General features: G+C 38.1%; 2 protein-coding genes across 2 annotated transcripts; both read left to right on the forward strand.

Moving 5' to 3' along the window:
* The first annotated feature begins 837 nt into the window (after positions 1-837).
* Positions 838-9,060, forward strand: lbr (lamin B receptor). The gene is made up of 14 exons (XM_007245411.4): positions 838-988; positions 3,261-3,432; positions 3,565-3,750; positions 4,056-4,133; positions 4,535-4,709; positions 4,805-5,001; positions 5,454-5,508; positions 5,670-5,864; positions 5,975-6,078; positions 6,293-6,418; positions 6,525-6,693; positions 6,806-6,886; positions 6,983-7,105; positions 7,238-9,060. Exons 2-14 carry the CDS (start codon positions 3,268-3,270, stop codon positions 7,396-7,398), a joined length of 1,815 nt encoding a protein of 604 aa, XP_007245473.3. The 5' UTR covers positions 838-988; positions 3,261-3,267; the 3' UTR covers positions 7,399-9,060.
* A 21,151-nt stretch (positions 9,061-30,211) lies between these two features.
* On the forward strand, positions 30,212-34,684 carry si:dkey-1j5.4 (leucine-rich repeat-containing protein 15). The gene is made up of 4 exons (XM_007245407.4): positions 30,212-30,337; positions 30,543-30,730; positions 32,839-33,537; positions 33,823-34,684. The coding sequence occupies exons 2-4, from the start codon at positions 30,547-30,549 to the stop codon at positions 34,011-34,013; spliced, it is 1,074 nt and encodes a 357-aa protein (XP_007245469.2). The 5' UTR covers positions 30,212-30,337; positions 30,543-30,546; the 3' UTR covers positions 34,014-34,684.
* The last annotated feature ends 37,405 nt before the right edge of the window (positions 34,685-72,089 follow it).

Here is a 72,089-nt window from a genome sequence, read left to right on the forward strand (position 1 = left end):
TAGCCAGACTCTCGCGATTTTATCCCGACTCTGGAAATGTGTCTGCAACTGAGAAATCGCTTGAAAATCGTTAGGTGTCGGCATCAGTCTGTAAAAAGTCTTTTCACAGTCGTGTAGTGTATGGACAGGATTGAAGGGATGCAGTCGGGGGTGGCCCAAGATAAAAAAATAAGATGAGGGTTTCAGAACCTGACAAGCCGCATAAGCAATAAAACAGAGGGTTACGCTATTTGTTTATTGGATATGCCACAAAAACTATGTTGGCTATAAATATAATCATTGCATTTACCTATATAACTTTAACTATTTCTTGCATCACCTTTCTGTGGGTTTTGATATATTTAAGAGCTTTTTAAACGCACATTTACCCCAAAACACGTAGCTTAATCTAACCAGACATATAACGTCCTTAAAGTGAGCCCTTTCTCCTCCGCTAGACCCCACGGTTCTCTCTCCGCTCAGAAACACTTATTCTCACATTAAAATACACACATAAACACTGAGCGCTCTATCCCGCCCACACAGCCAGACCAGGCTGATTCTGAGGTGAATTCGGTGTGTTTTCGCTCTGTTGGCGGGAGGATATGACCGCTACAGGCCCTGTTTCTCTCTATCTTGCCGTCAGTCTCCGCGGGGATCCAGCCCTCGCCCCGGTGGAGCAAGCATGGACTCCATTTTGTAAAGAGTGGACTGACAGAGCTGTAGGTAAAGGCACATTCGCTCTGGCTGCGCTGATTGGCTCCTGCCACTCAGCGACCATTTAAAATCCGCCGTCGTCCAATCACAAAGCGCGTCCGTTCAAAAACAGAAGCTCAGCAGCCAATCGTTGAGCTTCGCGCCATCATAGACTCTGGTAGGTTGCTGAGTGAGAGAGGGAGGAACGGGCGCTGCGCCGGGACGGTATTATTTTTAATATATATATTTTTATAAGTTGTATGAACTGAAGGCGAGGGCGCTGCGTATTAAACAACCGTGTTTCCGCACCCAGGTAAGAAGTTCTGATTGTTTGTAGTGTTTATAGTGTGAGAGTTTAATGTGTTTTGTGTTGAGTTGTCTTTGTTGAGTTAACGGTACTCGGACACAGTCAGGCACCGAGCTGATGTTCCTCTGAGCGCTTCTACAGACGAGCTCTTCTCTAATGTGCTGAATGTGAGAGGCGCAGGTTTTCTGCTGTTTCTGTTCACTTGGTCATATATGTGTGTAATATTCTGTCTGCCTGAGATCCGAAGCACCACTCGTATTTATGGTGAACGCGTCTAAAAGTTCTTCAGTAAAAGTCCCGCTTTATCTGGAGGTGTTTGCTGTTTCGATTAGCTTTAGCTTTGCTAACCGGCTTGTCACTGGAAACTTAGCTTAGCTTAGTTTAGCTTAGCATAGACAGGTTACCTATATTCGTTTGCTTATATTTATATAGCGCTATAGTAAACTAACGTTAGTTTTACTACGGTTGGTGTATGTAGTATGCTAGCTAGTTAGCTATGATATTGTTATGTCTATTGTATTTGGAGTTGTGGCTGTTATTAAATTAATTAGATAAGTAATGCGGATTGTTTTGTAACTAGTTTAGCTTCAGGCTAACCGAAACCGCTTCTCGCGCCTCTTCTCCGCTAACTGCGTTATTAACCTAAATACATACAACTGTCTAGATTATCAGCTTCATGGTTCGCTAGGTTAGATAAACTATGTGACGCCATATCTACATATGGTTCTCATTATGACCTGTAGTTTAATACGTCCAGGCCCTTCATTCATATCTCTTTAAAATGATCTGCTTATCGGGTACTCTAAACTTTCCCTGGCTAACGCAGGCTAGCCAACCTACGGGCGTTATCTATTGTCCCACTGTTTGGCTTGTATTTAGCGCTCCGTGCTCGTCTGTTGTAGGTTTAAAATGTTTAACACGTTGGTGAATTTTGCAGTGTGTTAAACTAGCTAAGCTGTAGCACAGAAGTTGTAAGTGTAGGGTTACTGTAAATGCCATGTGTAGCCTGATACTCGCCGCGTTTGAAAACATGACGTTTTCCCTCCATTCAGTTTGTCACTTGAACCATTTGTTAAAGAAACAGCATCTTTCCCCGGTGCGTTTTTATTCATCACAATGGGCCTATTTTACAAGTCAGATACTTCAGCAGTTGTCATAACATGCTAAATTTATATATAAAAAAATAAAATAAATGTAAATAGCCAAGACTTACGTACAATGTCAGCTGTGGTACTAAGTTAACGCTACTTCAGTTTTTTTGTTTTTAGCTAACTAGGTTATATGTTCGCTTTCATTTCTTTCCTTTCAAACTGGGTCATGTTTCATGTACTGTTTATATCAAAACTTTAGATAATATTTTGGCCTGATTTTCTCTGTTTTTTTGCTTCTACTTCGCTAATCTATAGTGTCTGTAATTAGTGCCCCGCCCCATCTAACTATAGTCACCAACACTAGGTGAAATCTCTGATTTGAATAAGATAAATGTTAGTTTAGCTGGCTAACGTATCTCAGTTCAGTGAAGAATGTAGTGAATATGTTTAAATACGATTAGATTAGTGTTAGCTACCTACAGTAACCTGTCTCCATCGTTTGCTTCTGCGTTAAATTCAAAGGTTTATTAAATGATGTTGAAGGTGGCAGAAACTGTTTTTGTTGTTCTTGAGGTTAGCATGTTCGTGGGTTTTGTTTTTAATGAGTTTTGTGTTCAAACCTTTTTCCGAGTCAGGTAACATTTGTTGTTCTAGTGTTAAAATCTAAAATGTTTGTGGTTATGGGTTTAGGTTGCATTACTAAGTTTAGGATACTCAAAACACAATATCCATGTTGTGTATTAGAAAGCACTGTGTTTAAGGTGGATGCCATATTGTCCAGGAAAAATTTTAAAAATAACACTAGAAGTAGCCACTGTCTAGTCCCAGAATCCCTTTTACAAAAGCTATTGAGTGGTTGACAAAAGAACTCGTGCAGATGCTACAGTTTGAAAGTACTCGCAGTAATTCATTCCAGTGGGGACAGGCATGTCAGCACTTCTGAGACAGCCACTGCTGACATCACAGCTTCATTGTCATCATGCCATGTGCATTCAGTTTGCCATAGTTTTACTTTGTGAGGTCATTTTCAGTGATTGTAGAATGCAAATCAATGTTTGTTTATGCAAATTAAGTTTATTAACCTTTTATATACTTTATAGTTCTTGGTTTGTGTTTAAGGTGCTTAGTTGCCTACAGGAAGAGTGTACTTTTAATCTTTTGTTAATGCATTATCTCTTGAATTGTAGGTAAAAGATGCCGACTGTCAGGTTTCAGGCTGGAGATACTGTGATGGGCCGCTGGCCTGGCAGTAACCTTTATTACGAGGTTAAGGTTCTGAGTTTTGATGCCAAGACTCTTCTTTACACCGTCATCTACAAAGATGGCACAGAGCTGGAGCTGAGGGATGCAGACATTAAGGTATAAAACCTCTAAACTCCCACACTACACACTAAATTATCTGCTCCTCCTGGCTCACATGTGATTTTAGTATAGTGTAAGAACACAACTTTACATTTTTGCTAACCATTGAGCATTGTGTTGTATTTACAGAGTCTAGCTGGATTTAAGCAAGGTCTTGCCCGCTCTCGTTCCCGCTCCCGTTCTCGCTCACCGGCCCGCACTCGCAGAAGTCGCTCTCGTTCACCAGCGAGGACTTCCCGCCGCTCTTCATCCCGCACCACAGAGGTGCGCAAGGAGAAACTTAAAGAGGTGCTAGAAGTTCGCCTTACTCCTGTGGTAAGAACACCCACTCAGTTTGACTACTCTGTACTGCTTTTAGTTTCCTCTATGAAAGTCTGTCAGAGAGAAAAAAATGTATTCATGATGTAGGCTGTTCAACAAATTGCAGACAGGGTTAATGGCACCTAGAATACCTGCAAAGTCTAAAAAAAACCCCCAAAAAAACCAACTTATTTTTGCTCAAGTGTTAAAATAGCAATAAACAATTACTTGTCAAAAATTATAGTTAGTTTACTTACATTTATAAAGTACATAATTTTGTGTCCTTGATTTCTTTTTCTTTACTGTCTCAATTGTTTCAGGCCATACCACTTGAAAACAATAGCAGCAATAAGCATGAAACAAAAGAGGAAAATGATGCAGCTAACAAAGTCAATGAGGTGAATATGCATTATATATCTAAAATGTAATGACTGTGTCACTGAATACTTGATAATTTTCACAGTATGATTTACCTGTGTCTGTGTTGTCGTGTGATGTGCACGTGAGCGTATCTCTGAATGATTAACTTTCATTTAAATTTCTTGCTGTGATTTATTCTTTTTTTTTTATCTACCACAAGGTGTGCACACTTCCTGCTGTTTGATTTCAGATAAAAAAAAGTAGGATTACAAAAGATAACATTTTATTATTTGGTTTAAGATGCCCTGGGTCTCAGAGAATGATTGTAGATGTGATGCTTGTGAAGATGGTGAAAGCTTGAATTGTTTAAATATTTACTGCTGTATAAGATTGTTTTACTGATGTGTGTTGTATATCTTATGCCTCCATTTACTTGTAGAAAACTGAGGAGGAATCAGAGAATCAAGTAGGTGGCCGCTACAACCTTCGCCGCAGGAAGGACCAGAGTGATGGTCGACCTGTAGAGCTGGTAAAGAAGGTGGAGGAAATCTTGCCACATGCCATACCACAGGAAACCCGGAAGACTACAGAACTGGAGTTTGGAGGGAGGATTGGTAAGAGACAATTGTTGTAACATTTTTGATATTAACTGATCTAGTTATTGTGAAGATGCATTAGTCTTGCGTTCACTTGTCTTGTTTCATTCCAGGTGTGGTGTTCTGGCTGCTGTTTCTACCTGTGGTGGTTCTGGCCATGCTTATTCTCTGTGCCCAGACAGATGCTAGTCTCCTTAACTTTTCCCTCTCGCCTCCCCTGCTTGAGCCTCTTTGGGACTGGCAGGTTTTTGGCATTGTGGTCCTCTGGCTGCTCTTCCAGGCTGTTCTTTCTCTGCTACCTATCGGCAAGGTATTTCCAAGTACCACATGACTTTTGTGGCCTGGGGCCCAGGCACATGACCACTCTACCCACTGCCTCTTATTTTGCATTACAGGCTGGCTTCAGCCAGACAGGGTAAATTGGATTACTCATCAGAAATGTAGTGCAAATTGAGAGCAGAGCTGGAAATGTTTTTCTGCAGTCTCTTGTTCTGTTTTTATCTATTATTTGTTTCCTCAATTGGCTGAAGATTATGCTTATATTTGGGAAATACTGACATGAAAAAGCTTTTGATGGGTCCTGTGAAGTTCTGTTTAGAATCATTTAAACCTGCTGGGGAGTTAACAAATACTCAGTTCACTTTTGTTGTACTTCTGAGTTAGCTGCTGAATTAAAGTTTAGAAAACTCTTGCTAAGTTGAGAAATTGTTACTTCATTTCAAATTAAAGGCAACCTTTTTATTCCTTCCCCGCACACTCTAGGTTGTTGAGGGAATGCCTCTGAAGAATGGGAAAACATTAAAATACCGGATTAATGGTGAGTCTCACTTCAACAATCCATTCTTCTGTAGTGATTTATTTTCTATTTGCTTAATTCACAACTTAATTATTTAAGTGGCTGATAGCAGATAAGAGCTTAGCAGTTGCAGTCAGTTGACACTCCTGGGTACTGAGGTCTTTTAATTTTCTATTTGTCAGGCTTCTCTGCACTGATCATCAGTGCATTGGCAGTTGGTGGTGCTGTGTACTACGAGGTGGATCTTAGCTACGTCCATGCTCATTTTCTGCAGTTCTACACCTCAGCTCTACTCGTCTCCATCCTTCTCAGCATCTACCTGTTTATCCGCTCCCGCTGTGCTTCTGAAGATGAACGTGCCCCCGCTGGAAATTCAGGTCTGGGTTTGCGAATTTTAGACCTGCAGTACTGTCAATTGGGTCAGTGGGTGTAATTAGTGTGTGTGGTTTTGTTTGTTTTCATTTATTTATTTATTTATTTAAAACAGGTCATGTGGTCTACGATTTTTTCATGGGACGTGAGCTGAACCCACGAATCAAAAGCTTTGATATCAAATTCTTCTGTGAGATGCGTCCAGGCCTGATTGGTTGGGTAAGCAGAGAACACTTAGTTTAAATCTTTTTTTTTTTTATGCTGCTTAAAACTAAACTGATTGCACCATTGTGTCCTCTGTTGATTTCATGAGCTTTATCTACAAATTGATTCATATCTGCATGTCAAAGTGAAACTCATTTGAAAGCTGCTTGATGATGATGATGATTTTATTATTATGGTGATAATGATTATGGTTATCATTCTTTTGTAGCTTGTGATCAACTTTGCCATGTTACTTGCTGAGATGAAACACAAGAATCTGGATACCCCCTCCCCAGCCATGCTCCTTGTCAATGGCTTCCAGCTGCTTTGGGTTGCAGATGGCCTTTGGCATGAGGTATGATTAATGACTCATGACATGTTGCACGCAATGCAACACTTAAGATTAATACTGAAGAAAAGACTCAGATATTGAATGCTAAATGGATTTATAAAAATTTCAGGAGAAACTTCTAACCATGATGGATATAGTGCATGATGGCTTTGGGTTCATGCTAGCATTCGGAGATCTGGCCTGGGTTCCTTTTACCTTCACTTGTCAGGCCTACTACCTTGTCAGCCACACCAGCGATCTGTCTGTGTTCTGGATTGTTGCCATCATAATAATGAATGGTCAGTAAATTTTCTTTAGTTATACATCAATTTATAAAATGTTGTTGTTGTCATAATTTATATATTTAATTGGATAAATTCTGATCACTTTCTTGATTTATTATTTCCACAGTTGTTGGTTACTACATTTTCCGGCAAGCCAACTCTCAAAAATTTGCCTTCAGAAGAAATCCATCAGATCCTGCCTTGTCTTGTATGTCTTTTTCACACTCTTTCATTGTAACTTCTTTTTTTATTATTATTCTTGATTTGAGTCTATTGACAAACTATTTATTTATTTTTATTTCAGACCTAAAAACGATTCCTACTGCAACTGGAAAGAATCTCATCGTCTCTGGTCTGTGGGGTTTTGTCCGTCATCCGAATTACCTTGGCGACCTCATTATGGCTCTGGCCTGGTCCTTATCATGTGGTAAGTCTTAGGATTTACATGCCTGAAGTAGCTTGTTGTGCCTCTGTACACTAAGAACTGCAGAAGCACTCCTCTTCACATTCATTTTGTGAAGCTTTCTGACTCCTTTTTCTACTTTCTGTGGTCCCACAGGTTTCAGTCATGTGATTCCATATTTTTACCTAATTTACTTGGTTGTTCTCCTTGTCCATCGTGATGCCCGAGATGAACACCAGTGTCGGAAAAAGTACGGCTCAGCGTGGGAGGAATACTGCAAAGTTGTGCGTTACCGTATCTTGCCCGGGATTTACTGAGAGTCGCAGTGGACTTTTGGGGCACACCAAATTTTCTGAAGAGAATATAAGAAAAAAAAATATGGTCAATTCTGTGAATTTCTAAACAAGCCAGCACAGTTAGTTTTCATCTATCAGCTTGGCAGCTATTTTGAGTCCTAGAAATGTACTAAACTTTAAAAAAAAAAAAAAAAGTTAGGTGTTAAATCCCTTCATCATATATTTCTGAAGTTGCCCCAGTTGACGCTCACCTGGATATGTATATTAATGTACATAATATTTCTTTTGTTTTTGGTTTTTTTTTTTCTCGAACAATTGATCATCCGTGTTTGTTTTTTTTCTTCCATATTTGAAGTATTACATTTTGCTTTGCTTCTTAATTTTGAACTATTTTGTAACATTACCGTTTTGGTAAAAAAGCTTTTGTATATTATATATGATGGGATATAAATGCCGTGTATTTGTATAGTAAGATGGCAGTTATGCTCTTTCTCAGGACCAGTGCTTTGTGAGAAGAATTCATTAGAAGATTTGTCTTAAATTTTGTATGTAAATATTTTTTGATTATTTTTGCTTTTGGTTTGGTCTTTTATCCAAAGTTTAAGATTGGGCTTTGCTACCTCAAGTCTGTTGTCAGTTTCTTCTACCCTGAAGAAAAGGTTAGATTGCTGATCATTTTGGTGATCCACAGCCTTTTATGCATTGTGGGAGAATCATTTTGTTAAATATTATTCAAAATTCACATGAAAGATATCTGGTTGTATATTTCTATTTTAGCTACTGGGTCTCTTTTTGGTAGTCTTTATGGAGGCTATATTTTATTAAAGTGCATAATTGATGCATTTCGAATTATTTTGTGTAATTAAATGATTGTTGCAACAGTCTTATGAGGAAGTGTGCATTTTAAAATAGCATTTTTTTAAATGAAGTAAAAAAAAAAGGTATTTTCATCCCTTTAATTTGCCAAGGTGCAAGCTTTGTGTGGGTTGTGCTTGGCAAATTAAACAGCTGAATGACTGACATTAAATGCTAAATGTAAATTGATGATTTTGTTTTTTAATTTCTGTAAACAAACAAAAAATCTCACATATGAGTTTATTTTGCTTTGAATATTTTACTGTTATTTTGTGAAAATGGGGTCATCAATCAGGAACCTGCAACCTTTTCGATTGCTAATCTGTTTCTTTAAGGAATGGGTATTTTTACCCAGTACTTAACGCAAAGCGAATGATTGTCAGCTTAATTCATTTTTAATCATTAATGTTTTTCCCAATAAAAGCCCACTGTAGATCAGAGTCCAGCAGGAAAAATTAAACTAGCAAATACCATGTTATTCCACTGCCGTGTACATATGTTTTGTTCATTTTTTTTCTTTTATGGATTTTAGTAAGTTTAGTTAACATTTTGTTAGATATTTAATGTTGCAAATTATTTAATTTTTTACTCGATGGTTGAGCACGTTTCCATTATCCTTATTTGTTTATTTTGTTCTTGTAATATTGTCTGTTTTCGGTCAGCAATTCAAACAGTCGTTTCTCGTAAAATGGTGCGTCTTCCAGTGTAATGGAGGTATATGAAATTACAAACTGTCACAATAGTTCAGATTTCCTGACCTAAAGGTCAAACCTTATGTTGTACAAAGTGTTTTGCAAAAAAATAAAGGTTTTAAGTATTTTGCAGCCAGCTTGGTTTTTTCAGTTTTGTTTTCCATTAATGTCCTTATAAAAGATTACACTCCCCAACACCCCTCATAAACACAACTACATGAATCATCACAAGATCAGGTGTTACTGAGGTAGTATAATTGCACAACTCAGCAACTTCACTCACAAGATAGCACATGAATACATATACAGCCACCCCTGAGGCAATCAGAGAAACAAGACTTCCAGAAAGTCGAGTGCTAATACAGTGTTATTTAAACAGTTAATGACAATTTAACACCTAAACTTTTTTTAGAAACCTTTTTAAATTGTTTTCTTAAAAAATAGACATTGTTATATATTAATTAAACACATTCATTTATATTTGGCCTTTTAATAATCAGCTTTTATCAGAACTGAGTCACCGCACTTTCCTCCGAGCATGCTGGCTGCTTAGCAGCTGACTAGCAGCTAAATGGATGGGACAATCGATCTAGCTATATTGGGGTGAAAATCTAAAAGAAATCTTTAAAAAATCTGTATTTTTAATTCCAGATACTATTTGTCTAAACAATAAAGGTAATACAATATAAACTAAGTATGCTGATTGCAGCAGTACAGTGGACAGTAATCTAGCCAAAGGTTTTTAAATATTGTTTGCCTTTATCCACATATAAAATACTTAAGAAAACAACACCACATGCATGTGGATGAGGACTGTATGTCTGCTTCAAATAATAATTAAAAAATGTAACATGTTCAATAATATTTCTATGAACGTTTGACTGTATTGTGTTAGAACTTGGTACAATAACTAATTTAGTGTAGTTTTCTCACTACTACACCTCAGTGTAGCAAGTGTAAATCCTCAAGCCTACCGTAACGTCCATGTACAAGACTTCAAAAGGAATCCCTATCTCTCTCCAAGTTCATTTTCTATGTTCTCTCTGGCTTGACTGCAGTGACCCTCAGAACAGCGGGATGGCTACTAACATAGCTTTTGGACTGTAGAGGTTGGTTCACACTTTCTGATCTGATAAAACAAAAACACCAACTCATAACTATCATTAATTCTGCTCTGCTTCTAAACCCCCTGTGTTCTGCTCTGCTCTCATTAAGTCACTGAAATAAAACAGCTGAATGAACTGCTTAGGGCAGGGTTCCCCAAAAGGTTCTTAGCAGTAAGATAATACTTGGATGGTCGAGCACGCTTCACACTGAGCACTGTCTCATGTTGAGATGTTCTTAATGATAAGATGCTTTTGGGAAACTGGACCCAGTCAAGCTTATCATGGCTTGCATTTCTTAAAGCATCTAAACACTGAGATTGATTTTTAAATAGAGTGAGAATCACACTGAACTCTCTTTAGCTTAAACATGGTCCTAACACTGAGGACAGGCTATTGGACAGTCAAAGGTTATATGTGCTGCCTTGTTATTCCAGGAGAAAAAAGAAATGGACACACCTACACTGTCAGAGCTACACACAGCAGATCTCTACAGGTAACTGAAGAGATCAGATTCCTCATCATTAGAGTGGTGTGCAATGCTTTACTTAGAATAATTAATAATAATAATAATAATAATAATAATAATAACAGAACCATGTAAAAAATATATATATTTGGAAACCAAATTGGATAAAAGCTCGTTGTCTGTTTTCATTTTTCAGTTTTGAAAGAAATACTGAACAGCCAACCACAAGCTCACTTCCAGAACCCAAACATTTAACAGGTCATTTCCTCATCGATCCGGACACATCATTCACCACTTAATCCTATTATCTGCTGTCTTTCTTGTTAATAATTGTGTATAGCTTGGCTTCTGAATTTCTCCAGGGAATGAACAGATTATTATGGTATGCTAATACAGCTATAAATAATGCAGGCTGTCTAATGTGAATATTGGATGGCTGAGCAGTTGTGATGAGGCCACTCCAGCAGTGTTTAAAGTCATGTTCTGTAATGAAGAGGTAAAAAAACACTTATCCTATTTCAACTGCCACGTTTAACTGATTTCGCCTATATTTAGAGAATGCCATGGTTTTATAGTGTCCTGATAGAGGACTTGATTGGGTGGCCTTCCTCAGAACATCATATTCAAATCGCTTTGTTACATACTTTTAGGAAAAACGGTTGCATGTTTTATGTTGTTTAATTGATTAATTTGGTTTTGGGTGCAAACTATTCTAATAAATGGCATCAGTGTGCTTCTGCTATCATCCCTGCAACCCTGCAAAGAATGAGAAATCAGAATGGCAAACTTAGCTTTCATCTAATTTGTGCAATGTTCAAACAAAGAAACAGAATTAAAGCTTAAAAGAGCTGGTGAGCAAAAAAAAATCACAACAGAGCCCCTTCTGAAAAGGGTCTGCACCACAATGCACGTCTTGAAAGTACTTTTTAGCATGTTCTATGCTATTACACATTCTTAACCAAAACTTTCAGTAAAGTAAAAAGAAAACATTTTATTCCAGGTAATTTGGGAGCATTTCTATTGGCTTATTTTATTATAAAAAAGTTAAAATGGAGAAATAAGATAATGTTTATTTACTGTAGCTTGCGTCTACACTTGTATAAAATGTATGTGTGTTAACTGTGAGAGCTGATATAAAGGGCAGGGCAGCAGGACTGTGTGTGCAAAAGACTTGCAAACTACTGTAAACTCAGTGTGTCAGATAATCTAATTTTGCTAATATGAAACTGATGAATCAAGACTCATCCTGCCTCCACCCGATGTCTGCTGGGATAGGCTCCAGCTCCCCTGCGACCCTTAACGTAGAAACCGTTTGACGATGAGTGAGTGAGTGTGAGTGAATCAAGACTCTGTGCTGAAGACTACCAGGCTGGAGTTTCATTCAGAAACAGCTCTGAACACTTTATTTAATCTTTAATTTTAATTTTTTTGAGATATTTACATGAAAATCGTGTAAGTGTAAGTTGTAAAGACACAACATGCCAGGGTTACATGATATGTTATGTGATATGATATCTTCCATGTACATATTTAAGAATAAAATATGCATAAACATTTATAAAATTAAATAAATCCACATGGTTTAGCATGTCTGTATTCTATTTCTTTTGGGTTACAAATGCAGTAAAATATGTAAAATAGATGTTTAGTGTAGGCCAGGTCACATTCTGTTCTCCTGAGATACAATATGTACATATTTAAATGTTATGTTAGAAAATGTTTATATTAGAAACATTTAAATCTAATCTATTGTGTCTGATGCTGATCATTTTTGCAGACAGTTGCCTGCAGATACAGATATGATTTTAATGCCACACTGAGTTCCTTTAAGAAATCCAATAATGAACAAAACAGTGAAGTCAGGGTGTAATTAAGGTCTGCTGAGCAGCAGCTCAGGGGCAATGATCTCTTGTGACCAGGGCTAATAAATTCAGCACTGACTCTGAGGTTAAGTCTACACTGTGGCCAAACATCTGCAGGCATGTGTGTATAGCTACCACCCAGCTGAAGCACAGAGCTGATTCTGTGTACAGTCAGATAATCTACAGAGAAGAATATCCACCTAATATTGTGTTCTGAATTTGTTAGACACCAGAGGGCGCTCCCGATTGAGTCCAAAATCAGTTTTAAATGCTTGATAATTTTTATACTCTAAACCTATTTAAAATAAATATAATCAAATGTTTCATCACCACAGGCATACTTTAACAACAAACTTTATTCAACTCTCTAAAGATAGAGGAATATCCCTGACCAATATTTGGTTACTATTTTTAATTTAAATTTTTAGCTACTTATTCCCATTTTCTCCAATTCATTTGGAAAGATTGCACTATCAATTAATATCTATTTTTTGGTTTATTTTTAATAAATCATCATAAAATGCAACAAATTATAAGGCGCATTATGCGACACTAGTAAGAAACAGGGGTGTTGCCATGTTTCCCTTCTAATCCAGCAGGTCTCGCCGCTGGGCGGTGGTGGTGTGGTAACTAAAGTAAAGCTAAGCTAAGTAAACAAAACTGTAATTAAAAAAAAAAAAAAAACATTTTCTTTTAAAGTTAAATGAGCACTGGACAGTAATCCACACAGATGTCTCTCTTGAAAACTGTTTATTTGGGTGAGAAAAGTGCTTCTGTTTATTTACAGTAAGCTTAGATTTCTAAATTTCCACTAAGGCTGGGTGCAGCAGCATTAGCATTAGCAGCTAATAAGAGCTAGCTGTGCTTAGCGCTAATAACAGCGCTACATTGAGAAATCCATCCCTATCTTTACAACTCATCTCAAAAGTTTTCTTTATAGAGACTACAAACATGAGGACATACAGTGTATACTGAATATGATAAGGACGTTCTTCCCTGATAAAACGATCCATTCTCCATGGACTGTAGAATTCCGAATTCAGAGAATGTTTCACAAGTGTAGTTTAATTCTATACATGCTACAGTTGCTTTTGCACAGTATTGCCACGATTACTGTGGAAGGATTTTACAGCTCAGCAATAAAAATGTTTGTATGGTATCATTAGATTTTTTGTGAATTCCTGATAAAATTAGGAGTTTAAATTAGAATTAGAAATAAATTAGAAACTTTATGATTCCTGTAGAGCTTATTGTATTACTTTCCTGTAAACCCTTCACCTCCTCTTACAGAACTTTTCACTGGCAGAGTTATTTCCAATAAGTTGTTTCCAATTTACTTTCATACTATAAACGTTACCGCTTTACAGCCTCCAATGAACATTCATACAGCACAGACGGTCCTACTGATTTAGGAATTTGCTGATTAGTCAGCAAAATGACGGGACATGATCTTTGTCAACTTAAGTCTGTGACTGAATACTGAAGACAGACCATGTCTCCCTCTTTGATTTTCAGCTCTGTCTGTATAGTTTAAGTAACTGACAGTGTACAGCCTGCGAGAGTGGAGAAATAAATGTCCCTAAAAAGGGAAGTATTTCTCTTGCTGTGTAATTGTACATGTTGTTGATGTCACTAAAGAGTAGATTTTATGATATTAGGGAGAAGTTCACGCTGTAAAGTGTGATTTGGGATGAATCTATAAATGCTGATGTATTCAGTGCATTAAATGAGAAGCAGTGCAAAATGAAGTGCATGGTTGCGATATAATAAACTGAGGAACTAAACATTACAAAAGAGGAGCTTTGATACAATCATTAGCTGCTTAAGCACCATAAGCCCACCCACTACTAACACTATAACTTGTGCTCATTTAAAAACCTTGTCACATTAAAAAGGTGTGACTTCTTTCTTTGAGCAGAACTAGGAACATGTCTTCATGACTTCATGATCTCAAGAGTGAGATTATTCACTTTCATGCTTTAAAAGACAGATGAGAACAATTTTATACAAGTAAGCAAGGAATAATTGTTCAATTATGATTGCACTTACTTTGTCTCCCCAACTAATTAATTATACGTCTTTTATTTATTGAACATTAGCTCTAATTCCAGTCTTTATTTTGTATCTGCTGCACCTAAAATAAAATAATGTCTGATGAAGACTGAATTAAATGGTTAGTGTGAAGGCTTTATTTAATTTTATGTTCAGAGATATTTGTAAGTGTAAACTGAGATTCTGTTTTTTTTTTTTTTTTTTTTACCAAAATAATTTTATTTAAGAAGGCATTAACAATGATTTTTTGGATATATCAGTCTGCAAATACTATACAGCATGTAATATTGCATGTGATAAATATATTTTTATACAGTATTTTTTTATGCAGTAATTACTAGAGGTAATGCAACCAGAGGTCACCGGAAATTAACTGTTTAATGGTAGGTGACAATGTTTAGTTAGCCTGTTGATTTGACTATTATCTAGTTAGATAGCTGTTTATTTACCCACTAAACAGGTCACCTTGACCATCGTCACAACATTTGCTCCTCCCCCTTGGAGCATTTTATTTTATTTATTTAATAAAAATGCAGCCAGTGTTGAGTAATGCATGCTGAAACTGGACATAGTTTCATTAATATTATAAAAACTTGCATCACGTGGTTTGTTATACAATATGCAGTTTTATTATCAGTGTTTTTGACCCAGTTTTAGAGTGAAATATTGAGCAGGCAGTGAGAGTGAGTCCTGTATTATCAGCAGTCTGTCACTAGATGTCAGTATTGAGCTGTAACTCACTATAATAATCTGTTTACGGCGATTTCCTCCAGTCTGAAGCCCGAAATCACCGAGCTGAGCAGCAGATTACTGAGGTGTAAACACCCTCTTTTGTCCCTGTACAACACAAATCAATGTAGAAGAGGACTGGCAGGCTGCTCAGCACCTCGTCTGTTCAGCTACTACAGCCTGAGATCACTGTTAATAAAGAAAACACACAGTTAACCCAGGACTTCAGAAACAGACCACAGAGAAAAGAGAGGGGACCCTTCAGAAAACCCACCCGACACGCGCTGAGGCTGGGCATTAACCATTAACCGTGTAAAACTGCATTTCACAAACATGAATCATGGTTTGTCAGGATATCTGTCATGGTGTCAACAGGCATTTAGCGGCGTGTGATGAGAGGCGAGCGGTAAACTGGATGAGAAGTGGAGAAGTGACAGTGATGAAGTGTCTCCAGTCAGAGGGGCCGCTCTGTTTACTGTGGAGAGACCACTGTGACATTTCCCTCAGAGAGCACACACTTACTCTCATCAGCCTTCTGCTGCTCTACTCAACCAGCACTGAGATATATAACTCTATATACCTAGGTAATTCCAGAATTGGGGATAATTTCATCTCAGTGATAAAACTTTCCTTATTTTTTCAGATTCTTCAGATTGAAGAATACTAATAACATTGATCTTTCTCTATTAATAATGCTTGAGGAACAGGTTTAAACACTTTTAAACCTGGAAAACGTACTGGAAAGATGGAAAGATTTGACTTAACAGTCAGCTTTTTTATATGGGGTGGGCGATATGGCCCTAAAATAATATCCTGATATTTTCGTGATAACGATACTCTATGTCATGATAATAATAATGCACTCCAAATATCTCCATATATCCAGGATTAAAGTAAAATAAATGATTGGACAGATATAATCTAGTAGATACAAAATGGCAAATGACAACTGTGTGAATTTTTCTTTTGCTAAAAACAGAAAAAATAGTACCCTGATGTGATAAATAGGGGTGATATGGCAAGATATTTCAGGGTGTAAGATTGTTTACGATGTTCAAAAACATTGACGATATTATTGCATACAGTACGATATGGCACACCCCTTTTATCATATATACAGCGCTCAGCAGGAATAAGTACAGCCCAATACATTTGTCAGAAAACCTTTATTTTCAGAATCAATTTTGTTTTGTTATGAGACTGCACTGCAAAATGATCCAACAAATATGGGCCATTGATTGTTCAACAAGATTTGTTATTTTGCACAAAGAAAAAAGTAGTGGTTTTCAAAATTCATTAAAAACCATATTGAAAGGCGTACGAAAGCTATAGTTTAGACTTCAACATTCTAATTAACAAACATTAAACCCCAGGCCAGTCTAATTATTACACAATCAGGTGTCCAGCAGACTACAAAAGGACATTACTTAACAAAGAAAACTTCTTCCTATTTTATATTTTGTCAGCAATGGCACCACATGGAAAAGAGATGTCACAATAATTTACACTACATCACATTACACTTGGCATTAGCTTTTGTCCAAAGTGACCTACAATAATGATGTACAAAACATTTTTAGGCAGGACCTAAAGTGGCCAGAGAGAAATAGTGGGATAGAGGAGGGGAAGAAGGAAATGAGGTTAGAAGTAGTTAGCTTGTTAGAGGTGTTAAGAGAGTAAGTGCTTTTTAAAGAGCTCAGTCTTTAGGAGTTTCTTAAAGATAGCGAGAGATTCTCCTGATCTGGTAGTGGAAGGTAGTTTGTTAGAGGTGTTAAGAGAGTAAGTGCTCTTTGAAGAGCTCTGTCTTCAGGAGTTTCTTAAATGTAGCCAGGTGGTGAATTGAGAATACACCTTTAAAATGTGTGTCTGTAACTTTAAGAAACACAATCAGAGGTGTTGTCACCCTGAGAGAGGAAAGGGAGGAGCTAAGAGCATGGTAGAGAAGGAGGCTCAAGCTGCAGTGAATGGTGGTGCTCCATTTTAGGATCCATCCAGAGCCATCCTAATGAAATAAGAGGTAAAAATCAGGAAATACTGAACAATATAAGGTTTAGTTGGCCTATAACAGTAGTATATGCCTATATTGCCTTTCTAAACATGTATTTTGGATGAATCACAACCAGATGCGGGCAGATGGCATTGTTTCAGTGGGGTAGTGTGCTCCTCGTGGTCAAGCCTTGTATTTTTCTGGGTTACAGAAGCTGTTTGTCCAAGTTCTCTTGATGAAATGCTCAAGTCTTGTTGAGTAAAGCTGAGTAAACCGAGGTGAGCTTAAAAACAAATATTAAAAGAGCTCTGTTAATGGTATTAAAGTGGTATTAATGTTATTTATCTATTTTCTGTAATTAGTGCCACTACCAAATACTGTGCTGTGTTCTAAGCTAGGGTTTTACAGTGTATTCATTTTATTTTTGTTATTTTGAGTACAATTGAGTACAAGCTCTGATAAAAGTCTATAAATCTGTACACTGCAGTTGCAGTAAGTCAAAGATAGGTGGTGCAGTGTTGTTGTGCATTGAGACTAATATTTCTGCTCAGCAAGTGCTGATTGTCTTTATTTTACTTTTATTTCAGATTTGTTTTATAATTAATATACATTTTTATATTTCATAAAAATCCCTGGGGTGGGATCTATCGGAATAAAATACCCCCAAAAAAAGTATTTTGTCTTTTGGTGTGCGTCCTTTTCCCCGGTGACAAAAATTGGTACCAGGAGTGGGGTTTCTGATAGTTTGGTTAGGTTCTTTGAGTGATACACATTAGAACACAGTACCGTTATTTGGTAGTGGTGAAGTGTCGCAGGTTCGAGAGGGAGAGAGTGGAACCAGGACCTGGTGGTGGTGATAGAGGACCTAGTGACCAGACGTGGGACTGCAGACGGAGGAGACGGTGGAGTGGAGGACTCATCGCTGCTGGCTGCTGCTGTTCATCTTCCTGAACTGATCCAGAAACCTTATCCTTTATCTGGCAAAGACTATTTTTCCTAAAATGTCTGACCATTCAGAGGAGGAGAGGGACTCTGATGATGGGGTTGAGCCAGAAGAATCGGACATTCAGAAACAAATTGGTGAACTGAACAGAAAACATGCTGTAGCAATGGCAACCATTGATTCCTTGAATAGGATGCCTGGTAGAACATATGTCTATGTGCCACGAGAGCGTCACATTGCTCCGTTTACTGGCGATTTTGAAAAAGATGGAAGACTAGTAGATGATTTCATTGAGGAAACTGAACGCGTCTTACGTGCACGCAGTCAGTCTCCTCTTGAGCAGTATGACTTTGTTTTCTCTTTGTTGCGAGGGGCTGCATTAGAAGAGGTATGTTTACGAAGTGATAGTGAAGTAGACCAGGTTAGTGACCTGTTCACCTACCTTCGGGAAGCTTTTAGTGATAGGCGTAGTGGGGCTCAGCTATTGCATGACTTTTACAGCCGCAAACAGAGAGAGAGTGAAGGCTTACTGGAATTTTCACATGCCTTATCACAAACACTTAACAATGTATTGAGACAAACACCTGATGCAGTACCAAATATGAAGGTAGTATTGAGAGATCAGTTTGTCGAGGGAGTTCGGGACCCTGCACTTAAGAGAGAGCTTAGGAGGTGGGTTAGAAACAAACCTGATTCTTCGATGGTAGAAGTACGTGAGGAAGCTTACCTATGGAATATGGAAGAGCCTACTAATTCAAAACCATCTAGAACTAGAAGTAAGGTGTCTGATTCTGAGAGGGGTGCATGCTGTGCTGTAGTAAGTGTTGGTGAACACAAACCATTAACTTTGGATGACGTCATGCAGGTTGTTACTGAGCAGGAAAAGCAGCTTAGTGAGCTAACGCAGGCAGTAATGGAGTTGACCACTCAGAAAACTCACACGTTCAAACCCGTCTCTAAGGCAAGAGCTCCACTCAGATTTACAGATGATGGCAAACCTACCTGTCTGAAGTGTCAGAAGGAGGGACACATTGCCAGAAATTGTCCACAAAAATGGCATACTAAAAATTCAGGGGCAGACCACAGACTCACCTAAAGCCAAGTTTAGCCAAGGTCAGGTGTTGGAGCGTGCGGTAGGAACTTGCCCTACAATAGATGTTAACATTGGGAATGTTCCTGTTTCATGTTTGCTGGATACAGGCAGCCAAGTAAGCACTATTACAGAAGAGTTCTTCCGACAGCAGTTAGGGGGAGAAGAGTGGGATATGCTTTCATCCTCTGGCTGGCTTAAATTAACCGCCGCCAATGGATTAGATATTCCCTACCTGGGCTATTTGGAGTAAGAGATGGATACCATGGGTATTAAAATCCCTGATTGTGGATTTTTTGTCGTGAAAAACCCTGAAAGTTCTCAGTCATCCCTACCTGCTATCATAGGCATGAACATCATCAGTCGTTGTCGTCAGTTAGTTCAGGCTGAATTTGATAGAACTTTGGATGCAAAGCTAGACTCAGATTGGAGGACTGTTTTCCAACAGATGCATAAATGGGATGTTGACAAGACAAAGATGGCTCGAATAGCAGGAAAAGATTTTGTACATGTCCCAGCTGAATCAGTAGTCACTGTCATGGTCAGAGGTTTCTCAGACAAGTCACCAAACCAAGGTTCATGGTTGTTGGAGCCTGGTAAACTACCATTACCAGGAGGTATTGTAGTCATGCCTTCTTTGGTTAAGGAACACCGACATCAGGTTCCAGTGCAAGTAGTTAATCTCTCTAGAGAGGATGTGTGGCTCGATCCAAGAACTCGCATAGGTGTCTTATCACCTGTACAGTGCATTACCAATAATCAGCACTGTGAAGTAACGTTTCAGCGCATTTCAGCCAATACAGAGCAGGTGTCAGTGGATTTAAAAGAGTGTCAAGATCATCAAAAGGTGTCTGATATACTGAGTAAGCTGGATATAGGTGGCACTGAAAAAGAACAAGCAGAGTTAAAGGGCCTTACTTGGTAAATATTCAGATGTGTTCGCTGTTGGAGATGATGGTAGTGATGGTAGTATACGACTCTGCGTCGACTATACGGTGGCCGAGAAAGCCCAGCGCAGTGCAAATTGAAAAGCGCTGCAAAAGCACAAAACACATCCATCAAAATTACAACACAGGCCAGCAAATAGAAAAACGCGCTGCAAATAGAAAAACGCGCTGCAAATAGAACCACAACACAACGGAAGTGAGTCACAACACAACGGAATTTTCCCGGGGGACCTTAAAAGATGCTGTACCAGCTGTATACAAAGGACAATAAGTGGCAAACAAGCTTCTGAAAAGTAAGTTATGTTTATTACCTGTGATTACCACGGTTGTGTGCATATTATTAAAAGTTCTGCTTCACAAAACGCCTTGTTTGCCACTTATTGTCCTTTGTACACATAGTGAAGTCCGAGACGTTACTGAAGACCCCCGGGAAAATTCCGTTGTGTTGTGACTCACTTCCGTTGTGTTGTGGTTCTATTTGCAGCGCGTTTTTCTATTTGCAGCGCGTTTTTCTAGTTGCAGCGCGTTTTTCTAGCTGCTGCGCCTGTGTTGTAATTTTGATGGATGTGTTTTGTGCTTTTGCAGCGCTTTTCAATTTGCACTGCGTTGGGCTTTCTCGTCCACCGTACGACTATCGTAAGCTAAACTTAAAAACTAAGCGAGACGCATTTCCTTTACCTCGTATAGACGAAAGTTTTGATGCTCTGAGAAGTTCTTCTCATCTATAGACCTGGCTAGTGGATACCACCAGGTGGCAGTACATGAACGTGACCGGCACAAGACTGCGTTCACAACCCCATATGGGTTATATGAACACTTACGCATGCCGATGGGGGTTGTAAATGGACCAGCTACATTTCAAAGGTTGATGCAGGCAACTATGACTGACCTAATTTTTCAAATAATTTTAGTATACTTGGATGACATTTTAGTCTTCTCTAGGACATTTTCAGAGCACGTTGAGAGATTAGAGACAGTACTGAGACGACTCCAGGAGTAAAAATTGAGAAATGTCATTTCCTTCAGGAAAAGGTAAAATTCCTAGGACATCAGGTCTCCGCAGAAGGTATAGCGACCGACCCTGATAAGGTAGAAGCTGTGAAGCAGTGGCCAGTACCTACCAGTCTGAAAGCTTTACGCTCATTCTTAGGGTTCTGTAGCTATTACCGAAGATTCGTGCAGGGGTTTTCAAAGATAGCTGGTCCACTGCATGATCTGGTAAGTAACTGTCTAATGGTTGGACCTCCCTCTAGAGTAAATGAGCGGTTGTTGAGCTTATGGAGTACTGAGTGTCAGACCTCTTTTGATGTTTTAAAGGAGAAGCTGGTTAGTGCTCCGGTGCTCGGGTTTACAGACTTCACTTGCCCTTTCACTGTAGAGACAGATGCGAGTAGCCACGGTTTAGGAGCTGTCTTATGTCAGCAACAGGATGGTAAAATGCGGGTGATAGCATACGCAAGCCGTAGGCTTAGAAAGGCTGAACAAAATGACAAGAACTACAGCAGTATGAAGTTTCTCGCCATAAAATGGGCCATAACTGAGAAGTTTAGGGGATATCTGCTGGGTGCAAAATTTACCGTAATCACAGACAACAACCCATTATGCCATCTCAACACAGCCAAGCTAGGAGCTGTTGAGCAGAGATGGGTAGCGCAGTTAGCTGCCTTTGACTTTGACGTTCAGTATCGCCCCGGCCGGAGTAATAAGGCTGCGGATGCCCTCTCTAGGCACCCTTTAGCAGGGGAGCCGAACGTTGCCTCTGAAGATCTGGAGTATGATGGTTGTGTGGCTATTTGTAATTTGGTCAACAAAGGAACCACACTAGGGCAGGAACTAGTAGATGTTTGGCTGGAGAGGTGCGAGGTTCGACAAATTCGAGCAAGTGAGGCAGGTCACCCTTTGGCTGGGTTAGATCAGGAAAATACACCTACTTTACCTGGCTATTCTAAAGATGAGTTGCGTTCTTTTCAGGAGCAAGATCCTGTCCTCAGCATCTTTAGGTCCTTTTGGGTCAGAGGGAAAAAGCCAAACAATAAGGAGAGGAGAGACTTGTCTAAATCTGTACTGTCACTTCTGAAGCACTGGGGTAGAATTAGAGAGCAGGATGGTCTACTGTACCGAGTGGTGGAAGATCTGAGGCAAGGTGAATGCAATCAGTTGCTGTTGCCAGCTTGTTCTTGTTCTTGAGAGTGTACATAACTCTATGGGTCACCAGGGCATAGAGAGGACAATGCAACTGTTAAAGCCAAGATGTTTTTGGGTTGGGATGTATGAGGATGTTGAGCAGTGGGTAAAGAAATGCCAACGTTGTGTACTTACCAAAATGCCTCAGCCAAAGATACGTCCACCTATGCAGTCATTTTTGGCTACCAGACCATTAGAGGTAATTGCTGTAGATTTTACTCTGTTGGAACCAGCTACAGATGGTAGAGAAAATGTTCTGGTTATCACAGATGTGTTCACGAAATTTACACAGGCTTTCGCGACTCGAGACCAAAAAGCAGACACAACAGTCCTTTTAAAGGAATGGTTTATGAAGTACGGTGTGCCCGAGCGTCTGCATTCAGACCAAGGCCGTAATTTTGAAAGTGAATTGATTGCTGAACTTTGTAAACTGTATGGTGTAAAGAAAAGCCGTACCACCCCTCATCACCCTACCGGAAACGCCCAGTGTGAGCGCTTTAATAGGACGCTACACGATCTTTTGCGCAGTCTCCCTCCAGACAAAAAGCGTCGTTGGCCTGAGCATTTATCTGAAGTTGTGTACGCATACAATGTGACCCCTCATGCCACAACGGGGTATTCCCCTTATTTACTGCTTTTTGGAATCTACCCGCATCTGCCAATTGATGCTTTGTTAGGACAGACTGCAGAGGTATCAGCAAAAGCTGACTGGTTAGCTGCTCACCAAAGGCGACTGAAAGAGGCACATGCTCGAGCTAAAGAATATTCTGAACAAAAAGCTGCCGAACGCATAGCTTTCCAGAATGACAAAACCTATTGTCCACCAGTTGGTGTTGGTCAAACTGTGTATCTCAGAAACAGACCGCAGGGACGAAATAAAATACAGGATGCCTGGCAATCTATTCCTTACAGAGTAGTGGATATTCAAAGGACGACTTACTCTGTTGAGCCAGTAGAGGGAGGCCCATTTAAAAGGGTTAATAGGGTTGACATTAGGCCCTTTGTATTTACTCCCATTCCTACTCCTAGAAAGAAAAGCAATCTTCCTAGATCTGAGACGACTGCTGTTAATGACACTGAGTTAGATCCAGAATGTATTGAGGAGGGTGTGGTTTTGGAAGAGATGTGTGTTCCAAGGTTGCAGATAGAAATGGACCGTCATGCTGTTCCCTCTTATGACAGGACAGAGTCAAGTCCGACCAGTGTTGAGGTTGGTCCTGAAGCAGAAACAGTGGAATCAGATACTGGGTCCAATCTTGAGGTTCACTCATTACCTGTGCCTTCTCCTCGTTGGAGCAAAAGAACTAATGCAGGACATCATTCTAACCTGCATCATGAACCCAGATCCATATTAGAGTCCGTCCCACTTGATTCAGTGACAGTTTCACAAATTTTATCCAGCTTGGGTACAGCATTTTTCAGAGAAGCTGTGAAAGAGGTAAAGAAATCTTATGAGGTCACCGAGGACGTTGACTCCTGAGCAGGGGAGAATGTAGCCAGGTGGTGAATTGAGAATACACCTTTAAAATGTGTGTCTGTAACTTTAAGAAACACAATCAGAAGTGTTGTCACCCTGAGAGAGGAAAGGGAGGAGCTAAGAGTAGAGGTGGGCGATACCGGGAATTTTGGTATCGATCCGATACCAAGTAAACGCAGGGCCAGTATTGCCGATATCGATACTGATACCGATACTTTTTAATATTTAAGCTTTATAGATGATCCAAAAACCTAGGATATAATTTCACCAAACATTGTAATTGATAACGAAATACTTTAGTATCACAATCAACATTTTTTGTTTAGAAACAATGGAACAGTAACAAAACAAAGTTTAAATATAAAATAAAAAAATATAAAAAAATAAAACAAAAATTCTCCCCTCACTAGACATCTTTTCTAGTTCTTTGTTTCTTTTTTTAATAGAATTGTCATTTGGAAAAACAATAAAAAATAAGGAATTGTCTTCATTTCAGTGCAATTCAAATGCAAGTTTTTCTTAAATAAACAGTGTAAAAAAATATCACTCAACACAAATCTCCTGAGGTAGAGGCGTGTCGACTCGAGGAGAGCGCTGAGTGGGCGGGGCCAGGCTGAGCCTACCTGCGTGGCGGTTTGGCTGGCTTTGCTGAGCCATGTGACGCATGTGCAACAACAAGAGACCAGAGAGTAGACTGTGGTGAATCTCGTGCGAAGCAGTCAGTGCGTGCGGCAGAGAAAAAAGCTTGAATATCGATATTTTTACACGAGTATTGCTCAATACCAATACCAGCGTTGGTATCGATATTATCGATATTTGGATCGATCCGCCCACCTCTAGCTAAGAGCATGGTAGAGAAGGAGGCTCAAGCTGCAGTGAATGGTGGTGCTCCATTTTAGGATCCATCCAGAGCCATCCTAATGAAATAAGAGGTAAAAATCAGGAAATACTGAACAATATAAGGTTTAGTTGGCCTATAACAGTAGTAGATGCCTATATTGCCTTTCTAAACATGTATTTTGAATGAATCATAACCAGATGCGGGCAGATGGCATTGTTTCTGTGGGGTAGTGTGCTCCTCGTGTTCAAGCATTGTATTTTTCTGGGTTACAGAAGCTGTTTGTCCAAGTTCTCTTGATGAAATGCTCAAGTCTTGTTGAGTAAAGCTGAGTAAATCGAGGTGAGCTTAAAAACAAATATTAAAAGAGCTCTGTTAATGGTATTAAAGTGGTATTAATGTTATTTATCTATTTTCTGTAATTAGTGCCACTACCAAATACTGTGCTGTGTTCTAAGCTAGGGTTTTACAGTGTATTCATTTTATTTTTGTTATTTTGAGTACAATTGAGTACAAGCTCTGATAAAAGTCTATAAATCTGTACACTGCAGTTGCAGTAAGTCAAAGATAGGTGGTGCAGTGTTGTTGTGCATTGAGACTAATATTTCTGCTCAGCAAGTGCTGATTGTCTTTATTTTACTTTTATTTCAGATTTGTTTTATAATTAATATACATTTTCATACATATTTTTATATTTCATAAAAATCCCTGGGGTAGGATCTATCGGAATAAAATACCCCCAAAAAAAGTATTTTGTCATTTGGTGTGCGTCCCCGGTGACAAAAAGATAGCGAGAGATTCTCCTGATCTGGTAGTGGAATGTAGTTAGTTAGAGGTGTTAAGAGAGTAAGTGCTCTTTGAAGAGCTCTGTCTTCAGGAGTTTTTTAAAGATAGCGAGAGATTCTCCTGATCTGGTAGTAGAAGGTGATTTGTTCCACCATTGAGGAGATATGCAGAAGGTTCACTTGAGGAGCACAATGGCTGGGAAGTAACATAAGCCTTTAGAATTAAAGAGGGAGCCTGTAGGCCTTGCAGGCAATCGTAAGAGCTTTGAATTTCTTTACACAGAATTACTTTTCACTACCAGATCAGGAGAATCTCTCACTATCTTTAAGAAACTCCTGAAGACAGAGCTCTTCACAGAGCACTTACTCTCTTAACACCTCTAACAAGCTAACTACTTCTAACCTCATTTCCTTCTTCCCCTCTTTCACTCCTCTATCCCATTATTTCCCTTTGACCTCCTTTAGGCCCTATATAAAGTAGTTGTTACCTTCTATTATTTCTGTACTTCACTATTGTAAGTCCAAATGCCAAATGTAATGTAATGTAATGTAAAAGAAAGGTGAAGTCCACATGCAGATCAGCAAAGCTTTACTTATCAGTCAGAATACTTTATTTAAAGTCATACAAAAGTTGTAACAGTGGTAGAAATGAAACCATCTCACAGAAATGCCAAAATCAACCACAGAAGTTAAAAGGGACATATAATGCAAGCACCCATTTTGCATGCTTTTGTATTGCCACTCTGGTCTCCACTGACCCTATAAACACTCCAAGCACAAAAAAAAATCTGTTTTCTGTGAATCAGCTGAACGAGTTTAGAGTTAGGAATTATATGATTCTATGAGACATTTGGATGGCTCCCTTAAACGTGCACAGAACCATTTTGGTCATTGTGGTTGAGAACATCAGCTAGTATACTGCAGGATTAGCAAGCAGACTTCGTCAGATGGAGGGATTTATACCCACTGTCGGTGGCAAGTCAATAGATGAGGGAGAACTTTCAAATAATGAATTGTGTGCTTCTATCACAGTAAAGCATAAACTACATTTGCCATTTAGCACAAGCTAACAGTAACGTGGTAAATGCTAACCATATACATGGGGCATGGCCAGCAACAGCTTATTTGCATAAAAGCGACAGAGCCCTTAAAAGGCTCTGAATAAAAGGCTGGCAATAATGGAGCTGGTGTGAACTCTTTATGTAAACATGTTCTTTATAGCCCAACTTGTGTAAAAAGAAGTATAATATGTCCCCTTTAACACCAAGAGAGGAGCGTCTTCTGATGAGAAAGTTTGAGAAAAATTGTTAAGTTAGTTAAAAAGGTAGAAAGCCAAATCTATGTTCTCTTGACATAATACAGTATACACTGCATAGGAATAGCTTGCATAGGTGTCTCCAATAGCCCATGCACAAAAAAGCCTGCCTACATTTTGCCAGAGCCCATGCTGAAACAATTAAGACTACTGGGACTGCTTGGTGCTTACAGTCAAACATAGAGGTGGCAGTATCCTTATGTGGGGCTGCATGACTGCTGCTGGTGTCAGGAAGCTGCATTTCATGGATAGCATCATGAACGCAAAGATGTACTGCGCTATTTTAAAAGAGAAAATGCTGCCATCACTGGGTGCCATTGGATGTTGTGCATTTTTTAACCAAAACACACGTCTATAGCACTTCAGCTTGGAGAGACTTGGCAATGAGGTCACATATCCAGGAGGCACACAGAAGCACATGGCCTGACTATGTGCAGTACCACACTTGTGCAGGAGGGGGAATCAGTGACACAATCAAACTTGCGTGAATGAATGATAATGAGCATCAGTTACAAACGCAATGGGTCTAATGGAATACGTAAGATAGAACAGGTGACTGACAAAATGAATAGCCTCACTCAAACTGATCAGTAAACAAATAATTAATGAGAATTAGTTGTAACTAGAATATGTCTTAATAAATTAATGAATAAATAATCAAACTTATGCATTGGCTGTATCGGCACCAGTGGAGAGAGGTACTTGCACTCTGCTGCTGCTTGAAGAGGGGGGGAGTTATCCATGCTGAAAGAAATCAATGAAGGAGCTTTTAAAGGCGTCTGCTTTGTGCACACCGTTGCTGCTCTCACACAACACAGTACAGAGTTGGAGTACAGGCCCAGCTGTCTAATATGCTGTCTGGCTCTATGACAAAACAGCATTTCAAAAACAAGCCTAAAAAGGAAGTGCCAAACTAGATTTTAGCTCGGACGCAGCCTTTTCAAAACGCCCTTGACATTTCATCTCTTCAGCTTTTGTCGTTTTGCTGTTGCCTGTGCCCTGTCTGTCGCTGGTGCACGCTCTGCTGTGATGTTACAAATTCAGCCCAGAAATATGCATCAGGACATCGTGTATCCTCTCTAATTTTGCTGCTGATTTTTTTGGGCAAATCTTTTTCACTTGAGTTTGGGAAATGATAATTGCACCGCTCCAGATGGCTCACATATCGTATTGCTGTTGGCAAGGCATGAAAGAGCTTTTTGCCTTTATCACACAATGAAATCATTTCGGCGAGCAGACGCGTCAGTCTGAGGCTATTCTTAAACATGCGCTCCTGTAATCACACAGTCACTGGAGGTCCGAGCCACACTTGGGAAAGGCCTGGGCTGTGTAAGTGCCAGTGACACTGATGGCAGTCAGAGAGAAACTGCCTCCGCCTCACTTCCTCATCTCAGAGGACAAAGCCAAAAGAGCTTAAGGGAGGAGGAAGAAAACAGCAGGGTTCATGTCCTCAGCGGCTCGGTGTAGGCTGCCCTGCAGGGAGTGGTTATGGGGGAAAGTGTGTGTGAAAGTGAGGGAGTGTGTAAGTGTGTGTGTGTGTGGTCAGACGTTATGCCACATTGCCCTGTCATCATTCACACACTCTGATGTAACGATGATATCAGTGTGGTCATGCACCACCAGACCTTGTTCAGCTTTCTTCAATGGCAGCAGGAATCTGCATGTTACCTGCCCTCAGATGTATACAGTTACAATGACTGAAGTGTGTGATACTGGAGTGACTTTGAGTCCATTATGATCTTGGGTCCATTAGATCTTTAAAGGATTTACTAAATAGTGGAATATTTACATATTATATCCATTTTGATATTTTGTTTTTACCATCAACTTGGTATAATTTGATATGTACCACAGTTCTGCGTTAATGAGCCAAGATTGTTCTGAGATTAAATGTGTGGTTTACTCTGAGCTTAGCTGTGTACAGATTTGTTCTGTGTAACTTTTTAAAATTAGTTTTTAGCTATGTCAATTTGCATTAGATTTGTTCTGAGCACTATGGACTGGCCAGGACTTGGCGATACGATATATACAGATACGATTTGATATATCACAGTATATTGCAATGCTATAAGCAAGGCAATATATTGCAAATGTTTAAATAAAAAATAAGAAAATCTGTCATTGTGTAAAAGACACACTTTTATCATATTTATAGAATCTGTATAAAAAGGGGTTACATTTTATCCAATCAGTGGAATCCAATGACATAGTGCACCTCTGCCCTTTATGGGTTGGGGTTTAAACACAACACTAAATGAACCACTGTGTGCCACCAGTCTTTAACTGAAAATTAAGAATTAAAAATCAATACTGTGTTTTTGAGTCAATATTCTATTGCAAAATAAAAAATATCACAATATTTTATGTGATACAATATTAGTATGTTATTATACCCCTAGAGAGTATACAGCAAATATCTGGAGTTAAAAATGTGTAAAATGTGTTAAATTGTCTGAGTTTATTCTCCAAGTTAGACTACAAGTTGAGGGGAACTCTTTGCCAGTGTAGTATTTCAAAAATTATTCCAAGGTGATGAGGAGCGTGACTTAGCATCCTTTATTTGCATAATGGACATGTCCTCCAATCCTAGCTTACTATAAGTGTCTTGCCCACTAGGGCTACTTTCCTTTGGGTATTCTATTATACTTGTGGTTGTTTGCCTGGCAACATGTTATTGGCTATAAGAGCAAATTACCATCATCTGTACTATAAAGTGTAACAAAAAGTCTGGCAATGCACTGAGAACTGCAATGTAAATAAAGTTTCCCATGCACTGGAAAAATACACCTGGCACACACTTGTTAAGTATAAAATTGTTATTGTGATCAGTGATGATGCTTATTGTTGTCATTTTCTCCTAAATGTTCCAGGGTTTTAAAATATTACAATGTTTTTAATAATATTAGTTTAATAATACTATTTTTTGCATTAATTGTTAACAGTGTGAAGGAGTTTATGGTAAAATTAACCCCAGCTGAGAGCTGGAGTTAAAAGGCCAAACTCCCAGAAAAGAGTTACTTTAACTCTGTCATAGAGTGTATTCGATGGTTACACATATACACTTAAAATGAGTTGATATGAACTCTCAGGGAGTTTATAAAAAAAAAAACAGATTTTTCTATGTAGCTGTGAATTGACTGATTCTGAGATTAGCTCTGTACTGACTTTGTTGTGAGACTAGCTGTGTAACGACTTATCCTCACATTTTCAAGAGTTGAGAAGGAGGCCCACAGAGACTGCATTTGCACAGGGCCTAGAAATTAGTTGATGGCACCTGGCAGACATGAATGTACACACACAGTGCACACACTGGGCACATACTGCACACTGGAGTGTCACTTTTCTCTCCCTCTTGGGATGCTGGAGACCAGTTGGCTGCGTATCTAAAGGTGGAAACGTGCCATAATCGGCGAATGTCATTTTTCACCAGACGGTGTGAGTTTACAGATGTGCTGTCTGAGGACTACAACAGTGGTGTTACACTGCTAGGCTGACAGCTTGGCTAATTCGCCCCACATCCTACTGAAGACAGTCGCAAGACAGCGGTAGAGGCAGCACAAGGGACTCAGCTGACGAAGGACAATAAGGGCACTTTTAATATTAGATCCTATTAAAAGCTCACAGTCTTTAAGGTAAGTTTGCAAGACATTTAACAGTAAAGACAACAAAAAAATGAAGAATGCTCAGAGGAATATTTATTTTGATGGAATATTTCTGTAAGCTTATTCTTAATACCCTAAACACCTTTCTCAATAGGATTATAATTGTCTTTTATCACAAACTTAGTTTTCTAACTGAGTCACTGGTTTAAAGCTAAGAGATTTTCCACATTTTCAGGGATATGAAGTTTTTAAGATGGCTTGTGGTGTTGTGGCTATGGGTGGCAGAGACCTTGGAAATCTGCCCAGAATCTTGCAAGTGCACCCAGAGAACCAGTGCGGAGAAAACTGAAGTCAACTGTCATAAACGAAGGCTTCAGCACTTTCCATCAGACCTACCGGAGGACTCTTGGATCATAAAAATGGGTAAGCAATGATGACTGATGGCTCAGAGAGATTTGAAGTATGCACAGATAGGATTTGAAAATGTCAGAAATAAAAATGATCCCTCTGTAAAGCAACAGACGAAGTGCATGAGCTTAAAGAAAAGTTAAATGTCAAATGTGTTCATCAGTAACCCATTCTGAAAGCAAAGTCATTCTGTGTGGAGTAAATCCTTTAAAGTTAGCTGATTCATTTTTGTGAGCTTATTCCTGAATTTTGATTTACATATTAACTCACAGTAAGTAGTATTATGCACATTTACACAAACCAGATATTATATTTGTCGCATTTCACCCATATTTGCTTTTGATAGTTTGGTAAATAGTGTTTATATCCCTAAATTTAATCCAAATTTAGATTATGAGAGGGGCAAAAGTATTGAGATCTTCTCATTCACTGTATCTTTTGAAATCTAGGGTATTAAATAGAGTGTATCCTGATTGTGTTGGGGTAACTGTCTTTACTGTACAAAAAATACTTTGTATTAGATTTTGGAGCACTGTTTGAGGATTTGTGATGAGCATTAGTCAGGTCTGGATGTTAAATAATTACTACCCTACCTCATCCCCAACTGCCCAAATCATTGGATAGGCATGGTGCCAATTGGTTCATATTTATCTGCTCTATACCGTCATTTTGTACTGGCAGAAGGGTTTCCACAAACATTAGGATGTAGGGGGGAGACACACACAGTAACATTTCTATGCTGGTTAAGCAGTCTTGAGTAGAACATAGTTTTGTTCGTTTTCTCGTATGCCACTGGTAGTATCATTTGACATGATCAGATTGTGTATGTCAATTTTCACCTACATTATTTAATTTCTTAAATACTTGAATACATTTCTTTTAAGTTTTTCTTTAGCAGTATTAAAGTATAAGGGGATACATAGCAATAGATTTACAGTTAAGCTTCCCAATGAAAACCATCATAAAACTCTATAATATCCTGAATCATTTAAAATTGTTACTATATATTTAACTTTTTATTATATGTCAATGTTTTATGCGCAGATTTACAATGATATATAGCAAAACTTGTACCTCCAAAATTGTGATTTTACAGGAGAAGGGAAAATGTAAAATGAAACACAATTATTTGAGAGCAGTTCTACTGGTCCATTGATCCAGAATTATGCACAAGCATATAGCAGCTACAGGGTTAAATGGTGAAGAAAACTAAGAAGTAGATACATGTTTTTTATTGACAATTAGTGATATAAAGCTCTGGAAAAATTAAGAGACCACTTCAGTTTCTGAATCAGTTTTTCTGATTTTGCTATTTACAGGTATATGTTTGAGTAAAATTAACATTGTTGTGTTATTCTATAAACTACAGACATTTATGTAAATCCCCCCCCCCCCCCAAAAAAAAAATTGTCATTTAGAGCATTTCTTAGCAGAAAATGAGAAATGGCTGAAATAACAAAAATGATCCAGAGCTTTCAGACCTCAAATAATGCAAAGAAAACAAGTTCATATTCATAAAGTTTTAAGAATTCTGAAATCAGTATTTGGTGGAATAACACTGGTTTTTAATCACAGTTGTCATGCATCTTGGCATGTTCTCCTCCACCAGTCTTACACACTGCTTTTGATTGACCTTATGCCACTCCTGGATATATATACAGTATAAGTATAAAAATATAATACAATGCGTAAGTCATATCAGTACATATATATTTTTAGCATTTTACCATTTAGATGAATTAGATTGAATTACCTGTGTTTTACAACTGTCTGTTATAACTTGCCCCTCAGTCCATTATACCTACCTATGGGGAAAGTTTTAATGTTTACATTTGCATCGCTTTTAACGAAATAGTTCATAAATGACAGGTGCTGGAAACAAAGTTTACACATTTAAAAATGTTAGGTATTTTGCTCAAAAACCTTGTGTTAAATCGTGTACTGATCTTAAAAAGAAAACACAATATTTCACTGGAGAAAGTAATCTCATTTAAAGATTTGAGGAGTAGAAATGCTTTTAAGGCAACAGTTTCATCCTGCTGGAGGGACATCCAGGCTGATTAGGTTAGACACAGAAATGCGATGATGGGCAAAAGCAATCTCTTCTTTTCTTTATTTGTAAGGTGAGAACTTACTCCAGGAACTCCCAGCCAACTTCCTAACATCTCTCTCCAAAATTGAAAGCGTGAACTTGGAGCGGAATTCGTTCAAGTCAATAAACCCTCAGGCCTTTTCTGGTGCCAGCAGACTTATGCTTCTGAACCTGTATGGAAACCAGATAACCAGCCTCCCCCCAAAGGGCTTCAAAGACCTCCTCAACCTCCGCTTCCTCATGCTGGGCCAGAATCAGATTGCCACTGTCAAACCTGATATGTTCACAGGCATGAGAAACCTCTCGGATCTGGACCTGCCCATGAACTCTCTCACTATGCTTCCTCCCAATGCCTTCAAACCCCTTATTGCTCTCAAGGTGCTGGACCTTGCCTTGAATCGTATTCAGAAGATCTCACCCAAAGCCTTTTCTGGACTTGAAGAGTTGCTTTTTCTCAACCTGGACAACAATGGCCTGAAGAATATCCAAGCTGGGACTTTTAAGCCTGTGAGCAACCTAGAGATGCTGGTGTTGGACAACAACCTTCTCTCCACAATGACATCATCAACACTGGAGGGGCTGTCGAACCTGCAGGAGCTCTATGTGAGGAGCAACCAAATTGAGAAGCTGCCAGCCGATGTATTCCGTCACACACCCAAGCTTAGCCAGGTGGCATTCACTGGAAATCGACTTAACACCATTGATGGCAATATGTTGGCCAACATGCAGGGTAAGAATTGATTCCACATTCCTACTGTACAGTGATGTGTTTCATAAGCTTCAGATCCCTCTAGCAGCAGTGGTTTGCATTTTGTGTAATGTTCCAGTACTAGAGATAACAACATTGAGGAGTTCTGTGAAGTTCTGAAGACTGTTCAACACTCTGAGAAAATTCCTAATGGGAGAAATAAGATGAAACATGCTAAACTAAAGAAATATATGAAGAAGTCTCTAGGATTATGTTTTGCTTCAGCAAGAAATATCCTCGTAATTCTCCTGTTTTAACCTATTTCAGGACTGAAAGCTGTGTTTCTTCACAACAACCCGTGGAGATGTGACTGCAACATTAACTCTCTGGTGTACTACATTGCTCAGACCAGTGCTAATCACGCTGCTCTGGAAAGGCTCAGGTGTGTAAGCCCAGAGGAACACCGTGACAGACCTGTCCACCAACTCAAGTCTGAGGACCTTCCCTGTCGGGCCTAGATTTAAGATATCATGACATAAATGTTCTGCAAGTAGGTGAGAAAGCGATAATAGCATAAGATTTTCTGTAATTGAATGGTAATGCCTTACATAACTCTGAGCACAATGACTTTGACAAGACAATGATAGGGGAACCCTTGCTACAGATAATCGGCATAATTTCCCTCCCACACAAGCCGGTTATTTTCAGACCACCCGGAGACATATTACTACACAATATGCTCATTTCTGGTGGCTCATCTCCTCTCTTCACGCAGCATTATCTATGGAAATGATACTTTTATTTTGTCTTCAGAAACTGCAACATTGTTTTTTGCTAACATCTATCTATCTATCTATCTATCTATCTATCTATCTATCTATCTATCTATCTATCTATCTATCTATCTATCTATCTATCTATCTATCTATCTATCTATCTATCTATCTAGATCAATATTTGTCTAATGGTATTTAATTCACATAAGGTTATTAGTCAAAGAGAATGAAATCACTTTAGTAATGGTATGGCTAGTAAAGGTATGAACAAATAAAACTAATATAGGATTTCTCATGTTCTGCTCATATGATTAATTAAGGTTAATTGGAGGTAATTGTAGTATTACAATATCAATTAATATGTACCTATAGATGTAAATTCTCTCCGACTTCATGCAAAAATAAACACAACATCACCTTGAAATCGTCAATGCTTTTTTTGCACAAGTGGTCTTTGTGCGAGTCAGTGAAGCTTAAAGAAAATAAATAGAGGTTAGAAAATCCCCAGTGCTCGCAGGCAGACTGCAAAGTCCTGCCACCACCTGAGACGGAATTCCTCATCGGATTGTTACAGCTGAATAAGCTCCCATTGAAATCGTCATCCTACCTCCAAATTCCACCCAGGGCGCTGAGGCAGCAGGCCCAGACGCTGTGATGGGATTTCAAACGCTGGAGAACTGCTGCAGCCTGGACTTCTTTTTTCCCCCACACGTCTAGTTGCCTCAGGTGTCATCAAAAATAATGCAGATTTATATACAGAAAATAACAATCCTGCAAACATTTAAAATGACTTCAAGTGATAAACAGCATCTTATAAATAGCTGGCAGTTCTTTGGGGATATAGATATCCTGACAGTAGCAATAGCAGATCTGGGTAAAATAAAAAAAAAGGTGTTCACTTAGTGAAACTGTACTGAAGGCCAACATTCATAAGGCTACATGAGACCTACATTAGACAACTGATATAAAGCCATGTTACTTTCATAAAACATACTAATTCCATAAAGTCATAAAGGCTACTGATGTCAATATAACTGATATCATATGTAAGAGTATCCTTAACAAGTTTCACTATTACCACAAACCAGTATCACAAAATATATGTAATTAGCACAACATTCTATACACATGATAACAATAACAATAAAAGTGCACCTTACATGACAGTTAATGAAGTTACAGTACCACAGATATTCAGTTTTATGTTTTATATCACAATATGAGATTTGTGTGATAAGCATATAATAAAGTGGGTGGAGACTGTACAGAGGAGGGGACTTTGGTTCAGAGCTCATGTAGTTTCTGCCTAAAGCAGAAGAAGGCCAGGCCTATTATGATAGAGAGGTAAGGGAGATATAGGTTAAATAATAAAAAGTGGAAATAGGATCCTTTACATTAGATTGGGAGGCATTATTTTACACTCTTAGCAAAAAAACTGTCATAACAGTGGACGAACAGGATTCAAGGATTTAATGAAAAATGTATCGTCATTCACATCACATGTGGTATGGTCAAGTTCCACCCAAAGAGCAATTATTATGTAAGAATATAATAAAATATAATAAAATATAAAATATGAAGCAAAGAATACAGAAGATAAATATAAATAAATATAAATAAGAGTAGTAGAGAAGAGTAGAGTAGCAAAGGGTAAAAAAGCACCATTTGGGTGCAATAAACATTCAAATCTTACTAGACAAAGACATTGTTACGCATTCAGATTGTTCTTTAAATTATTTTCTTGTACAGAACTACTGATGTCAAAACCCTCACAGCCTTTTCACCGTCCACTTTATGTGAATCTTATTCTTATCTTATAGACTTATAGGAAACAGGTTTTCTTTTTTTAATAATAAATAAAATGTCTCAATTTGGTATATTAATGTACTTTAATGGTACTGGATATACAAACTAGTTTAGAAATGCATCATTTTGTATTTTATCTAATAGTAAAAACATTATAGAAGACTTTGAAATATACAAAAACAAAATTATAAAAAAATTTGCATGATGGAATGCCAAAGGTAAATGTTTGATATTTAGACTTTAACTGTTCTTTGCTTAATGAAGAGCTAAAACAATCATGTCTTTGTTTTGTGTGTGATATAAAATGTCTATTTTTCCTCCTTTCTTGTTATGGAGACTATTGTATAACAATTTGATATTAAACTACAGGGATCTTCATTAAGTAGTTTCACTTACATAGTCAGCTGCTCCTTCTAAATTAAAATTGACTGATCTCTCACTTTCAACTGACGGTGGATCATTTAAAGACGCTATTCAAGATTCAAAGAGTTTATTGTCGTGTGCACAGTAAGTAAACAAGTTTCCTCGTACAATAAAATTCTGTCATTGCTCTGCAACAAGTACGCCACATAAAGAGGAATGTGGAAAAATACAATCAAGCAAGAAATAGTTCACTTACAGAATATAAATATTAAATCAGCGTTACATTTTGCAATATGTACATGATTACATTAATGTGATGTTGATATTAAATACAAGAAAGAACAAAGAGCAATGAGATATGACTACTATAAAACACAGATTGGATGTATTGTAAAACTCTTAACACATCAAATGCTCATTGTTTAAAAATATTGAAAGTAATCTGACAGCCTTCAGCCTTTTACACCTACGTGCAACTGAAGGGTGCGATGGTGCAAGTACAGGGACAGGGCCACAGGCAGGGACAGCAGAAAAGACAAGATGGGGCCATATGTTACACTCAAACTGAGTTTGCAGCCTGTAGTTCTCCAGTAAAGTGGAACTGATTACAACAGTTGGGGCAAAATGGTTGGCAATTAAAACCTTCAATGAAACAAACAAGTTCAAATGATGAAAGTGAAGATTTGGATGTTAAAAAATATAATTGTGCATCACATAACGAAGATCATAAAGCAAGAATGGAAACAACAATGCAAAGATATTTCTCTGTTTTAAAGATTTGCTATATTAGCTCTGCTCTGCTTTTATTAATTAAATTTGTTTAATCCACAGTTGCTAAGATCAATTGGGTTAAAATAACGTTTCATCATTCACAATATCAATGATAATAGTGTTAAAAACTCAATTCATATTGTACATTAATTTTCCCTGACCTAATTTCTATGACTTGTCCTTTGTTCTTGTTTTTTCTAGTTTTGTTTTATTATTTAACATTTTTCATTAGTGAATTTGTGCAATTGACCCCAAAATTTCTTATTTAAGAAGGAAATTGTACATTCATGACATTCACAATTCACAATATCAAGGTACCTTCACTAAGACATTTTTCAAAGGTTTTGAACTGTTCTTTTTCTATGTGTATCAACAGGCCTAAACAAAAGCATCATCTTAATGTCTTTGAAATCCAGACCAATTTCACTCTACAGATTAAGATAAACTTTACAGTCCTACTATAATGATGCTATTTGTTTTTGAGAACTCTATACTGGAATAGAACAGAATGCTGTTGTAATGGATAGCTCATTACTGTACAGCCTCATGCTGTGGGGAGCCTGATATTTAATAACAGTTCAATTTTTGTTTAAAAATATATATTTTTAATAATAGTTACTTTTAGAAAGTATTAACAGTATAATTTCACCCGTGTTCCACTAGAAGGTCTTAAAGAAGAAATCTAAGCAGAGCTGCCAAATCAATAAACTCCACTTGTAATTATTGAATAATTGAATATTGCACATCTATTAGGGAGATTTAAGGATTACAAAGAGGGTAAGGTCGACTAAATTTACATCTATATTGAACAATGCTCTGATGACCACACATAAAAAACTAAATATAAACTGCACTTATCTTGAGAATTAGCAATAATCAGTGACGTGCAGAATCTATGGCCCAATGTATTTGAGCAACTGCCCTTTTGCCGTCCTTGACTGATATTGCCCTTCCGAGGGAGGGGAAAAAATAATATATGCAAATATGATTTCATATTTCAACAAGATTTTCTTTATAATTCATAGTTTTGATTAAAGTTTCGTAAAACAAAGTTTTTAGAGTCACTAGAAAAAAAAATAAAGCACAGCACACGACCGGGCGGCGCTTCAGGCGACTAGCAGGAGTTTGAAGATGCCTTGGGAATAGAGCGACTGCCCTGAAGGTGAGCTTGAAATGTAGCCTTCACAGTATTACAAGACATGATCTCAATCAACTTCTCTAAAATCCGATGTCGTCGAGTTTAGGATGTTTAGTGATCCTAAATAATCTGACAGCACCTACTGTGCCACGTTTAGATAGCAAATAAAAACCCACAGCCAGCTAGCTTGCAGTCAACGCTTTGACATAAAGCACTATTCAAATTATTCACATGCACGTTGTGTTCGCAATGCTCACGGAAAAGAGACGAATACAGGAGAGAGAGAGAGAGACTCTTTTTTTTGGGGGGGGGGGGGGGGGGGGGGTGCCCTTTCTTCAGGTTAGAGCAACTGCCCTTCAAGATTCCTGTGCACGTCCCTGGCAATAATACTTAAGCAGAACTGCTTCAAATAAATGTACATACTAGAACAAATTGAGGCTGGAATGCTGTTTTTTAACAATATATCAGTTTCACTCTGTAATTGCAGTATATAAACTGGTCTTCTACAGCAATCACACCAATCTCTTCAAAAAAACATTATCTATAATTAATCTGCCATCAAAGTTGCTAAGCTAATGATGATAATGCAATCTCACTGTCAGACGGCAGAGCTGGCACTTTGTAATTTTGATTTTGCAGCGTATCACCCAAATCTCGGCTCTTTCCCTGTGGCAAAGACATGCAGCTGTTATTGCCTCCCCCTCTGCGTGAGAGAAAAGCACACTTCTCGCTGCCTGCCTTCTCCATGAAGTGATATTTAATTTAGAAATTTTTTGATAAGGCAAGCCGCTTGCAGTGAAAACTGGAGTGGAATAATAATGAAGGCCGGGATCCACTGGGGCTCACAGCTAAACTATCAGGCACATGTGTGTGTGTCAGCATTTTCAGAGCTGCTTTGCTGTGTTCTTTCCATGCCAGGAACTCGCCGGCAGAACTGATAAGCTCTAATTCAGAGCCTAATGCAATATTTAATTGTAAGACGAGAAAAATTATTCCAAACTTGCTCCTCTCTCAGACGCCTCACTGCCTGACTAAACTCCTGATAGACTAAAGGAAAGAAGCACCTGTTAGAGGACATCAAAGTCCAGGTGTTCCAAACCTCCCTCACACCACCAGTAATTAGAGTCCTCACTCAGAATAACATGCATTTCAGGTTCCCATTTATACAGCTTCACCTTTTTCTTCGTCTTCTTCTTTTTCTTCTTCTTCTTCCTGCCTGTCAGAATGCTTACAGTCCAAAGCCTTCTCTATTCTACACTGGAACTGGGTGTCTAAGGTACAAAAAATGAGTGTCATACAAACTGCTTGTTTAAATTCTGCCACATATTCCTCAAAACACACTGAGATGTTACGTAGACTCATACTATACTCTGTATTTTTGTCCAGATTTAACATGATGTAGGAATGTAGCTTTCTTGGTGTTAAACAATAGATATATATTTATTTTATTGTGAGTATAGTCATGTGAAATTTGAGGTATGATCTTATCTGGACTTATCTGGCCCAATGCTTTTGATTGGCTGTTTTCTTTTTAATGAGAGTTATTTATTTACTCCACACACATCTTTCCACAGCAATGCTTAGATGATTTTATTCTTACCTGCCATTCATATCTATTGCTGTGATTAGATAGATTGATATTAAGATCAGAGCAAATGCTGATTTTTTAGACAGTTTTTGGGATAAACTGTTAAATAAATTTAATATTCAGCGGTCAAGGGGTCATACATATTAATAGTTTGGACATACCTTCTCATTTCTTTATTTAATTTATATTATATATTGTACATTAATATTAAAACAATTAAGGGACACATATGGTATTATCTCCTGACTTAAACATAACTCCTGACCTAAACATAACTGAGATGTGTGATTTGAGGTGATTTGGGATGAGCTGGAGCTTCATAGTGTGAAGGAAAAGCAGCAACTATTATTCAGCACCTCTAGGAACTCCTTCAAGAAGCTGAGAACTATTCCAGGTGACTCTCCCTCATGAAGACACTGAGATTAAAATACCAAGAGTGTGCAGATCTGTCCTGAAAGATAAATGTACAACTTTGAAAAATCTAAAGTATTAAACATGTTCTGTTTTTTTTTTTAACACTTTTTGTTTTCAAATAATTCCACATGTGTGCCAAATTAATTATGGGTTTAATTTCTGTAATATTAAATTCACAATGTAAAACATCTTAAAAAGAATGAAAACACATTGAATGAGAAGGAATGTGTCCACACATTTGACTGGCACTGTATATCATCCTGTATACTTTACTCATTAATTGGCAGGTGGTCATCTCTAAACTAAAGCACGGCTGTCTTCTTTTGATAAAGTGTCATCATATTCTTGTCCGTTTTGTCTTTACTCCAGTTACTCCAGGAGCGAAGTCATTAAGACATTTTTGTCAGCTATTCGGCAGGTGTGAAAGAACAGTGTCTGCTCTCGCGTGAATGTTGTTTGGGGGTGGTGATTATGGTGCAGAAAACAAAGCTGTACTCCATGCCTCTGGATACACGGCTCACTGTAGAGGACGCTAATAACGGGCCTCTTGTCCCAGGTGTAGGAAATAAATAACATGCTGAAGAAAATCATCCTCCCACTCTCTGTCACGCAGAGCAGCTCCCTGAACTCTCCAAACCCGGGAACATCACTGATGGTGTTACCTGATACAGAGACAGCTGCTGATCACAAAGTTCCATGAGCACAGTGTTACCTTACAACACACACTGCATTTAATACCTTTAAAAATAAACATCCCTAAATAGATCTGGACCTGGGTGTACACTTCAAGGAAAGATCTCACTTAAGTGCTCAAAATATTACCAACAGATGACAGTCTTTGTTGGTGGTACATTATATGCAGAGATGTATAGTAAAAGGTAGAACTACTTCACTACTGTACTTAAGTACTAAAATGCTGTATCTGTATCTACTAGAGGATTATTTTTACTCCTACTGCCACTTTTACTTCACTACATATTTAAGTACAAACAATGTTGAATATTTTATTACTTCTACTTAAGTGTGGAGCTTAAAGAACACTTCAACTTCTACTTTTTTGATAGAGCACTTGTACTCTAAGTCTGGATCTTTATTACTGTATACATATATGACTATCTTCATGGACAACTAAATAAATTTAACTACAGAAAGTTGCATACAATGCTGTGTTGAAGCAAAGTACTTTCAATAGAATAGGACTCTTTAGAGTAGATAACCACTGAATCCAGTCATGATCTATATACTGTATAAACAATGACCAAATAAAGTGTGTTTATTGGAGTGATGGGGCTCCATCAAAAACTTTTAGGATGAAATAAGATAGTAATCCTCCAACATGTTACGCTCTGACGCTCTGACTCACCTGTGTTCTGAGGAAGTTCCGGGTTATGCTCATCTAGCTTCCTGTATTTAAGGGAGCAGTTTGTAAACAAACATTGCGAGGTATTGTCAACTTTCCGTTGTGTACTGAGTGTTATTTTCTTGTATTTCTGATTACCCTCTCGTTTTTACCTTATTTTTCTGTATATCGGTTTTTGTCTCTTGTCTGTTCCTTTTTGGATTTAATGCATTGTTAGACTGTCTTTTGGTTACGAACATGGACTGAGTATTTTACTATGATTCTTGTATCTGGTGAGAATATTGTTTGCCTGGCTTTTCTGGTTATAATATCTGGTTTCCTGCCGGTTATAATAAACCTGTCTTTGCATTTTACTCGACTAGCGTCACTCCATCTAGCCTGGCGTAGTCAGCAACGTCCTTTGTGTAAGTGTTTTAATTTGTATTCTTAAAAAATGTTACTTTAATGTTTTCATACTGTAAGTAATCATATTGCTGTGATCACTGTGTAGCCAGGTGGTGAATTGAGAATACACCTTTAAAATGTGTGTCTGTAACTTTAAGAGACACAATCAGAAGTGTTGTCACCCTGAGAGAGGAAAGGGAGGAGCTAAGAGCATGGTAGAGAAGGAGGCTCAAGCTGCAGTGAATGGTGGTGCTCCATTTTAGGATCCATCCAGAGCCATCCTAATGAAATAAGAGGTAAAAATCAGGAAATACTGAACAATATAAGGTTTAGTTGGCCTATAACAGTAGTAGATGCCTATATTGCCTTTCTAAACATGTATTTTGGATGAATCACAACCAGATGCGGGCAGATGGCATTGTTTCTGTGGGGTAGTGTGCTCCTCGTGGTCAAGCCTTGTATTTTTCTGGGTTACAGAAGCTGTTTGTCCAAGTTCTCTTAAAGAAATGCTCAAGTCTTGTTGAGTAAAGCTGAGTAAATCGAGGTGAGCTTAAAAACAAATATAAAAAGAGCTCTGTTAATGGTATTAATGTGGTATTAATGTTATTTATCTATTTTCTGTAATTAGTGCCACTACCAAATACTGTACTGTGTTCTTAGTTAGGGTTTTTACAGTGTATTAATTTTATTTTTATTGTTTTAAATACAACTAAATCAGAATAAAATACCCGAAAAAATTCTTTTGTCATTTGGTGTGCGTCCTTTTCCCCGGTGACAACTGTGTGGGAAATGTTCTAATAACATTGTGATGCAAACCATTTTTATGTCACACGTTTTCAGAACAATCCTGGAACCTTATCTGCTTAGACATGGAACGAGGACTACAGAATGACGCACGACTTTGGTGTTCTGTAGTCGAGAACGATGTTTCCGTGTACTTTGTAATGCGGACACTAACAATATGCAAATCAGACAATCAGTAAAACAGCCTTCCTGGTGACGCCCAACCATCTGCATCTCACCTCTATCAGAGGCACACTGCTGCCAAAGCTCAGCCCAATCAGCTCTCCTTCCTGCCCTGCCCCTTTATGTTAGGACATATTGCGGATGTTAGCTAGCCCAGTTAGAGCAGTGTGTGAACCTGAAGTGTCAAACCAACACTAAACACTGACACTGTTCATGATTAGTTTTATTGGGACATATTACTATAAGAATAGACATCTCTAACGCTCCCTTGACATTTGACTGTGTGGCTTAAAATGTATGTTTAATAGGCATGTAACATTAATTATTGTGATGTTTCTAAAATTCTTTTTGCTATCCAGGGAGCCTTCTGTAGCATATTTTCTCAAGGTTGCATGATCATTCTGCCACACTCTGTATTATTCTATATTTAATTTTCACCAGTACATGTGACACATTTGTGAAATCTGTTTAATCCTGCGCAAATTCCACTCAGATGCTTCCTTTGCTGCTTTGTTTTGCATTGATGCAGCTTAACAACACAGCTGGACAAAGGAGAAATGAAGGGAAAAATCCAGAACAGCAACCTTCAAAACCAAGACATTAATTCTGAGTAGGAGGAAGCGAGGGAATGAGGGTGGGACCACAGTACAGAGCCCCTTTATTAAATTGAGGGAGTTCATGATGGATGGTTCAATGACTTAGGCCTTACATTGCTATTACATAAGCCACTGTCTGACTAACAGGACCTGACAGATTAAACTCTTTGGCAGGGCCATATAAAACATAGGACATTAGAGGCAGCACAGGATGCACAGCTATTGCACACCTAATGTTTAACTCAGCAAATGGCATCCCCTGTGCATGTCCTCTAGTGATGCACTCCATGATTCACTGTAGCTACATCTGGAAACATCTTCTATTCACTTTCTACTTTTGCAGGTTATGTAGCAGAATCCAAAATATACAGATACTGGAGAATATCCAGAACACGCTACAACAATGCACTGCAATAGGTGATGTTTAAACAATGGAATGGAATGCTCACATTGCATTGTGATGTGCACTAAACTGGGATTTAACAGTATAAAAAAATGGAATAGAAATATATATGGGAAGAATCAGAATTCAGTCTATATTTAATTTGGAAAAGGATGCATTGAAATATAGTTACATTTAAAAAACAATTAGAGTTGCATTAGAGTAGCATTAATCTAACAAAAAAAACAAAACAGCTTATTTACAAAGCCTCAGCTAAAACACAAGTATCTCAGTGTTACTGAGCTCTACTAAAGCACGAGTAGACTGATACACCACTGTGCTGATCAGTTATTAATCTCAATGTTACTGAACTCTTCTAACACATGAGTAGACTGATAAATCACTGTGCTGCTGATCAGGTAATAATCTCAATGTTACTGAGCTCTGCTAAAGCATAAGTATACTGATAAATCACTGTGCAGCTGATCAGTTATTCATCTCAGTGTTACTGTTCTTCTCTAAAGCACGAGTAGCATGTAATCAGATTATCAGATTATTGGTTTGGCTCTTTTACTTAACTCTTCTGGAATCTGCTAATTTAAATCTAAACAACAGCTAGTAAACATTTGTGGTAGTAATTGCTAGTAGTTGCTTCTTGAGTAGGCTCTCTAAAAGCCTTCATTCACTGTTAGACAGTTTATACCAAACCCATTACACACAATTTGTGCAACACAAAACATTTGCAAATGGCAAAATCAGATCTCCCACTGACATTTCATTAAGAAGTTCATTAGCCGCACACTGTTTCGCTGCAGGTAGGAAGAAGCTCCGCTCTACCCTATCTAAAATCATTTGATTTGCCACCAGTTGTAGCAATTCAGCCTTTTTATTTCCTAGTCTTAACCATCACGACTCAACAAGGCCTGTTTTCAGACTGTTTCTACTACGTTCAGCAGTTTCTCTGCAGCAGCTTGTTGGTGTAAAGTATGAGGTCGGTGATGAAAGCTCCAGCAGCCGCTGCATCTGCAGGGGTAGCCCTCCTCACATCTTTCTCTGCTCGCGTGGATCAATCAGAGCCTGGCAGCTTTCATGTGCTGGAGCAGAGCAGGCAGGGAGGAGGCATACTGCAGCTCCAGAACGGGGCTTCTTATTGGCCCACTTCTGTCTTTCTCCTGAGTGTTATAAAGGGAGGTGAGTGGGGGTTTTCAGCTCTGCTCTAGCTGTTCCATGTAGCTGCCACCACAACAGCTTATATTAAATGTGTATACACATGGACACAAATGTGCGTGGCTCAGCCAGTGAGAAGCTGTGCGATAATTATTTAGCAGTGACAGCCGGACTGACCACTACAGCTCCACTGTGGCCACTTACGCCAACATGATACGGCTCTCTGTGCTTTACTCTATAAATAAATAAACACACACAAATGAATAAATATGTGTTTCTATAACGTGATGCAGTGTCACAAAGCAATGAGAGTTTTCTAGTCACTGTGGTTCTTTATCCTGCTGCTGGAGTAGCATTGCCCTGCTATTGCATACTGTAAAGCAAAGGTGTTCAATCTTATCCACAATGGACCAGTGGGACTGCAGGTTTCCATTCCATACAAGCTGGAGCTCACCTGATTCCACTTGTTTAATCAGCTGCTCTCAGTTCAAACAATAGATCATGTGAGCCCCTGCATTGTGGGAATGAAAACTCACAGCCACACTGGACCAAACCAACAAACACAAACATGAAATGATTTTACTGAGCATTTCTCAGATTTTACTTATGTTATATACCTGTAATGTCTCACATTCCTTCCACCAACCAGCCTTTCCCCACCACTCCCTCTTCAGTGACAATTCAACGCTCCGCCTCCCCTGAGTACTGACACCTGGATCCTGTGCCCTGCTCGGTAGCTCTGCCTATATAAACCTCACTATTGTTCAGCTCCCTGTGCAGCATTGCACCTTCCATGTGCCTTTGCTCTGCCAAAACTCTTGACAATTGTAGCTCTGTTAAGCCCTGTTGTGTTTTTGTCCAGTTTATAGTTTGGTAGTCTGTTTTCTTGTTACTGCTATCTTCCTAGCTTTCTTTAGTGTAGATGATATGTTTTGTTGACCGATTCATTGACTGATTTGTTTTTCCTTGTGCCTTTAGAATTGTACTCTCCTGATTAAAACCCACTAAAGTGTTTTCCAGTGTCATCTGTGCTCATTGTTCACAATACCTGATGATTGACTGTTGTCTAGATGGTGTTTTCCACCACCAAAACAAAAAAGCAACTCACCAGAAAATTACCTGAAAACACCTCACTTCCAGACCACCACACCCATCAGTGTAGATTTATTCCTAAACTCTAACGTTATTTTAGTGGTGCAGGTGCAAATAGGGTGTGAAAATAGGCTGTCGACGGGGTAAAAGATAGCAAAGAGCATCGTGACGCGCCCTGTGCAGGGTGTACGATAGGTCCTTCAGTGTCAGATGTTATTTTCTTGTTAAAATAAGGGAATTAAAATGATATAAAGACTTGTTTAATCAGCTGCTCTCAGTTCAAACAATAGATCATGTGAGCCCCTGCATTGTGGGAATGAAAACTCACAGCCACACTGGACCAAACCAACAAACACAAACATGAAATGATTTTACTGAGCATTTCTCAGATTTTACTTTTGTTACACAATAAAAGATCACCTGGAAATCTCCAGGCGTTCTAAATGATACCTTCTGACATTGCGGTTAATAATGCATGCAGAGGATTCACGTTAATGTATTTGATAAATCTGGTTTCTAGTAATTGCACTTTATAGACTGACCTGATTGATACACATTTGTTGAGATAAAAAATATTTATTTGTGTGTATAACCACAAGGATATGCTCATGTAGCTCATGATTCTTTATAGAACTCTTTAAAAATAATTCCCTTCTCTTACAAGAAGCATTTCTAGTAAGCTAGGTTAGTCTAATGCAGGGCATTTTTTTAGAACATATTGAGTTAGCCGAAGCATTAAATCCAGAACACTTTGAAATCTACAGGATCACTCATAACAGAAATGGTTGACATATCATTAGACTTATTGCAAACTGTCTCAGACAGTCTTCGCTTCAGACAATCTGCAAAGTCAATTTGAAACCTCCTTCACAAGGTTATATGATTTCTGCCTTTCCGTTTAGTCTTTATAGCCCAGGACCCTGATGTTGCAATTTGTGGGGGTAAATGTGAAATGAAAGCACATTCATGTGCAGCTCCTCCACCCTCACAGGTGCTGTCCAGACTGCTGCCAGTCATGGTGAATAGAGGCACACTCCCTGACAGAAATTTAATTTCACACAGAAGCACCAAACTGATTGGAACCCGTCTCCTTACATTAGCTGTTAGCCTGTCTTTCCTCCACCGTTCTCCTGTCTGCTCCTCCCTCATGCAGCTCTTCTCTCTGCACTCCCTTCCCTTCTTCACTCTCTCTCCTCTCTCGCTTTCTCCTCTCTTTGCCAGAGACATGGCTGCAAACTCATGCGAGTTTAAATATGCTCTTTCTGAATTGTATATGAGGATTACCCAGTTGTGGTGCAGCACTCTTTATCAGCTGAAACATCTCAAACCCAAGATGCTTTATTACAAAACCCTGACTGAGTTATGTGGATTTTATGCATACATCACATTTAGATACCTGCCTTTATTCAATGCTGATATAGATATAGATATGTAGGGTGACTTCGAGATAGGAGAGCCCTGGGGCTCTCCTCCCTCGAAGTCACCCTACATATCTATATCTATATCAGAACATATTTACAGAATGGCTATGCACTTACTCAGAAAGTAAGAGCTATTAATAATATATGATTATAAGGGTGCAGATATGGTAGGCATAAATGATACAGTTTGATTTTCTATAATTGTAATCACATTAATAATTTAATGCATAGTAAAGATACATTTCACACATCTCCTCCCTCTCTTTCATACACCTTGTGGATTCTTGTTATAGTTAAAGCTCTCGAGTTTATATGGAAAGTTTACAGAATTGCATATAAACCTTATCTGATCTACTATGCTTAATAGTCATTTAAACTCATGGCTCTATTTTAGTGTTCTATAGTGCACCAGTCAATTGTGCTTTGCACAGCTAGATTTAGGGTGTGTTGGTGTGTCTCTGGTATCGAGAAGGTACAAAAAGTATGCCTTGTGCAGCTCGAAACGCCCAAAAAGCATGTACTAATTCTCTTAATGAATCATGGGTGTGTGCTGGGTATAACCTGAAACAAACCAATCAGTGTGCCAGTTGTTCTCTTGAAGAGCTGTGACGGTGTGTCAGCAGTTCATTTAAGGGAACAACAATGTTATTTTATTCTATATTCTATTGTTGAGTTAAAAGTTTAAGTTGGGGTGTATGTGCGCTGGCCGCACCTATAGGAATGAATACCTGTACTGTCTCACATTCCTTCCACCAACCAGCCTTTCCCCACCACTCCCTCTTCAGTGACAATTCAAAGCTCCGCCTCCCCTGAGTACTAACACCTGGATCTCGTGCCCTGCTCGTTAGCTCTGCCTATATAAACCTCACTCCTGCTCCCTGCGCAGCATTGCACCCTCCATGTGCCTTTGCTCTGCCCTGTTAAGCCCTGTTGTGTTCTTGTTACTGCTATCTTCCTAGCTTTCTTTAGTGTAGGTGATATGTTTTGTTGACTGATTCATTGACTGATTTGTTTTTCCTTGTGCCTTTAGAATTGTACTCTCCTGATTAAAACCCACTAAAGTGTTTTCCAGTGTCATCTGTGCTCATTGTTCACAATACCTGATCATTGACTGTTGTCTAGATGGTGTTTTCCACCACCAAAAAAAAAGCAAAAAAAAAAAAAAAAAGAAAATTACCTGAAAACACCTCACTTCCAGACCACCACACCCATCAGTGTAGATTTATTCCTAAACTCTAACATTATTTTAATGGCGCAGGTGCAAATAGGGTGTGAAAATAGGCTGTCGATGGGGTAAAAGATAGCAAAGAGCATCGTGACGCGCCCTGTGCAGGGTGTGCGATAGGGCCTTCAGTGTCAGATGTTATTTTCTTGTTAAAATAAGGGAATTCTAACGATGTAAACAGTGTTATTAAAGCTACATTATATGAGAATTTGTATATTTTATAAAAATTATGTAAAACAAATTGTGCTTTCACACCCCCCCAGTCACAGCTGTAAACCATACTTGCTGACATGGTACTCTCATATTATAAGGTTTTATTAATAAACAATAAAACAGTGCAGTGTATTTTGGAGCTGTTTTATGTAAATGTTTCATACAGTGTGAAGGGCAGCTGCAGTAATTAAACAATGTAAAAAAAAACTTAAGATCTTAAAATTTAGAAATACTTAAGATCCTCTGCCAGACTCTGTGGCGGCATGAATATGTATGGCTACATGGGTATTTATCTCACATGTGCACATGTGGAGTTTTGCAGCAACTGCGTTTACCTGATCATATGGCTTTACTGAACCTCTTTGTCAACCCAGTCCCATAACTGTAAGATATGCAGTGTGATCCTGCCTGTCTTAAACACACACACACACACACACACACACACACACACACAACCACTAACACTCTAAGAGGTTACATTTGTAAATAGCTATTTAAATGGTGGGATTTTCTACAGGCCTACAATGAGTTGCTGTCTGGAAGCTTCATATTTGCCCCATGCAACTTTGTGCAATACATCCTGTTTCAGTGTTCTTATAGTTAACACATTCGTGGTGTATAGCTCAGGGTTTTTTTTGGATTTTGAGTTCTGAAAAAAGGTTTGCTGACAGACACTGCCTTCCAACATACTCTGTATGAAAATGAAAAGTGTGATGTTTATGATACATAGGTGATTTACCTGCACTGGTCATTCTTCAACAAAGAAGTAACTTGTTACAATCCAAGAAGAATGGTTCTATTTATAAGAGAACCATGGACTGGTCTTCTTAGCCTCTGGTGGGAATTCAGTAATCTAATAATTCTGTAAGCTAATTTTTTTAATCACTGTTGTTTAAAAAAATTAGCTTACTGAATTATTAGATTACTGAATTTTGAATGGTATAATGGGGTAATGTTTGGTATTGAAAGGACAACAGACAGCAAAATAAATTGTGGGATAAATGCCCATGTTTGCAGACTAGTTGACTAGTTTTTTTTAACTTACATGCACTGTATTTAAAACACCAATCTAACAGTCAAACACAATATATCATCAAACAGCACCTGACTGTAGAACTGCTGCAGAGCAGGTATTATTAGTGGTGGATTATTTTGAATACAGTTCTAAAACAACATGGTAATGTGCTTGAGCTGCTGATACAAGAGCATCAGGCACAGTGGTGCTGCTGGAAAATGATCCACCAGCCAAGAACTCATCAGATATAAACTCACTACTAATGAAGGGCCAGAAAACGACTGCCAGAAACACAACTTACACACCAAAAGATGGACTGCAGTCTCTAACTGTACACCAGCAAGGTGGACCAAATCAAAGACATTTCCAAATCAAAGTGGCCAGTAAAGAATGTGACAAACCTTCTGTTTGTGCCAGTTTATATCTATTTCAGAAAGCTGTCCTGATTCCAGCTTTATAAGCAGCTCACTAAAGTATGAGTCAGTGGAAGCATCAGGCTTTGCACATTCCACCGCACAGCCAGAATAACTTCTTATTGCTTGTCTAGATAGGGGGCTGCAGATTTTATTTAAGGAGTAGAAACCAGACTTCTGTTTCATAATTATTTACACTCATCATCAAAATATAATTTCAAATATATAAATTTCAGATTGCAATGCTTTTCAGAGAGAAGGTAAGGGTTACCAGGAACAATAAATGATTATAAATTAGACTGATAACATACAGAAGTACAACATACAGTTTACAACCCCAGTTCCAAATACGTTGGGACATGGTGTAAAGTGTAAACACATGTAAATAAAGTCAAATTGCAGGACCCTGTGCTGTGTAATGTCCTGTAAACATTTGTACAAGACTGCTGTTATTAATTCCCTGTCCTGTTTGTGGTGTTTGCTTCATAGTCTTGCCTGTCTAATAATGTTTTCTTATGTGTTTTCTTGACTCATTCTTTCTCAAGCATTTCGAGTTTTGTCCTTATTATACTGAATGCAATCCCTGCTTCTGTACATGATGTATATTTATGTGACAGTCACACAGTTCACAGCATTTTTTATTCACCAAATTGGAGCACATGATTACCTGTAGTAGACTCTATTTGTGACATGGATACATTTTGTAACAGAATTTATTTATATATTTAATGCAAAACCTATCGAATGCATGATCATTTATAATAAGGATGTGCTCTGGCAGTGATTTCAGGAAATATATCAGTAAAAAATACAATGCTCTATTTGGTAATGTCAATGATGACTCACTTCTGCTTTGGGAGCACTTCTTCTGGCTGTATTGATTTATGAACACAAACTGCAGTTTATTGGCTGCCCATTGTGTTTGCATGTGGGGTCTTCTTATGAATGTTTATGAATGAAGTTCCATTATTGAATATAATCCATGTAGGCCCTGCATGTCAGAAAACAATGAAATGTTTAAAAAGGTTTATTTAAAGCATAATTTCAGTATATCATAAATCCCTAAATCTGAATATAAACAGTAGTTTGTGTTAGTTTCTTGCTTCTGGGAAGTAGAATTGGCACCGGAATTAGAATCAGACATCCCTCAAAAAGACATATTTACATTCATTTTTTCATTTTCATTTTTTTTTCACTGACAGTGAAAGAAGCATGTACACAAAAGCAGTAGAATGATATTACAAGATTGCTTGTCTAGGGTTACATAGTGCAGTTAGCAGCATGCTGAGCCCAAAGTAGCAATGGATAGTAGAATAGAAGGTGCTATTCTCCCTGTCCTTCATATTACAGATCAGTGGAGAGTCACAATAATCTTTAAGCTGATATTTTAATGCAAAATTCTACATGTGTTTTGGATTAAGGGAACTGAGAATGGATTAAATGGATTTGAGTATGAAATGATCTATAATGTAATTTCTGAGCATGCTATTTGCTTAAACATTAAATACTTCAGATTAAGGCTGATATGAATAGATGTTTAAAAAAGGATAGGACAGGATTTGTGATCTGCTGGTAAATCTTTCTAGGTTAATATGTTCACCTTTTACTGCAGCTCTATTGATCTTCACTATGCTTCAAACTCCAGACCAGGCCCTGTGAGGATGATTTTATTGGTTTATCTCCACAGGACAAATCTACAGTGTCCTATATAAAGCTCCAAATACCACTGCATAGGTAACACGCTGGCAGGATCAAAAAGGTGCTTGACCTTATAGTGGTCTGAGAAAGGTCTTTGAGGCTGATTACTGGTGAAGCTCACTATCAGCTCACTATCTAAGTGCAATACTTTGCTTAGAGCTAGACATAAAGCATCGTATGGAGAGAAATCAGACCATTAACTCACTAAGGTCCGGGGAAAGCATCATTAGATTGGCTAATTAGCAACTAGCTGTTATCATGACTCAGTGGAAGCTAATTAGCGAGGAGGCAAAACACATTGGGAGTGTGCTGGTGATCGTAATGGACTGAGCTCACACTGTTGGTCTCATATTCATCCTAGCAGAAAGCTCTCTCAGTGAAGACTTCAGTGTGGCGTTGAGATCTGCCAGAACCACCTCACAGTGGGATGCCAAAAGGCTTCACTAGGGATTTAGAGAGGACACTTCAAGGAGACCTTCACAAAATCTCACACATTAAAAAAGCATTTTAGCCTATGAGGAAATATAATTTGTAAAGAAGTGAGAAGCAACATTGCTATTTTATCACTTATAAATATAGTTATAAATCGACAATTAGCTCTACAAACCATCATAATTTACTAACGTGTAGAAGCAGATAATGGCTTTGCTTACACCAGGGGTTCCCAGTTCTAGTTATGTGGACAACATGCTCTGCACATTTCTGTTTTCCTTGCTCTGACACACCTGACACAGCACACCAGAGGCTCGTTAATTAGATAAAGAGTTCAGTCAGGTGTGCTAGATGAGGGAAAGCACATAAAGGTGCGTGATTTGAGACCCCCAGCACTGGGATCAGGAGCCTTTTGGTTGCAGGGAGACTTGTCTATAGCCATTTCTATTCTGGACAAGACTAATGCAATGCATGTCTTAATGAAGTCTCAGTTAAGAATATCCAGAAGCTACAGTAGAGTACAGTACATTTAACACTGATAAAACTACAGAATATTTATCATATCACACTGATTTTTTGTGCGTCCATGACATAATAGTTATAAAAATAGTAATCCACAATAGAAATGCCATTTCCAAAAATAGTGAATATATTTGATCAGTATTATAACTAAAAATCATGTATATTTTATTCACTGATGATGGAATAAGATGCTGTACAGGCATCTACAGGAAATCTTTTTACTCCAGTCTTCAGGAATAAATGCATGATTGACATAAAGCTAATATAAACAAAAAGCTCACAGTGTGCCTTCAACATCCCCCCACACTGCTCTCGTCAGCAGATCACTCTGGCCTTGTGCTGAAATTCCAGGTGCTCTGGGTCACGCAAGCTGTGCAGTCTGCCGCTCTTTTTTCTGTGCTTGGCTGAGAAGTCTTCCTTGGATTAAATGGTTCCTGACGGGTCTGGGCTCTCAAAAGTCCGTTATCAACAAAATGCAGAACATTTGAGGGATTGCCTGGTCGCACTCCGTCTGTTGGCTGTTACATCCTTCTGCTTCTTGATTGCTTCGTAATATGAGGAACGTCTTCTTTTTTTAGATTTACATTCACAGAGAATTTAATTCTCTCTGAACTTTTGCCGGCTGGATGGAGAGATTGACGTTCATTACAAAACACATTAGGAAAAAATAAACTAATGTATTTTTATTTCATTTGCTAAGTGGTTCACAGCAGTGTAAATCTTTAACTACAGTTCCCTAAAAACAAAGTATTATAAAGTCATTAAAAAACATCAGGCTGTGCTTATAGTATTGGCTGTGTTGCTGCATAACAGCAGAAGCTGAGCAAAATAGGCATATTCCAATATCTTCCTATTGTTCACAGACACATTATAAATAGTTAAAAAAGGACAGTGACTTTAAACACACTTCAGATGTGATTGTGTAATGGATAAAGAAAGCTAGCATTATTATTTTACAATGGCCTACCCAAAGTCCTGACCTCAACCCTGGGTTTAAAAATCAGATCTGTGTAAGAAAGCCAATCTGTTAAAAGCACGGTATATGTGCCTATATATAAAACAATCAAACAAATGTGAAGACGACACACCTAACAATTCTGCAAATACTTTATTAAATCTTACTTACTATAGAAATTCATCTTGTCCAAATTGTTCCCAATTGTATCATTGCACCTCCCTAGTGTCATGTGACTCATTAGAGGGCTGTTAATGTTTTTTTTTTTTTTTTGTCGGTACAATTCTCTTATACTGGCTACTGGATATTAAACATGGCACTTTAAAGCTCTCTGAGGATGAGACATAGAACTGTCACTCTTCACAAAGATGCCCTAGGCATAAGAAGATTTCTAACCCTCTAAAACTGAGCTATATTCATAAGGTCATACAGAAGTTTTCCAGATCAGGTTCCAGGCCTGACCAGGGTCTACCAAGTAAGTTGAGTCTATGTCTTCCGTGTAATAACCAGAGGCTGGATTTAAAAAATATACGCATGAGTACTGCCAGCATTCTGCAGTGCTCAGATTATACACCATACACTGCATTAACTCTGAATGGCACTGTCCTAGAAGATAGCCTCTTCTGAAGCTAACACATAAAAAAGCCTGCAAACTGTTTGCTGAAGACAAGCAGTCCAATATCATGAATTAATGGAACCATGTCCTGTGGTCTGATGGTTCAGATGGTATCCACTGTGCTGCCCTGGTTTCCATGTGGCACTCGTTTATTTATGGTGATGTTCTGGTAAAGAGTACCAAGACATCTGTCCCTTGCCTACGGTCAAGCATGGTGGTGGAAGTATAATGGTCTGTGGCTGCCTGAGTGCTGTCATCACTGGGGGAGCTGAATTTCAACATTGAATTTCAACTGTGTAACATTCTGAAAGAAAGCATTATCTCAACCCTTGGTTGATTTCTTAACATGCAATATGTTAATATTGGTTTCACTTTAGCTCTGAGAAAGGGACAACTGGCTTCTACACCATATGGGGCTGGAGGCCCAATGTTGTTACCTTTGCAATGCAAAGGCCGAATGGTCTGTTTTGGATTTTAGTTTAAATATCAAGTTGTCTTCCAAAATCATATACAGTGATTTTAATTATACTCTACAAATTCTGTCAAGAAGAGCAAAAAATAAATCAAAATCCTGGCAGAAACCTGTAAATGAATAACAAATGTGTCTGGTCAAAGTGCAACATTTGGGACATGTATCCATCCAGCTGGCCACCAATGTCAATAGATGTTAATTTCAGGTTGAATGTTGGCCATCATGTCAGATGACAAAAAAATTATGTCAGGATAATGTCTAATACTGTTACGTGCCTACAGGGCAAATATTAGATGTAGGTTCTTAATCATGCATGTGTAATTATGACCCCCCCATTTAAACTGTGTTGTCTCTCAATTTTCTTAATAAAAGAACAGTTCAATGAAATTACAGAAAGCCTATAAATTCCATGAAAATCATGTGCAGGTTGGGTGTAAGCTTCAGATCACAACTGTATATTCCTGCACCACTGACTCATTAGCACAGATGCATACTGTATGAATTCTCTGAGGACCCCTCATCTGTTGTTGTTTTTGTTTATTTGCGTAATACAGGAGCTATGGAAGAAGCTCAGATTGTCCTCGCTCTGCTGCTCAGCATCCATGTTTTCCTGCGTCTGTGGTTTAACTGACTATACAGAAGAGATTGGCATATTGGTACACTCTATCTAACAAGACAATTACATTCACCCTTCATTTTATCCCCACAGGCAGTCTAAAGCTGTTTTTTCTGTTTCTGAATCTGAAACTAATCTTCTAATAACACCAATTATGTCACTTATGCATGCAGTATATGTGCAGTTTACATGCAATATAGATGGAATTTGCTTCCATATAGTTTTCTGTATGGTTGATGCTCAAAGCAGCATCAGGGTTCTTTCATCTCCCTCAGTCCTACAGCCCCTTCTTTTAATGAGAGGGTTCTCACAGTGGAAGAGAACTGATGCAAGATGACATACCTAGAATCTATCATTCCTGCCTTTTACAGTTCAATTGTGACATTTAAAAGGCACATGCAGACCACAGTTTAAGGTTTTATATTTAATATTTTATTGTTTTTCTATAAGAATACAGATATAGCATATATCTGGGCAGTATGCCAATATTTTGATATGCATCTCTGAATTCCGTATTTCATGGACTACAAGAGGCACCATATTATAAGGTGCACTATTAAAGAAAGTACATTTTCTTGTCTACTTTCATAAGGTGCACAAAAGGTGCACTGGATTATAAGACACATTTTAAATGACACTAGTAAGGAACAGGGGTGTAGCAGGTCTCGCTGCTGAGGGGTATTGGGGCGCCTAAGTAAACAAATTGTAATAAAACTATTTTCTTTTTCTTGTTTCAAAGTCAAACGAGTGCTGGATGTTAGTCTACATAGATTTCTGTCAGTAAAGCGCTTCCATTTATTTACAGTAAGCTTAGAATTCCAATATTTCAGCGTGGTTAGCAGCAGTGCTAGCCGTGGTTAGCAGCGCTTAGCGCTAGTAAATGCAGCCCGACAGCGATACACTGAGGAACCCTGAGTGTTCCGGGAAGCCAGTGCTTTTAGCTAGCGGTTTGTCCCATGTAGATTGTTTTAACACGGTAAATTTGCAGAGAACAGTCTGATAATATTCACCTCTAAATGGTGAAAAAGCTACTTTACTTTACCTTACTAAAACTACTGTATAACACTGCATTTTAGCGAAATGGCTGCACTGCTCCTTACAACCTGACTGGTGCAATTCATACATAAGGATCATTACATTTTATTACATTTAATGCACCTTATAGTGTGAAAAATACTGTATATTGTAAATTTCATAAGTGTTTAAAAACACACTGACCAACTGCATATTTCATTACAGAATGTGCAACTACTCCTAATTGGATGCCATGCAGCTCATTTTTAATAAAAATATTGTATTTAAGTAATTTTATGTGTAATGGTTAATTAGCCTCTTCTGTTGGTAAAAATGCATTTTGTCTATGGAAAAATCCTATGAAAAATATAATGTTTCATGAAAATTTCTGTTTATATTGTGACACAATATTTTTTACTAAATTGTAAAGCCTTAGTATGACATTTGTTTTATATGAGCTGAAAGAATAAGACTATTTACGTTTTTTTTACCTCTTCATCCCTTGTGACATGTTTCTTTTAGTTGTTATACTGGCAGAGTAGCTCCTAGTCAGTGAGAGTGTAAGCATAGTTTCCTACGACAACACAGTGCTTTTTCCACATAACCTACCAACCGCTGCCAGAGTCCGGTCCAGGGAATGTCTTTATTATTTTTTTGGACCATTGAGCATCGGTACCATCCGCCTGTCATTGTCAGACACATTGTTATATTTCATGTATACTCCATTTATAGGTTACAGGGATCAGCTGCAACATTAAAACCATTTCACTCACCACATCAATCATATTCTCTACTTTGGCTTTTTACTGTTCCCTCAATAAACGATTACAGACATGCTTTAAGTCTGTTGAGCAACGTTCAAAACATAGTCTGGGTAGTGGGACTCCAGCAAAGTGCAAGTGTTGACTCTATCATTAGGAGATCTCTCTGTTTTCTGAGTTCCCTGCACTCTCTTTAGTCTCCTCACTATAGTCTTACCTATTTTGGCAATTTTTGGCAAAATAGAAATATAAAATAAAGAAAGGAAAAACTGAAGCAGTTTGAAAATGAGACCACATGTAGAGGCATTTTCAGGCAGAATAATTACAAGAGATGTTCTGAACTAGCAAAATAGTACATATAAAATGACTAAAGAATGACTATACTAAGCTTTTTATTTATAGAAATTCAGTTCTACAATGAAGGAACTAAAATAATGACAGTGAGCAGGAAATAAGCATATCTGTAATCAACGTTTGTGTTTTAATTATTAACAGAGTAGATAAACTCATGGGGATGGTACTGATGGGGATGAACTCTCTCAGTGAATGCTTTAAATAGAAGGTGGTTAATTTAAAGGAAAATGAACAGTGACGCTGCAGCTTTACTTCTGGCCCAGTCTCCACATCTTTAGCATTTCAAACAATTCCATCATTTCCATTGCATTAATACTGAAGCAGTGCACACGTGACTTCCCAGTGTAAAAGAATCAGGATGTGGGTCTGCTTTTGGGACATAATGAATGGAAGCTTGTGAGTTTATTATACCAGCAAGATTGGTGGTATTTGATGTGGACTTTACATTTTTAATCTAGTAATTTTGGTAATTGGAGTAATTGGAATATGATGTACCAGTTCATGGAATTAAATACAGTAAACAACTTTAGCTAAACCACAGAGTATAAACCTTATACTATAAATATGTTATCAACCTACAGATTTGTCTCCACCCACTTCAGAATGTGATTCACAGAATATTATTAAAATATTATTCAGCTATATATTACTCAAATATATTTGTACAGTCTTAGTGTGTTCAGGCAGAAAGTGCAGTTATTTTTTTATCATTCTCATGTTAATGTGTTTTGCTTTGAATAACAAGGAAATCTGTTTACTAATGAAGCCAGGTGGTGAATTGAGAATACACCTTTAAAATGTGTGTCTGTAACTTTAAGAGACACAATCAGAAGTGTTGTCACCCTGAGAGAGGAAAGGGAGGAGCTAAGAGCATGGTAGAGAAGGAGGCTCAAGCTGCAGTGTATGGTGGTGCTCCATTTTAGGATCCATCCAGAGCCATCCTAATGAAATAAGAGGTAAAAATCAGGAAATACTGAACAATATAAGGTTTAGTTGGCCTATAACAGTAGTAGATGCCTATTTTGCCTTTCTAAACATGTATTTTGGATGAATCACAACCAGATGCGGGCAGATGGCATTGTTTCAGTGGGGTAGTGTGCTCCTCGTGTTCAAGCCTTGTATTTTTCTGGGTTACAGAAGCTGTTTGTCCAAGTTCTCTTGATGAAATGCTCAAGTCTTGTTGAGTAAAGCTGAGTAAATCGAGGTGAGCTTAAAAACAAATATAAAAAGAGCTCTGTTAATGGTATTAATGTGGTATTAATGTTATTTATCTATTTTCTGTAATTAGTGCCACTAACGTTACCAAATACTGTACTGTGTTCTAAGTTAGGGTTTTATAGTGTATTCATTTTATTTTTGTTGTTTTAAATACAATTTAATCAGAATAAAATACCCAAAAAAAGTTTTTGTCATTTGGTGTGCGTCCTTTTCCCCGGTGACACTAACTTAGTACCAAATTTAAATATATATGTAGGGGTTCAAGTGTGTAGTATTTATTTTGTTAGGGTTTTTCTTAAGGCTGCTGCACACTGGACATTGCACATCTGTGAGAGAGAGCAAAAGAGTGAACCATTAAGGGCGATTAGTTATATTACAAATGCTAATGAGAATCAAGTACAATTAAATAGTGCTTGGAGTCTCTAAGTGCCAACATGTGTTGATGCACAGTATCTGCACTGTGTACCTCTTCCAAGGCAAGTTTAAATTTTTTGCCTGCAGCCAATTTATAACAGCCTTTATTTTTCCATTTTCCAATTTTGTGAACTACGCCTGTAGTTTCTTTCCAATTTAATAGAAATAATATCGAAATGTTTGCAGGTGTCTGTAGGCCAATAATTCTCAAAACCATCAAAAATGACATTTGTGACATCCATTGGCCAATCAGAATTCAGCAGGGCATTAACAATGGGCTATCAAAAAAAAAAAAATTGCAATCGTACAATTGTGGAGGGATTATTACCTAGTACATGGATTTTCATCAGATTGTCTCAAATGTATCTTAATGCAATCTTTAGTTTCTGTAGAGAAATAATAATAAAAAATCTAATGACATGTTGACAGGACACTCTACCTCCCTTTGGCCAATAACTCAGTATTTATGGCAGTTATGGCATCATGATAAAGTCTGGTTTCCTGTTATTCTATAATCTTCTCCCCATAAAGGTCACTGTATTTGGCAGATAAGACATACTTTGCGATTGCAAACTGCAATGTTGTTATCTAATTTACATCCTTCTTCTTCTCATTTCTGCTGGATTTTTGCTGCATATCAAGTGGCACCTTAAATACTACATTAAACACCAAATCAATTATATAAACCATGCAGTCATTTGGCAACAGTATAGCAACCAACTGAGATACCATTGGAACCAGTTAGCAACCACTTAACAATCTTATAGCAATAAATTTGCAACACCAAAGCAAACACCTAACAACACCATAGAAACCACCTGGAATACCATAGCAATAGCAACAGTCTTGCAACTGCCTGGAAGTGTTATCATGCTCTCTTTTTGCAACTATTCTAGTTATATTTAATGGAAGTCATTCAGGAGTCTCATCCCTCTGCCCATCTGTGTTCTACTTATTCAAAAACACCTACATTAACCCTATTCATTTGTAGATGTTCTCTAAGAACAAATAGCTGTTATGAAAATAAATACTCACTGCTTAATACTATGGAAAAGTAGGATCGCTGATTTTGGTAATTCTTGCTGAATTAATGTTATTCAGCTTTGCTGATACCTTGCTGATAGCAATGATCACAACATAAAAAAAAATTCAAATGATTTTACTGAAAGGTGTCAAATGCATATAAATCAATGACGTGCTTTGGACAGGAGCAATTGAAGGAGCATATATAATGTACGTATATTATTGTGACTATCGCCCTCTGCCACTATCTCTGGATCAGCCTTTAAATAGTTTTTTTAACATACTTTTTATTATATTAAGCGTGCATATAGAATAAGCTAACTCTTTTCACTTGATTTGGGAGTGTTGAGACAGGGGTTGGTATGGTGGTGCTGCAGGTAGTGTGTGTGTGTTTCTGAGGCCTGAGGATCTGGATTCTCGCTCTGATCTGTGACTGTAAGGAGTTTGGTGTTCCTGCAGTGTCTTCGTGGGTTTCCTCCGGGTGTTGCGGCTTTCCTCCACATCCAGAAACACACATGGTAGGTGAATTGGCTATGCAATATTGCCCCTAGGTGTGAGTAAATGTGTGTGTGGCAGCCTGTGATGGACTGGCTTCATGCCCAGGAGGTATTGTTGCCTAGTACCCTGTGTTCCAGGTAGACTCCAGACCCATTAGGACACTGACCAGGAGAAAGCAAACAAGAAGATGGACAGAGGGATGAATGTTGAGAGCTCAGACTGAACCAGTTCTGTTTCTGAGCCCTGCCTCACTCTGTATTGTGCACAAGGATTTGAAACTGATCATGGATCTGACAATGGATCTGACCAATTATATAATAAATGTAAGCTTTTGGTCACCCATAATTTACTAAAATACTTTACTAAAAATGTCATCCTTTCTTTACTGTCCTCATGACTCAGAGACTCAGGGATAATGCAGATGTGCTTCCTGCCCTACTTTGCGAAGCATGATGCAGTCTCTATTGTCAGAGAGCACATCTGCAACACATTTTGCTCCCAGCTAAACTGAGGTCAAGTATGTTCAGCTGCATAAGCTGCAAAAGTTTGACAGGACACTCTATGATAGTGGATGGTGAAATTCTTTATTTTACACTCAGCTGGGCAATGGTGTGTCTGTGCTTGCATCTGTATTGCATAACATGGGCTCATCTGCATATACACACACTGTTGGTTCTCATTAAAGGCTTGGGAGAAAAGTCTCAGCATGTCTGGGGAAATCTGCCCTAAATGTTTACTTTCCTGCAAGTGAGGCAGCAATTGGGTCATGTCTTGGCATAAGATCGATTAGATGCCACAAGAAGTCTAAAGGACTACCAAGCAACAAATTGCCTGAAGGCCTTCTGAAAGTAATAATCACCTGGTTTGGTCTGGAAATGTAGGGAAGTTGGGGCTAATCCAGTCCTTGAATAAAATTCACCATAAAAGCTAATAACTGACCAGTACAAATGCTTTATAACTTGTAAATAATCCTAATGAAGATTATCAAATGGTTTACACCAAGACCTATTGAAAATGAGTGCACATGATTGGCTTTACCAAGATGTATTTACTACTGGAAAACTTGAATTTCAAGAAAGGTCAGTAAAACATTGGTAACACTTTACTTGGATGGTCCATTGCTGATACCTCATTGAAGCTTAACAAACATTCAACTGCATGTCTATTTAAAGCAATTGAACCCTAAGGTGAGTGAATGTAAATGATTCTGTTTAGTTTACCCTTGTGAAAAGGAAGTATACTTAAGAGCATTAAAAGTATGTTCAATTAGGTAAAGAATACTAAAAGTGAAATTTCTATTTAATATACTCAATGAAAATACAGATCAAGTATACTTTCTCTGTATTTCCATAAAATGTATTTTTAAGCAATATGCTTAAAATTATACAATGTGTTGATAGAAAATATATGTAGTGGCATTAAATACTGCTTAAATACTGTGTACACAATATGTGCATCAAAAGGCAAAGTAGTACATTTACAATATACTTCAAGTGTATTAAAAATTATGTTAGAAAAAACACATATTTATAAGAAAAAAACACTCAAAAGCACAAGCTAATGGTTTTATGTTGTATATAAATATATCTTAATTACAATCGAAACACTTAAGTTGCCATTAATTGTTAAAAAATAGTACATTTAGTATGTATTTAAGTACGTATTAATTTAAATGCTAAAAGTATGTACTCTTCCATGTTAAGTATACTTTTACAAATCTACTTAAATGCATTTTTTTTTTTTAAAGGGTAACCCTACACCTAACACTATCTGAAACTCTTATCTTAACATTTTCAGGTTAGGTTTGGATTTGGGTTGATTCATGTTTAAGCTTAGGCTTAGGGTTAGTTGTAAGTGTAGGGTTAGGTTCTAAAGACAATAATTTACATTCAGCTTAGAATTAACTCGCACTTAATAAAAATGCAGTTAAATATTTGTTAGGTGTTGTCAGGTATGCAAATATGAGGAATCTATAATGTACCATCAAAAATAAAGTGTTACCAAAGCATTTATAGTTCCATTTATAATTAATTACAGTTGTATTTTAATTATGTAGCAAAAAAAAACACAAATACTGCATTGCATTTATCTGCATGACAATATAAGCCAATAAGTACATAGTGATGCTTTTTATTCCAATTAACACTAAAAGCTTAGTCTCAGCTTTTTGATTTGCAGCAGTAAAGCCATATACACACTGACATGGCAAAAGTTATGGGACAGCAGAATGTCAATTGATCCTAAAGTATTATATCAAGGCTCAACCTGGATGCACCTACACTTGTATAAGTTTGTTGGTGTTATTTTGTGAATCTCAAAATATTCGAACATCTGGTTAAAACAAACAGGTTTGAACAGCATTAAATCTAGGTTAATCTAAAATGGTCTAAATTGGTTTAGTCTGGTCTGGTTTTCTGTTTTTGCTATATTTTCTAGCTGTCCAGCTGCATTTCTTAGATTTTGTAAGAAAACAATAATTAAAAATAAAGTATTTGAAAAGGTTTACTATGGCAGGAATCTGGGGCAAGAGAGACCTGAGTCAATATGAAATTTAGTTCTCTAAATCTAGATTTTAAGTTTTTTGTGCAAACATGTTAACAGCTACTGACAACACAGCTAGACACTTGCAGAATATCTAACAGTGAGCTGCCCATACTTTTTAGTTAGAACATTTGTTTGATTTGATTTAGATGTAGAGACATTCATCACTACACTGACTTCTAAGTGAGATAGCATGGGCAGCAAGACATCAAGTCATCATCTGCTTTATCTGCATTTTGGACACAGGTATATAACTAAAAACTCTTTTGTTTGTGCAGTGGGGGAAATCATATCTTGCTGAAAAGAATAAAAGTATGTTGTTCTTTTGTTCTCTTGTTTTGTTTGTAATAGTTTCACAGGAGACCTGTTCAATTGCATTTAATTTCATACTTATGTTAACTTACAGTGAGAAATCACTTCTGATGAAGAAAAATGGTGCTTATTTGCTCTTGCCCTCATTAAATGTGGACTGTAAATGGTCTACTTGCTCCATTGTTTAAGAAGTGGCCACAGTACTTCACACAAAGTGTAATCTCATTTAGGGTAGCATCCTCTTTTGCCCTGATTCTTATTCTTTTACTCATCACATGCATATTCAGTGCTAATGCAACATACTGAGACAGTGCACCAGGAGGGGAGGCTAATGAGAATCTGTGCATGTAGTCCAGGTCTTCTGATCTTCCAGTGGGATCATGGAAGATAGGAAGTATGCAGAAAGTCACTGGCAGACTTTAAAAGCTTTAGCCAGCTTGTCCTTTTCCTCTCCTCTGCACTTCTCAAAGCAAACAAGTCTTCTGCATTCAGCACAGCCCTGGTGTTATTTTTGCTATTTGAGAGGGAACCTTATTCATTGTTGCTAAATGGATCCGAAGGGTTGCAGACAGACTAACGCTTTAGAGCAGTGCTTTGTATGCAGAGTATGAATGTCATCTCATACACCGTGCATTTTCACTCCTCTCATCAGCGGGGAGGGACTGAGTGGCATGTAGAAAGCACAATGATGAATGTAAACCTGAGAAAAAACACTGGAAATCAATTCTGAAATACACAAAAACTAAAAAAAGCTTTGCTCAGGGTGGTAATAAACATTTTTATTGTTTGTCTGTGAAGCCAAGGATATGTTCAGTAAAGCTAATGGCAGGAGTTTAAGCAGAAATAGAGCCACTTTAGTCATGTATGAATTGAATTGTCCCAGTCCCGTGGGATCTTTCCTAAACAAGAATAACCCATCTCAGCAATCAATGTTCACCTATTCAAGAGCAGCACTCTCTTAAAAATAACTATCAGTAATTGCCAGCGATCAATGTGTCATCAGCTGTGACCCAAAGAATGCAATGCTAATCAATGAAAGCAATTTCCATCTGAGATTAAAGGCTGAATTCTTAAAACCTTCTCAGAGTGAGTCTTCATTTCTTTGGGGAGATGGAGGTCTGTACAAACGCCAGTTGAATTGTTTTTTATGGTTGTCTGATGCAGAAGCATCTGTAGAATCTTCTTTGCTGAAATACTTTAAGCTTTTAGTTTAAGTTGTAATGCATTATGTTTTGTTTTTATAATAGAAACTAATACATTATCTAATTAGAGTTTTCTTACCAAGCAGAATAGCAGAAAATAGCATTATTTTCGATGATAGTTTTCACTGTTGGCATTCAGTGCTTCAGTGCATGGGAATTACATACATGTCAAACTGATGACTGTATGAATGACTGTGTGAAGCACGGACAGCACTACATCTCTTGAAAGTGAAACAACCACAGTTCACAAGTGCTATTCTGGCTGGTTGCAGCATCATCGTCTAAATTATCTAGTCCTATCTCCAATGCACATTCCAAGTGTTAGTTTTGTCTGTGCTAATATTGCCATATTTTCCCCCAGTAATAAATTGTTAAAACGCTATTCTGCTATATCTTAAGAAGATGAGGTTACTTTCTTCTAAAAAATCCCTTTGCTTCTGTGCTGTAAGCTCACACTGTAAAACATTTCCCTGTAAAATTGCAGTAAAAATAAGTTTCTATTTTTAGTACTGTGTATTAGGGCCAACTATCCTCTCAGGATATTAAACAATAACAGATGACACCTTTTCCAATTGCATAATTCTACATAAGTGTCACTGTAGACATTAGCCAACATAAATCCACTGTCAGCAGCAGAAAAAGGGTTAACTTGCTCTTACAGCCTTCAACAATCCGGCCAAGCATTACATAACATACACAAGTATGCCTAAGAGAAGTCAGCTCAAGAGACACGTCTACACATTGATGGTGAGTGTCTGTGACTGAGGGATAGATGGACAAGCAGTAACAATTGCTGACAATTGAGCAATTATTGAAAATAAGTATTGTACTAACTTAGTGTAATACCATAAAACCTGTAGGTTTGCATTACTGACAAAGAAATAACATTACCAAACCAGCCAGCAAAAACATAACCTGTTTATTTAGCTAGCCACACAATCTGTTAATCAATCCAAAATTCCCCTACATATTCAAACATCAGTGTATTTTACTGAGGCAGCTTATGTGATAGACCATGAAATAATAAATTAAATTAAATAATAATAAAATAAAGAGAAACCTTAAAAGCAGGGGCATGAGATGGCTTTGTTACCCAGAATGCACTGGGTCACTCATTTACCTGATCACGTGACACTGCACATGACACTTCCAGGAAGTTAATCACCTGAATTATGAACACCTGTCCACAGCTCTGCTTATACCCCCCACTTCTCTCACACTCTTGCAAGTTTTTTTTTTGCAGGTTTACCTCTCTACAAAGCGTTATTCCATTGTTTCGTGTTTGCCAACCTGTTCTGACCTAGTTTTTGTTTTTCTCAACTCTGATTTTTGCCTTGTCCTTTTTGCTGCTCAATCGTTTATGACCCTAGGACTGTTTTTCATACCTGGTATGTTACTCCTCTCTGGCTATTGTTTACCGGTGGTTACCGTGCTTGTTTTGACTATGATTTGTCGTGTGGTTTTATTTAATAAAAGCTTTAACCTGTATCTGCACATATAGGAGTACTGTCTTATCATGACAGTATCATAAAAAGCATTATTAATATAAAAAGTACAGTCCAAAAACTGTATTTTGCTGATGTAATTGTCCATAATTTTACAGGAACTTTTTACAGTTCAATGAAAGTTGTCTGTTACGTACTTGGTCTCTGGCTCTCCCTCTGGCTTCTATTGTGTAAACACTAGTTGAAAAATTAATAGCTTAAGAAAGAGGATATTCATTTTCACACTCTCTAATGGACTGAGCAGCTGCTGTGGGCGCATGTTCAGGACCCTGGACAGGTCCATTTAATGAACCAAAGGCTTAGAGATCTGGTGTAACCAGCACATGCTTTTCATAAAATGCAAATCAAAGGATGTATACAAACTGTGGTTCTATTAAAATACACATGGCATGCAGAAATAGCAGCCAAATATACCTTGATGGTGGAAAAGTCTCTCAATCCATTCAGCAGGCTTTGAAAAAATACAGCACATCAGTAACTGAGCATTGGAAAGAAATTAGTCACAGCAACTTCTGGTGGTAGATCCATCATGCTCAGGTTTAGACCCACAGGGCCAGATGGTCTGGGTTAGAGGGGGAGGAACCTGCCCGTGAGCTTCAGACAGCAAGTCTGGAGCTGTTTTTTTCTGCAAGTCAAAGTTTCCATTTAAAACCAGAGCAACCAACAGTAGTAACAGTCTGTTTTTGCCTACTCTGGTGATAGTTGCTGATATAATGCTTTTAAAGAAGATTGTTTGACCATGGGTAAGCCATGGCATCCACACACAGCCATGTATTGTAGTTTGTGAGTGAGAGGAAGAGGGGACAGTGCACATTTGAATTTGAGGCAAATAAAAATGTGGCAAATCTCCACTGTCTTTTCCAGACCTTCATTTGTGAGGAGAGACACAAGAATTTCTGCTTCCCAGGCTGCCTGCATTTGAGATGGAGAACAGAGTCTGTAATCACTTATACAGATGGATATTCTGAGACCTGCTTCCTATAAGGGGGCCAGGAGACTTACCCCAAGGCTGTTGAGCTGAACTTTCTGGATGTACAGTAGCTACCTGAGCAAGGCCATGGAGTTTGTCAGTTCTACAGGGCTCTTTATCCAGTGGCAGGGGTTTCAGATGCACAGTGCCGGCTTTTTTTTTACAAAGACAGGCAAAAGGGAAATGCCTCTCCTTCTGCATTCTGTGTCTCACACATCTAGTGGATGACACTGATGCTGAAACAAAGAGATCCATTGGGTTTAAGGAAGCCTCCAATATTTTCAGCTTTTTCTTGACATTCAGACTATCCAGGTTTGAAAAGCAACAGCAACAGGGATGTGGTGAGAGAAGGGTTTGCCTCACCTTGAGCACTTAAGTGTCTGAGCTGATGGTAGGATGTCATCACCATTCTTGATTTTTTATGTTAGCAAGTGCAAACAGCTCACAGTAACACATTAGCTGGGGAAGGATAGGTTTATATAATGCACATAACTCAAAGAGGATGCATAGCTATGGCAGACAAGACAAACTACAGCCAAACTACATTCAGCAATAAACAGTTAAAACCGAATCCATTAACTAGCTGTGCCAAGGAATGTTAGTGTTTTTTATGTGGATAAGAATGGGAATAGCTGGACATGAGAGACCTCAAAGTTTATAAGGTGAGGCAAGGGTACCTGAATGAAGTTTTGATTGGGCTGTCAGTTGTCATGGCCAGATATGGTACCATTGGTGTTTCCAATTTCAGTCAACCAGAAAGCATTTTCCATAGTAATATTCCAAATAAATGCGGTTAAAAATTAAAGGGAAAATGTGAATGCCAAAGTTTATGCCTATTACAAGAAAATCCTTATGCAATTCTTATCAGCAAGAAGCAAATTACCTTTGTTGTTCGAATCAGATGCATTGTTTGTTAATAATAAATAAACACTTATTATTTGATTGACCATTTGTAGCTTTGTTCAGAGTGGCTTACTTAGTAACTCCTCTCCTATTCACTATGTGAGTGCATCATGCTGCTCACTAGCCTTGAACTTCAAACTTTCCTCCACATGCGACATGTATCAAAAATAAGAGGTCTTGAACCCAAATTTTTTTTGGGTTGTTTTATCTTTACTATGAACTTATCAAAATACAAAACAAATGATGGATTCCTAACTAAATAAAGTTTCCTTACTGTAACTGTCATGGTGTGCACAGAATACAGACACTCGCGGATACAGTAAAAATGGGTGTTTATTAAAAACTGGAAGAGCACAGGGGAAATAAAAAACAGAAACGGAGTAACACCAGCAAACAGGAACCTCGTAGAAATAACCACACCATAAACGGGAAACAGTCCAGAGTTCATACACGGGTAAGACAGCATCAGAGGTAATCCAAAAATCGGAAACGTGAAACAGTCCAGGTCAAACACAGTAAATCCACTATCAGAGGTACAGGCAGAAATCGGCATCGAATAAATAAAGAGCAAGGTCATACACGAAAAACAATAACAGGAAACAATAACGCTTTGTAAAGTGGTATAAACCAGGCAATACGCGGCACAGGTGTGTGCTTGCAGTGTCCTTAAATAGGGCAGTTAATCAATACTCCGGACTTCCTGGTGGAAGCAGGTGATGTGTCACGTGAGTGGGTAAGTGTGTGATGTCAGCGGGTGGTGCGTTCTGGGTAGTGTAGTTGTGAGACTGCAAACCTCCGTTGGAGCTCAGTGTGGAAGGAACAGAAGTGCCTACAGCGCCAGACGTGACAGTTGCGGTTACATGATGGTCGAGAGACTGTGATTCTTCTGGCTCGAGGCTTCTGAAGTCTTCTATGCGTCATTACGCTTTTATAGTGGAGTTAGTAGCCAATCATTTACAGCATCACATTAAAGCAATTACAAAATCTACAAATATTCACATGCAAGAAATAGAACTAACATTTATGTTAAATATTACATAAAACCAAGCATTAAATCCACATCTACAAAATACAACTTTAACCAAAACAAAGAAATGGCTCTTACACACTATATAACATTTGCTATATAGTGAACTAAATATGGACCCACTTTAATTGTGCTACTCTAATGACATCTGTTACATTATCGCCGCATTGCATTATGGTATACATTCTAGTGTACATCGTGGAGTTTTATAGTGAAATATATAGGCAATACAATGTACAGTTGAGATTTCAGACAGCACTAAAAAAAAATATAGTGCACTGTGTCTGTAATAGTAAGCGATTCTGAACACAGCTCTGATCATTTGAATCAATTTTTGTTTTCAAAAAAGCTCCTTTTATATGAAGCACTTCACTAAAGGTAAGCATCTAAAATAGACCGTCCAACTCATCATTCGTGAGAGTTTGAGCTGTTTCAGGTTTGATTGATTCTATTCTTCCCTCTGATCCAGCACTTTCTGCTGATATCAGCCCTATACTGCTTTTGTATTATATTGTCACTTTCACACAAAGGCTTTTATCTCTAATTCAATTTAAAAAGGTTGTCAATTTAGAAAATGTATTTTGGTCCATTCATCATTAACGGATGACTTAATGTAAGAAACTACCAGATTCATTTTATATGCTAAACTAAAAACTAAAATGACAAACTATCACATGCATCAGGGATTCACGACATTTTAAGTAAAAAGTTAATTTTAATTTCTCCAGAATCACATACATACTCAAAATCATGACTTTAATTACCAATTCTGTTTTTATTTATTTTTTTTTTCAGTACAAAGATACAACAAGAAAAGTAAACCAGGTGCTAGCAGTACAGTTAAAAGTATTGAATACATGGAAGTATAACAATAATACATTTGCACCTCCAATACTACTAATAATTTGCACCTGTAATATTGTGGCTACATAAAGTCCTGTGTATGCTGTGCCACATACATAGATCAAGCTTTTAGAGTAGATATTATATTTGGATTGTAGCTAGAATGCTGGCTGGAATGACAAAACCTTGTTCAAACTTTGTCTGTGGATGATGTTTGCATATCATCTGCATTATTTTGTGTCAGCTGTGCTTGAAAGCTGTGGACAACAGATTGCAGCTGGACTTATTTGATTGAACTGTCATCTGCCCTTGAGAGGACAGGAGCCTTCTGCTTCGGTAAATTCAGTCATTACTGCCCAAAATACATGCAGTAGATGGACTATGCCCGACTGCTCAAATTAAATTGTGTCCCGTTGTCCAAATGAATAAATGTAAAAAAGCTCCTCCTGGAAAATGATATGTATGTGCTCTTGCTGCTCAATCAGTGGATGCTGCAGCACTTTTGTGTTCGTCTTTTTTTCCACATCGGACTGGAAATTGGGCCAAGGGGGGGAGGGGGGAAGGGATGCACATCAAGCATATTAGTGCAAATGATGCAAGAATGCGGAGACTGAGAGGGTTCAAACACTTTGTATACACTCAGCATGGGCATGTCAAGTGAATGCGTCATGCTTGACGGAAACTGTTTGCGACGCCCTTAATGTTGGACATCCTGCTGCTGCAAAGCACTTTGTGTGTAAATTTTGTGTGTGTGTGTGTGTGTTTGTGTGTGTGGTGATTAGGAGGGTAGACAACAATGAGAGACAAATGAAGTGGTGAAAAAACATCATTTCCTCATGCCGGCATCATAATTGTTTTAAGCACTGAACTAAGTATAATTAATATGTTGAAGTAATAAACGATCTTGTTCCTAATGCCAAAATAGGATTATAGAGATAACTCATGCAAAAGCGAAAAAAAAGGAATCTGACTATTTATACTGTTCCCCCAATAGACTGGTGGCAGAGCTGGTGCAAGCTGCTATTGCTTACTTGGCTCTGCAGAAGGATGGCCCAAAAAAAACCACCAGTGAAATCAATGTCCTACACTCACTGCACTGAGTAAACAGGAACAATGACAGTGCTGTGTAAAGAGAGGCTTGTCTGTTTAGCTGAAGTCACTGTGTGTATAGTAAGCTATACTTTAAAAAATAACACTGATTATTATGATCCCATTCTTTGGTTCCCTTTGACCCAACACTACAGTTCTGGTCACTATATTGTGATAAAACGGCTTAAAACTGAAGTCCAGAGTAATGTACAGATATCATACACATATCATATCAAACAGCAGAAATAGACATACTTTTGTTTTGTATATATACTTACTGTATATCTTGCTAAACCTAGACCTGACCAAATGCGCAGCAACCGCAGATCAAAGCACTGCCCCCACAGGCTTAGGAACTACACAGGATATAAACTGCCTTTTGTCTTACCCTGATGTCCCCATGACTCTGGACTCATCAGATCACATGATCTACTTCTATTGCTCCAGAGTTCAATCTTTATGCTCCCTAGCAAACTGAAGCTGAAGCTGTTTAGTCACACTTCCTTGAGTTCTTTTTAC

Source organism: Astyanax mexicanus, chromosome 1, assembly GCF_023375975.1.
Source record: "Astyanax mexicanus isolate ESR-SI-001 chromosome 1, AstMex3_surface, whole genome shotgun sequence".
Classification (NCBI taxonomy): Eukaryota; Metazoa; Chordata; class Actinopteri; order Characiformes; family Acestrorhamphidae; genus Astyanax; species Astyanax mexicanus.

Bases quoted from the DNA above. Each gene is read 5' to 3' on its own strand.
- lbr (XM_007245411.4), top strand. From the start codon at position 3,268: ATGCCGACTGTCAGGTTTCAGGCTGGAGATACTGTGATGGGCCGCTGG. The intron at 3,751-4,055 runs GTAAGAACACCC...CAATTGTTTCAG, and splicing joins AAGTTCGCCTTACTCCTGTG to GCCATACCACTTGAAAACAA. The intron at 5,865-5,974 runs GTCTGGGTTTGC...TATTTAAAACAG, and splicing joins TGCCCCCGCTGGAAATTCAG to GTCATGTGGTCTACGATTTT.
- si:dkey-1j5.4 (XM_007245407.4), top strand. From the start codon at position 30,547: ATGAAGTTTTTAAGATGGCTTGTGGTGTTGTGGCTATGGGTGGCAGAG. The intron at 30,731-32,838 runs GTAAGCAATGAT...TTTATTTGTAAG, and splicing joins CTCTTGGATCATAAAAATGG to GTGAGAACTTACTCCAGGAA. The intron at 33,538-33,822 runs GTAAGAATTGAT...AACCTATTTCAG, and splicing joins TATGTTGGCCAACATGCAGG to GACTGAAAGCTGTGTTTCTT.